The following is a 71,677-nucleotide window of genomic DNA, read 5'->3' as shown; positions in this document are numbered from 1 at the left end:
ATGTGGAACCAGGCCCTTCTTTCTGTTTCCTCAGGAGCGAGGGCAGCTGTTCCTCCGATTGTTCTGTTTACTTAACGGCGACAGAGAGAGTAATGAGACTGGAAACGCTGGAGGGAGCAGGCTCAGACGTGATTAAACGATAGAGCATTTGCTTCCAGAAGCAGCACTTCTCCACACACTGACCGCTGGAAGACGGAGGATGTTTGCCACAGGTGTTGGGCATGAAAAAGCTCTCAACCCGGGCCAGATGGGAAGACAGAGAAAATACAGCTCGTGTTAATCTCTTGTTGTCTTTTTGCCCTTGAGGGCGAGTGTATGTGACAGCCATGTGCGTGTTTGTATGAGGCGTATTGATGCTTTGACCTCTTGACTTGATAAACTCCTCCGTGCTTCATCCTCGCAGACAAACAAAAGCAAAGGAACAACAGGAGCTTTGGTATTCTGCCGGCGCATGTCCCATTGTGCCCCTTGTCACATCGCTGCGGGGGGTATCGGATGCCGAGCAGGGGGCGGCTGGGCGAGCCTCGATGGTTAACATGCAAATGAGAGCTTTAATGGGTCTGAAAAGGTCACTAAGGTCGGGCTCTGTAATAATTCAGTGTCAGATTAAAGCTCCATCACTATGAGTGTGTGGGTGAATGTGGGTGGCTGGTGTTGCAGCTGGACTTTTTCATCTCACTGTTTTGTCAAAAATGAATCAAAGTGTCCAGAAAATCTTGTAAAAGTCTTTTTCTCTTTTTGAGATGAGTATCAGGCCAGTTTGATGGAGCTGATGAATGTTGAGCAGCAGTTGATCTTGTTGATCTACTGCAAAGAAGAAAAGAGAGGAGACTTGGAATGTATGGCCAAGGTACGGCCAATGCCTGATATATTACATTTGTACCCAGTGGACCAATCACAAGGCTTGCAGTCTGCCTTGTATCGAATAGTAGTTACATTTTTGAAGAAGTGCATGTCAGGCTACGTGTGCAGTCTTTTGCCTAGGTACATAGCTATGCTACAGCCTAGATATGACGCAGAAGTACGAATGAGACTTTATCTTTGTTGTGTTGATTTTGGCGCCCCCTGTGGATAAAGTGGTGCATCTTTTCTCTTTGCTGATCTTGGTCATGCATAAGTAATGTGTCTGACAAAATATATCATCCTTTGTCTTTAAACAGACAATCATATCACTCAAATATTTTCTTTGAGAAAAGAAGCTGTTTCTTTAGCATGCAATAAATGGGCTAAGCTGACATTAACCCAGTGGCTGAAGTTATAGACATTTCAAAAGTCAGGCTAGTTTCTGATTGCCTTGTTTGCTTTGGTAGGCTGTTTCGCAAGAAGTTCAAAAGTCCTCATAAAGGTATCAAGAATTTTGTCAGCTACACAGCAAAGTTTGCTGTAGCATCGCTAGCAAAGCCTAGCTTAGCACCAACAAAGCAGCTAGAGGCAGCTCATTTTGGAACCCCTTTGTCTGTCTTTTGGTCACAAAAAAGCTAACATTGTTACCTTAATGGGCAGAGGAGATCAGCCAAACTGAATCTCAAGGTAAAGTTAGCAGAAATTTGCTTCGTAGCCCGAAAGCCTTGCCGAAGAGCAGATAAGATTTAATGTGAAACTGCTTTTTCATTGTTAAACTCATCTTAATCACCAGGACTGTTTTCCTCAGATGGGACAGGGCCTCTGCAGATAATTCAGTGCCTGGTTTAAACTTTTCAAACAGCAGTGAAGGAATCATTTCTCAAAGAAGCTCCTTAAATAAGCTATTGCAGGTTTGCGTCTTAGCCCGCCCTGTGGAGAAGGATGCTTCTTTATCTGGTGTGTATTCTGGTTCTAATCACAGATTTGGAAAGGAGGAGACATCTGAAGATGATTTGGCAAACTGAGGGATAAACCAGAGACTTGGTTTGTCATGTTTTCAGCCTTTCGTGCTGCTGCTCCTGCATTACTTGAATACAGAAGTGCTGAGATTCAGTCAGAATGTGATTTAACTCTGAGTCCTCTCATCTGGTGTTTTCATACCTGTGACTCTCAGGGGTCAGTCCCTGTCTGTTGTATATCATTCCAGTACTGTAAAAGAAACAGGACAGACAGACAGACAGGGAGGTCATAAAAAAGGCTGGAGAGACAGTAGCCAGGGAAAGAGAGAGAATAAAGAGCCAAAGAACAAATGATGATGATGATGGCGAGAGGCTGGCGTGGTGCTGTGGGTGGGCAGGCTGTTTGGGAACTATCAATTTTGTATGATACCTTTTTTTATTTTATTGATATGCACCCCGGGGAGGTAAATGCCATCATGGCCTGCTCTGTAGATGTCTGCTTGCTGGACGATTGATTGGTCTGGCATTTGATCCCCTGGCTCACAGTGAAGGATGGGGTGATGGAGTCATAAGAGCACCCATGGCCACCCCTCCCTTCCCCTCCCTCTGTTCCCCACCCCTGTCTATCCCTCCTATCTCCTCCTCTCTGTTCCTTCCATCATTTATCTCTCCCCTGTTCTGCTATATATCCCTCACTGTCTTGTTTCCCACACAAGTGCCTCTTAAAACCTTGGTGCAGTGTGGCTGTGCGAGGTTTAAAGGTTGTGTTCAAGGGTTCTATTGCGCTAAAAGCCTTATAAATGGCAGACGGCTAAAAACAGCCATCTATTAAGCATCCCATCAGCTGTCCAGGGCGGTGATTCATTCCGGTCTCGTCTGTGGAAAATAAAATGTTCAGTTATTGCAGCCAGCTACTTTAAGAGATAATTCCAGTATTTTTAAACCTAGGTTTTGTATAATTTGGTGTCTGAATGACTAATAGGGATGAAGAGTTTTGGATTTGATCTTGTAGATTGCTTCGTTTGGCATCTGGAAAACTGGCCATAATGACTACAATGCAATCTTCGGGCACAGCAAATTAAGTCCTTTAAAAGTGCTGCTTCTGCCACTAACAGGCTCATCTTGTTTACTATTTCAGACAATATTTGAAGGTAAGTACCCCTTCAAAGAAAGACTATTTTGTTCAGGTAAAGTCCTTTTATGAAACCAGAAATGAAGCCATCAGACACGATTTATATCTTCACTGAATACAGATGTTGCCAGTCTACCTCTGCCTGGAATTGTGTATTGTTATTTGACTTGGTTTAAAGAGATAAAATAAGATAAGATAAGATAAGATACCCTACCAGTCAAACGTTTGGACACACCTTCTCATTCAATATTTGTATTTATTTTAATTATTTTCAACATTGTAGATTAATACTGAAGACATCAAGACTATGAAATAATCTGGTTTTGCCATAATCTGGATTACAACTAAAGTCAAATAGGGCTATCCATTGTGTACTAGCCCTACCTCTGAACAACACAACTGATGGTCTCAAACACATTAAGAAGGCAAGTCATTCTACAAATGAAATCTTGACAAGGCTCATGTTAATTAAAAACCATTCCAGGAGACCACTTCATGAAGCAGACTGAGAGAATACCAAGAGTGTGCAAAGCTGTCATGAAGGAAAAAGGGGGCTACTTTACAGAATCTAAAATATAAAACATATTCTGCTTTGTTTAACACTTTTTTGTTCATTAAATAATTCCATATATGTTCTTTCATAGTGTTGATGTCTTTGGTATTAATCTACAGTGTTTCAAATAATTAAAATAGATACAAACCCTTGAATGAGAAGGTGTTTCCAAACTTTTGACTGGTAGTGTGTTCTTTATTGAAACAACTTTATAAAAAAGCTTGCCTTGATTTTTACTAGGGTTATCATTTATGGATTAATTACAATATGATTATGGTTAGAAATTAGCATGCTACTTCCTTCAAATCATGAGCTCTTTTCTCCCTTTTGGGACACCGTAATAAGGCAGTATTGCTCTTGTTGCATCTGTGATGGAAAGTAACAACACCACTGCACTTCTGAACTGCTACTTTCACTTTAAAAACTGCCAGATGGTTCAGTTTTCAAGTCAAAGTAATCTGCACTTTGTCAAACTGAATTAAAACATCACTTAGGTACTTCTAGTCTGAGCTGCCACCTACAAGCTAAGCATTTAGGAGTGGAAATTCTAACAGGTGGGTGAAACTACATCAAATAAATGAACTAGCCCTTGCAAAATGGGTGGCCAGTCAACATTGTGGAAGACTCTGGTCTAAGGGATGTCCTCAGGTTGGCATGTTTTGAGTCAAATGCCTTGCTGTCATGGGACACAATAGTTTCACACACATAGGACCTGCATGAAACAGAGCAAGCAACCAAACTGGAACTCCTGAAGAGTGCAAATGCTGTCACAGTAACCAGGATCACTGGACGTCAGTGAGTCATTATAATCTACACCTAGTGAACATTGTCTACATTGTTACTTTGGACTTAAAAGCTGTTTTGAAATATATAATACATGCAGTTGAAGTTACAGTTAACTATTGAAATACTGCAATTAACAAAATAAAAAAGTTCAGCGTATGACAGCTCCAGTTCTAACACAATACCGAAACAGAACAACTGCACAGTAATGACAGTGGTAGAGCAAGTATTGTAATTTCCTGCAAGACAAAACTGCTGTTTGTCTTTCAGGCTATACAAACCATCTGTGACTCTGGTGGATAAACTCAAAAACTTTGTGCATCTGTGATACTTTGAAACAAAATCATTTGTTAAAAGTTTCTCAGGATTTCAGAGTTCTGTTGAGTTTAAAGACAAAAGATGGTGGCAAAAACATCCTCCAGCTGCATGGTGGTGAGTCCTTCAGATCTCATCTCCCCTGCAAAAATTAAAATGTTAAATTAATGCAGCCACCAGGCTTAATTTGTTAAGTAATCCAATCAGCACAGAGCTCCTCTTCCTTTATTCCTATTTCATTTGAAGCTATTTAATTAACTGCGGCACACATGTGTAACACTCACTTAATGATGCACAAGACACACAGGCAGTAAAAGAACGAGGAGGACGGACAGACACTGTGAGAATGAATCAGTTACATATTTAATTTTCTGCTTTAATAAGGCGCTTGATGCATATGAAATCTACATCCTCTTAAACGAGTGATGAATGAAAGAGGAGCAGACATTACCACGTGGCTCGTAAGAATAAAAGAGTCCACTGCAAAAGGACAGAGAGAATATGAGAGCAGAATATGAGAGCAGTAATTGGATATGTGTGAATTAATTTGTTGAGAGAACATGCTATGAATCACATCAGGTCATAAAATCCAGATGGAGCAGTGGGGGGATTGGCACAAGGTGGAATAGGCAGATATTTAATAAGTCAGTCTGGGTGCAAAGTGATGCGTTCAGTGGTCTGCACTGCCGCCATGTGGAGCAAAGAGGAGCTGCAGGGATCACATCAACCTCCCATCCTCTTTACATTTTCTCCCTGTTTGTACAAGGATTGATTCACAGACCTTTTAATTACCTGCAGGCTCTTTGTGACCCGGCTCCAGATTAAACATAATCCCTTATGAAACTTTGTAGTTAAAGGTTGTCAATGGTCCAGCTTGAGAGGTTTTGGAACAACTGGAAAAAGGTTCTTCTTTCAGGGGTTTTAAAGTTTATATCTAGTAACCCCAGATTTGTATGTCCTTGTCTTCAGTTTTGACTTTGATTTGTTCCCTTCAGTGCATCCCTTATCCTTTGATTTGATAAATGTGTAGGAAGTCTGGGAACTTTCTGTTGATGTGAGCATCAGAAACTGTCAACATGCACATCCCAGACTCCTGCAGATAAGCTCTGAGCCTCCCTGTGAGGGGAGGAAAGGGAGGATACCTGCATCCGTGAGACAGACACAGCTCACCGATTGTCTGAGAAGCTTTCAAGGCCACAGAGCTAAGAGGCACACAGAGAGGGCATCTGAGGACACCAACATCTGTAATGAACTTCAGGTCAACTAGGGACAACTCATCCACAAACAGGACATGCACACACGTCTCCATGACACGTGAGGGGGACACACAAGCAGAACGGGCGGTGGGTGGGTGCTAACCTATGGTGCTGACACCCAATGCAACACCTACGCCCTCTGCTCTTGCTAAATATCACTCTAACACTTCTTCTCTCTGCAGCTAAACAGGAGGAATCTATTGGAATATCTTAGAAAGTGCAAAACTTTATGGAAAAGTATCGAGGCTTAACCTGACAGAGATAAGCTGAAAAAACGTAAAAGGAAAAAGGCACGGCTTTACCTTTACCAGAAATGTATTGCACAAAAGAGACGCACAGCACCTCTCTGAAGGAATAACTACATTAGTGTCAATCATATAGGCTGACATGCACACATGACATTTTTGACCTGAACTGACCTGACACGTTAAATCTCTCTCTTCTTATTTTCCTTGAGTGTTGAATAAACTCTTAAATAACCACTGATTCAAGCGCCCCTCCCTTGTAACTATACGGGTTGTTTATGACTTATAAACAACTTAAATCATCAAGCCTAGTGCAGCCTTATAAATTATACGTGACAGTAAAGCTGCACAAAGACAGGAGCAGGACCTGATTAGAAGATCTCTGGTTAAAATTACTCTTCAGACCTGGGTGGGTGGCATCCCCCGGTGGCATTCTCCTGACAGTATATATAGCTATAAGTGGTACATGCAGTATCTCACTTTCTCCTCCTGTTTCTCTGTAGGTGCTGACAACTTAATTGATCGCTATCTTTCCAGCAGGCTTCACTGACTCCACAGGTAGTGTCAGTATCAACCGTGCAAGTTTTGCAGAATATTTTCTGTAGAAAAAAATTGTCAGGTATTTTGTTTGTGTTTGTTTTTATTCTATCAGAGGCTGTAGAAAGTTTGGCCACTTTGTTCAGTCTTCAACCACATTATGGAAAACATCGATGCATTTGTGTTTTGCTTGTTTTTACAGTACACAATTTTTTTTATTGCACATTGACTGTATTTTTGACCGTGTCAGTTCTTTGGTTGTCCTCTTATTTTTCTGTTTCTAACAGGGGCGTAACAGTAAAACATGTACGAAATGTTACCTTTTCAAATGTCATTTTCTTTTCAAACTATAACAGTTTTCTTCCAGATGCTTTCATCCTTTTTTCCAAATCTTTTTGTCATTATTTTTCATTACATTTAAACACAATAATCACAGTTTGTGACTGTAATGACAATCTGTGTGGTTTCTAGTTGAACAAGACTTCAGAAGAACATTGGACTTTTCATTAAATCAAAGATTACACATCCACAACATTTTCATTTAGGACCTCCCTTATCTTATTTACAAAAGTAGCTGCATAACAGCAATGAAACACAGATGTTGAATTCTTAAACACAGTTCAAAGCCTTGACTTCTGCAACAACAGCTTTCTGTTTGATGCCCATTTCTTTAAGAGTTCAGAGAAATGAGAAGACGAGATCAATATTTGCTTGCAGCCATGTCAAAATAAAATCATGACAACTGTTTTCTCCTCATAGGGAGGAATTCTGAGAACACTTACAGAGAGTCTCGCCTCTTTGTGTGCTGAACCTGTGAAACTGGACCGCCTCTTTTTAAAGGATATTGATGAAAGTCTGTTTCCTTGTGGGAGCCTCGGTGTGAAAAGAATGCAGAGTGGGAGTGAAGCCTGGAGTTGCTCCTATCACTGCCACCTCCTATAACAGAATTTATGAAGACATTTCTTTGGCTAGTCCACCTAAACGTCAGTATCATAATCCTCAATAATCCCCATCCAGAGGGTGATGGAGGATGGATTTGACAGCTGGAACTGTACCTTTCCCCGTGGAGAGAAGAAGTTTCCACCAGAGACCGGGAACACAAGAGGGTTTCTGTATATTTGCCGGCCATACATCAGTGTGAAGAATGTGGCTGAATCTAAAAGAGGATCCATGCTCATTAATAACGCCTCAATGTGATATTAAATATCAGCAGTGGGAGAGATATGTAATCTCAGTGCCCTTTCTTTAACCTCCTCAGAGGCTTGTTTTATTGTCGTTTGCTTGTGTTCAGAGTTCTCACACTTTGAAACAATCTTATCTTCAGATTAAAAATGATGTTGACGTTTTACAAAATGCACATTTCATATTTAAAGTATAAGTTTTCATACTGTCCAAATAAAAACAAAAATGCATGAGTTGAAAAGAGGTTTGAGAGCAATGTCCAACATCCAAGAAATGTCCAAGATCACACACCAAAAAAATGTCAGCCTTGATACTTACTGTTTCAAAAGCTGCAGCTGGAGTATTTTATGGACCCACATCGTTCCCACTTATCTTTCCTTGACTGGATGAAACAATAAATTGATTTTAAAGTACTTGTTTTAAATCTCTCAGTGGCTTAGAGCCTTCTTATCTTGTTGACATGCTCACTGTGCATGCCAGATACATCCCTTTAATAAGCTATTAAATTCAGCTTATGTTGCGTGCAGTGGATGGTAAAAGACATTTGATAAACAAGTAGAACTTTTTTTTTAGGATAAACACAAGTATTTCTTTTCTGCACACACTATGTTTTTCTAATATCTCTAACACTTTACAACACCTTCATTCCATCTTAATTTTTTTTCTTTTGTATGATTTATTCCAGTCTTTTGTTGTTTGTCCCCAAATTTGAAGCACATTAAGCCTCACCTAATAACTGGTTTTCACATGAATTAGTCTTGAGATGTATGAGATACAGGCCAATAAGGTGCAGAGAGGATAATCTCTGAAACTGTATTATTATTTGTGCTTGAAAAAATGTTGAAATGGACTTTTCTGCAACAGAATGTACTCTTAAAACAGGTACATTACTGCATAAGCATTAAAATCAAGACCACTGGTATCAAGCAAGACTGTTTTTAAAGTATCAAAGCTTAAGAAATATGTTTTCAAGCAGTGGATCAATTTTAAATTCTATACATATCGCGTTAGTGGTAAATAATGACTCACTAATGATCTTGTTACAATGGACATCATGACAAAAAGTGATGTTTTTTTGTTTATGTTGTTGAGCACGTAAAAATGTATGAGAGGCTCCAAAATGACTTTGTGACCCTGCACTGTGTCTTTCTTCCTGGATCATTATTTATGATACACACCCACAAACTGATTCTAAATATCCCATATTTGAATTGCTCTGAGTGTGTTTATCATACTGTGTTCTCATAAAAACCTTCTGAAATGTTATGTTCCAATAACTGTTTTCTTAGATATAAGTGTACATAGTGTATACATCTGTAATATTTTATAATATATTTTATTTTATTTTTTCATTGTATCTTTACCTCTATTAGTATTAGTATTGTTATTGTTATTATTATTATTATTATTATTATTATTATTATTATTATTATTATTATTATTATTATTATATTTTAAACTATTTAAGTACATTGTTGTACTATGTACAATTGGGGGATCCATAAAGTATTTCTAATCTAATCTAATCTAGTGTAAAAACTAAAGCTAAAGCAGGCAAACACGATATTAAGGCTTTTTTGTGTGTATTTCGGGGCATTAAGGAATATGTATTCCCGAATGACTCGAGGTCTACACAAAAAAAGTGTTTTTATATATAAAATAAATTAAGTCTAAATAAAATCCGAATAAACCTTTTTTGGAGTCGGAACCTTTAGCAAGGGAGACTTGTCCTAGTCGGACTCATTTAACGCTGCACAAAACATGGACGCCTGCAGAAACATTGTGGAAAGAGCAGTCATTATTACTCTCTGATTCAGCCACATTGATGCTTATATTTCTGCATGTAAGCCATGAAGACATCGGAGTTTAGGTAAGTCTTAACACTGGCCCTCATTTCAAACTGTATGACGTTATTCCTTACGTTTTGTGTACGTCCTTCTGCAATGCTGATGCACTTCAATGAAAGTTGTTCCTTCCACCTTTTCCTTGTTTTTCCCTTTGCAGGCAGGTGTGAAACCTCCATGTGAAGATGTTTTGTCTGCGTCAGCGGCTTCATCCTGGGGCTCAGATTGTGACTGTTCACCTGCACAGGGTCCACAAACTCGCTTCACTTCAGAATGCTGCAACACTTCCCCCAAAGAAAGTCCAGAGCTTACTGTACCCCTTTAGCAGCCTGGATGCTTACCTGGACAGGTAACTTGTTCTCTTTCTATCTCGTGTTTTCTTTCATTGATTGATTGATTGATTATTGTGAGTTTAATCTGAAAGAAATGTTCAGGTCAGTGGACAGGACACCCTTCCAGCTGTTTCACCCCAGTTTGGAGGACATGGTCAGAGCAGAACAACTGTTTCATTCCTCTCCGTCACATAAGATTGATTACTGCGCCTCTGCAGAAAGGATGGACCATGCACCTGCACTGAAACCGCCAGAGGTGAGAGGTCATTGTGTTTACATGTTGGTCATGTTCAATGCTTTTAATGTTGTGCTTCTAAATCTTTTTATTTATCTTTCTTAATTTATAAGAAGCCACAATTTTCAGTCACCATTCTCAAAAAACTTCAGTTGTAGTTTGCTCTCTCTACCCCGAACTGAATCAAGTGTATAAAAAATGCAGAGCAGTAAAAGGAATTTTTTTAGTGGGCTTCTGAAAAATATTATTTCATGTTTTAAAAAGAAGAAATAAAGTTTATAACAGTAAAAAAAAAAAAGAGAAAAAAAAGTACAGTGTACCTAAATAGATAAGAATATTTCCATTTTTGCATTTAAAAAAAATGAAAAAAAATGAAAAAAGGTATGATATGTTTCCTAAAGTGTGGAGGTTAAATAATGTTTTTTTAGAGTTTCTAATTATTATTAATAATTTAACCATTTTACCAAAATAGTCAGTAACTTTACAAAATATACACATATAATGAATGAAACAAAAGATTATGACAAATTAAAACCTAATGGAGAGAGTTTATCAACACAGTCTCTCAACCACTAAATTAATCAAGTTTATAAAAATGACCAGGATAAAAAGTGTTTTTTTTAGTGGGCTGTTGAAAAACATTATTTATTGTTGTGAAAAGAATAAAATAAGTTTATAAAAGTATCAAAATGTATAAAGACCATTTCCTTTTCTTTTTTGCATAAAAAATGTAAAAATAAGGCCTGAGTTTTTTTACTGTGTGGAGGTTAAATATAGTTTTTTGTGGGGTTTCTGATCATTTTTAATATTTTTTTAACATTTTACTGAAATTGGCAGTAACTTTACAAAATATACACAATAATTGTAATAATTTATTAAATAATAATAAGTAGGACAAATTAGAGGCTAATGGAGAGAGTGTATCAACACAGTCTCTACATCTACTTAAGAGAGGTGAGAGTTACAGCAGAGCACCCGGAAAACAAATTGCACCTGGCTCAATAACCTGAAGTAAACTAACTTTATTATCTCTGCTTATGTAAAATTCATGAGCCCAGTTTTCTCCTGAGCATCTCACTTTGTTCATCCATTAATAAACTCCTCATGACCCTGTCAGATTGGCTGCTGCAGAGCACTGACTCTTATCACAAAGTAGACCTGACTCATTTGGACGCCTTGAATTTGATATTTCCACCTTCTTCGCTTGGAGCTGGCTGTATTTGGACAAGAGTTTCAGCACTGCACTATGTCCTTGTTGATGGATTGCTGTGGTAGGGGCTTGCCGATCAGCTAACCAGGCCCTTAAGCGTGCAAGCTTTATGTCTATCATACTTTAAATAGGACCATAGCATACTCACTGAACACCATGCAGCTTTGAAGAAGACTTTGAGACCATTGAGTCAACATGAAAATGAATGAGGCTTTAAACTATGGAAGGAAATATGTACCAAAAATTCAAATTAAAAGCAAATTTGAAAACGATGTTGCATTCACATAAATGCAAATTAAATTACTTAATTAATTAATTAAATTAAATATTTTTTTCGAATTTTCTTGATAATTTGTTAATTATGATAATTATGATACTAATTTAGCGTGGCATTTTTGAAAAATTAAAAAGCAAATGTAATTTTCTATTTAAAACTTTTTTAATTTAATTGTGGGAAATAATCAGCATTGTTGAAGATTGAAATTAAAATGCAAATAAGATTATTGAATATTGATTTTAGTTATGATTCACATAACCATGCACCCATATTTGGAAAATTAACAAGCATTTCTTTTAATGCAATTTAATTTTCAAATGTACTTTTGCATTTTAACTTTGGTGACTATTTGCTTCCATGTAAAACCAACTAATAAGTGAGCTTTATTTCTCATAGCTTTAAAAACAAGCAAAATCTTGTTGCACATGTAGAAGAATTAAGATCTTGACCACTTTGGTATTGTTTACTTCTAAACCTTGAGGCTCTATCCTCGTCCTATCACTCTAACAGAATTTGTCCAGGTACTGACTTGACCAAACGTATCAAATATAAAGTCCACTTGTAGTGATTTTGTTTTGCTAAGAGAGCCACGGTTTCCAGTCATTCACTTTATATCAAAATGAAGTTAAACTACTGGCCTCCTCTAGTCTGGAACAACAATTTTGGATAAGAATTAGCTCTGTTTGGGATGCTGGTTTCGCTATGCACTAAGTTGTGCTCCCCATGTACAGAGGCCTGGATCTGATTCCAACCTGCAGCCTCTCCCCTCCAGTTTTCTAGTCTATCCACTGTCCTCTCACTCTCTAAATAAAAGAAGGAAAACCCCAAAATGACTGAAAAGAAAGAAAAGCACTGTCTCTGTTTTGGTCAGTGTAGCTCAGAGCTGAAGAGTGGAGCAGTAAAACAGTGGGCACAGGTGTGCACATGAAGGTGTAGCCCCCCCTGGATAAAACACATTGACCCTCAGTCTATGAAAAATGTAGCACCATGTCTCTTTACCCTGCTGCAGCCTCATGCATAATGAAGTGTGGGTTGACACTTGATAATAAATGAGCAGATTTATAAGCGTATAGACAGAAGTGCTCAGCAGAGGGCTGAGAATGGAACATTGTGTAGAGAGGACACTGCGCTCTCTTTGTCATGCTGGGTTAGTTACCACTCTGCCTCTCTGCTCTGTCAGAGGATGATGAATTCTCAGCACGCTGGCAGCGTCAGCCTCCATCCATCTGTCCTCTGTCGGAGAGATGGATGAGTCCGAGCCCTGTCCCGTGGGGCTGAGCGGTCGCTGGGACTGCAGCAACAAAATGTGGGAAACTTGAAAGTAAAAGAGCGGTGTGCAAGTTTAAGAGTTCACCTGATAACACTGAGGAGAAAACACTAATAGAAAATCTCACAGAATGTTTAATAACTTCAGAGAAATATCATTTAAGAGTCAATTTTTATGATCTAGTTCAAATTTTAGTCACTTTTTATTTATTTTATTTTATTTATTTGTTATAAGTATATCATCTTAGTTTCTTTGAATGGTTTAACGTTTTAGTGTTTTATGTCTTATAAATGTATTTTATTTTGGTGAGTCTAATTTCCTGCATTGAGTTTTAACATCTTACCTCCAGTGTTTCCTCATTGAGACATCATGACAGCGTTTCCTCAGTTCGTTCAGCAACTTCTTTTTTATTTTTCATTAATTTATTTGTGTTGTTATTATTATTGGTATTATTGTTGCATATATTGTGTTCTTAAACTTAGGATTGTGGGGTGGGTTTGGAGTCTGGGCTGGGATTAGGAAGGGGGATCTTTTTATTTTTATTTGTCTATATATATATCTCTTTTTTTAAAATATATTCTATTTTAAGGTGTTTTTATGTACAGCACTTTGTGCTACATTGTCATTGTATGAAATGCGCTTCATAAATAAAGTCTGATTGATTGATTGGCTTTTGTTTCTTCTCAGGTGTGTTTCATCGGCAGAAGCAACGTGGGGAAGTCGTCTCTCATCAAATGTCTGTTTGCTCTGACTCCTGAGGTCGAAGTCCGAGTCTCCAAAACTCCAGTGAGTGTACTGAACCTGGTGATGGTGCGATGAGGCCTTGTTAAGCTCAAGAAAAAGAAAATCACAAAAAAAAACACCTAAAACATCAATCTTATTTCTCTAAATGTCATCACCTTTTCTCGCGCCCATGTTCAGAATGAAAGTCTACAACTTGTCTTCTCATTACACATGTGTGTTTTTCTCTACTTGTGTGTTCCCCTCAGGGTCACACGAAGAAGATGAACTTCTTCAAAGTGGGCAAAGCGTTCACCATCGTGGACATGCCGGGCTACGGATACAGAGCCCCCAAAGACTTTGTGGATATGGTGCAGCCGTACCTCTACAGGAGGACAAAGTGAGACATGAGCTGTACTCATCTGTCTGCAGGAAGTCTTAAAGGAATGTGTGTGAATTACAGAACATGTAATCAATGTCAGGGGGGTTAAAATTATTTAAAAACACAGAGATGCAGAATTACATATCAGCTTTTGCAACTAACAACAATCACAGAAAGATATAAACTTCATGTTCATGTCCTGTTTCAATGTTCCAGTCTGGTGAGGACGTTCCTGCTGGTGGATGGAAGTGTTGGACTTCAGAAGGCCGACCTGATCGCCCTGGAGCTGTGTGAGGACACCAGACGTCCTTACGTGGTACGATTCACACACACACAAACACACACACACTCTCCTGTTTTTCATAAAACTAAAAATAATTAGCTTCACTTTCTATCGATTTAAAAACGGCCTGATTTTGACGATTTCCAAAAGCTATATTTCAAAAGTTTTAGAGTCACCTCATGTCTACCCCAAACAGCCTTTTAGTTCTTTTTCATTTTTTTCTTTTCTGACATTTCTGCCTTTTTAAGATGGGAAAGCTGAACTAGAGAGTAGAGAGTTGAGATGACATGCAGCAAAGAGTTGGTGTTGGAAGTTGAACCAGTGACCGCTGCCGTGAGGACTACAGCGTCTGTGAAGCATTATATTTTCTCACCTTTGAGAGCTTCATAAAACAGTTTATTCATGAACAGATAACTGATAAGGAATTAACAATCTGTTCGACGTTTCATGTCAATAAAAGGAAACAAACAAAAACTGGTGACTTGCTGGGATGAGCAGAGTTTTGCAGACAAGTAATCAAGATCTATGACCGCCTGGGTCCTGAGATGAGTCAGCCTTGAGGGCTTCCTGTACTTTCGCATGAGATGATTATGTTCAGTGTCGGCAAAGTACTGAAGTTTAGTTGTTGTAGATACCACTATCAAAAGTAACTGAATTACTGAGTTAGTGCATTTTAAGATTTTAAGGTGAGATTACAATTACTGGCCTTGGCGTTGGACAAAGTTTAGCTTCCTGCACAAAGACTACAACTCATTTCTATATTCTTGTCCTTTACCTCAGGGAGGGAAAAATAACACTGGTGTTTCAAAGACAGAGAGTTCACGCCTGAATGATCATCAGCCGTTGTGCTTATGTACTCATCTCAGAAACAGGAGACTATCGACTGAACGTGACGCTGAGTTTCTTCATTCTGTGTTGTGTTAAGTTTTCTAACTTTAAAGCCATCAGTCCTCTTCACTCTGTCCTCATCGTTCTTCAGACCCTCCTCATTATGTCCACACCAAATTAATACTGAGCGTTCTCACTCAGCTATTTAAAAACTGCTGTCCCCTCTGAAACGCCACCACTGGCACGCTATAATGAAGCACCCCCCACTCTGTACGCTCTCTGCAGTCAATTATTCATGCTCTCAGGTTATTAAACACTTCGGCCATTATTAAAGCTCTGACAGCTCGGCTTTTAACAAAGACGGACTCTCACTGCTCAAAGGCAAAGACGCAGAGAACCAAGAGCTCAGTGCGAGGAGGCGCTGGACGGTTTAGGGACAGAGGCAGACATTTTAAGCTTTGACCAACTGCAAACACTCAGCATACAAGCACCTGGAATACATGTTACAAATATTATAACATCAAAATCACTGGATAATCAAGGTATCCATTATTTTAAAGATCCCATCTCTCATCCAGGTGTGACTTCTGGCTTTCTAGATGAAGTGTTACACTGAGAAAAAGGAAATTAAACAAGAGGGTCCAAACAGAATGCAGTGTGCAGTAACATGTCTCTGAAGGTTCTCAGTCATCCAGGTCATGATAATCCAAAGCTTGATCCGTAAGGCAACTGGACTGGTAGGAGGAGTGTACAGTAACCGTATCTGTCCACTAGATGTCAGTTTAGAATCTGTTGTTTGATTTGGCTCGCCTAACTCGCACTCACTGTGGATTCTGAGAGCGTATGAGCTCCTGATATTTCTGTTTTTATATATATATTCTGAATACGTATGCAGAAGTTGAGCTGTAATGTCTGATTTTGCAGATTGTGGTGACAAAGATCGACAAATGTAAACACGGGACGCTGCTGACGAACTTAATGGATCTTCACGATGTGGTTGAAACTCAGACCACGAGCTGCTTCCCTCAGCCTTTTTTAATCAGGTAAGAGTTTCTCTTTGGCGGTTATGGATGAGAAACAGACTTTTTCACGTCTTTATTTTCTTTATTACAAAAACATAGACAAACATACTCTCCACTCTGTCTTTCAGCTTCCTTTTTTAGTAGAAATCTTATTATTATAAAGCATCTTTTTTTGATTGCAATCAATTTAGGAACCAAATCAGGATTAATTTGTGATAAAAAAACAACTATTTGTATAGAACTTTTAAAAACAAATGTTTATGTTTTTTTTTAAATACATAAATGAATTCATAAAAATAGATAAGTAAATAAAAACATTAAAGGACAATAAAATAAAGAGGTTTTAAGAAGAAGAGGACATCACATTGGAGAAAGTTTAAACTGGAAAAGGATAAATCAAGAACATTGAAATGATAAATAAAAACAAATAATCAAAAAAAATGTAAACCATTAATACGTTGGGTATAAACTAAAAATAATAATAAATAAAAATAAAAAGGATGAGGTCACATAACAAATTCTGTAAAAATGGGTCTTAAGAAGAGATATAAAAGAAGTCACTGATTCTGCGTGCCTTATCTCCTCGGGGAGTGTACAACAATCACTGTTATACATGTAAATGTATTGTGTATTCTTGAGCTCTAATTACATGACTGAATTTGATTTCCTCTTAAAGCAACACAATTTAAAAACACTTGAAATCCATTATTCTTTCCCTCTAACCTGAGGTGAAGCTTCTCTGTCTGTGTCAGTGAATTCAGCACTTCTCTAAAAATCCCCTTCATATGTACAACTGTGCTGCTCACAGAGGAGTTAACACTGCAGGGGACCTTGATTATAGCCCATCACATCTGCAGGAATATTAAAGTTATCAGTGTTAATCAAACATTGTTCCTACAGTTTGCATCAACACCAACATAACTTGTGACATGCAAAACATTTAATGACATTTAAGATAAAAAAAAAAGACATGTTGGGAAGTGACAAAATAAAAGAATGTACACTTCCTGTCAAAGTCTGGTTTAAATGCACATTCAGAAAAGATTACAGTATGTCAGCTACCTCCTTTATAAAACCTTTTTATAAAGTGTTATATATGATAACTCACATGCATACAGTCTGTCAGAGACTAAAGGAGGCATCACAGTGTCTTCTGAATGTGCTTATATTATGCATTATAGACGTTAACTTGTTACAAAGCACTCCCAAAATATACCTATAAATATAAATAAAAATATTATTTTATTCATTCAACAGTAGGAACCAACCAAAGGTGTATCAGGTGTAAACACTAGCTGTAATAACAGATTTATTCCAGCTGTTTTTGATCAAACTTCCCTGAAAAGTTTGCCGTCCAAGCTGTTTTCAAGATTTCACACAATAAAGCTGACTATTTCAAAGTTTGATTCTGAACAGTAGAGTTTACAAAACACTTCTGTTCAAAATATTCTGTTTCTAGTGTTTATGAGCTGCTACTGTGAAATAAAAACTTTAAAAATAGTGCTATGAGTGTCAAATAAGAATATGTAAGGTGGTTTCAAAATGTCAAAGGGCTGTTAATGGTTCCTCCTGTGTTTGAGGGACAGAGCTGCAGTAAGATCAGGAAGAAAATGAAGTTTCTCTTTATTCTCTTACACGTTTTGCAGCTTTGATAGATTCTTTCTACTCTTTCTTTCTCTCTCTGTAACAGCTCCCTCAATTTCTGGGGAATCTACCTCCTGAGATGCTTCATTGCTCACGTAGCAGGAGGCATCAAGTTAACGGACACTTCTCAGAGCTGACCAGCAGCTTGGACTGACTGACTTAGTGTAATCGGGACTCGCTGAACTCCTCACACACTCACTGTGTCGGTAGAGTGTAGGATGCACAGAGGAATCAGTGGAGCGTCGGAATCGGCCATTTGTTTTCATGATCATCATAGAGCAAAGTGTGGAAGGACTTTCTGATGTTCACAATCAGCGCATACTCTGTTTGGTGTTCATGCAGCACACATTCTGCAGAGGCTTTTGTTTTAGAATAAAACTTGAACACATGCTGGGTTGATTTTTGAATGAAAAGTTATACATTAAATCACTCTTCCCAGATTCAAACAAGTATACAACACGGCCGACAGTCGGCAGATACAGAAACATGACTCTTTTTTTAATCTGATGCTTCATAAGGACTATGACGCTAAATCACTCTCTTCAAAGATACAAAACTTAATTCATGAAGGGGACATTTTCCTCACAGAACACAAGAGTTGTTGGACTGCTGCCGTGGTCGCATTGTTTGCTTGTTTGTTTGTTTTAATGTTATTGTTTTGTTTTAAGTGTTGGATCAAAATGAACCAGTGAAAACACTGAAGTCACAAACCAGACAATTAGAAGGAGAATGAGACTGTATGTTTAGATTTATCATATTAGGTTTGTTGTTTGATTTATTTCAGAAAAGAATGTAATTCAAACAAATTAAAGTAGAATACAAAAATATAAGATAATGATTGTGGTTGGGGGCTTATGAGGAAACATCCAACATAATTAGAATAATTAAACAAAACCACCTACAACTAAAGCAAACTCAATATCAGAGTTCAGGTATGAAAGAGCAGAAATTTGGTTAAGGAAAAAATATATTTAGTTATGTCAAGAAAGAAAGGAAAAATGTACAATTTCATATCAATACTGTCCCGGATATGTCTCTGTCAGTAAAGGATGTCTAAGTATTTTTTGTGCACAGTTTGAGTCATGTTTTTACCTGCAAAAACTTTTATATTTACCTTGTTTCACAGGCAAAATATATATAAAAAATGGATTTCTAAAAATTTTTCATAGATTAGAAATTTAAATAGCTTTTTCTGTTTCAGGAGGAAAAGGTCCTTTAAATAATTCCTCAAAGTGTCTCGATACATCTCCTCAAGCTTTCACATATTAGGTTTCTATTTGACATACTGTATTAGACTACTTCAATGACACGTCATGGTTTATCTTATTGACCTTACACCTTTTATTATGTTGTTTCCTCTTACTCACACAACAACAGCTAATTACAATCCAAACCGGATAACAGGAGGCACTTATCAAACTGAAACGCTGTGTATACATTGGATTAGATACGTCATTGAATGCAAGTTACGCAATGACAATAGAGGCATTCTATTCTATTCTATTCTAAAAGGTTACCGGGTTGATTCTGAGTTATCATGTTGCTCTTTATCTGGTGGGAGACCTTGAACATTTATGTTCTACTTACTCTGCACCTTATCTCTGTTTATCATTTGTATTTGGAGGAGCACAATATCAAACCTAGTGAAAGTGAGAATGAGTACTGCTCCAAATTCTGCAAAACTAATCTCATCTGATGATCCGCTTTATACCCGAGAGTGTGCCAGGTCTGAAGATCTGTTTCTGCAGATTTGAGAATAAAACCTTGAGAGACATTTTCTGGATTATGATTTTTATTTCACAGAATGTTCAACCAACTTGTTTTAAAAATGCTTGTGTGGATTTTTTAATCTCATTTTACAGTTACTTCAAATAAAACTGCATTGCTTATTATCAGTCAGTCCATTTTATGAGCACAAATAAATGTGCATCTGATATGCTGTTTTATGCAATAGACAATGTAGGTGTGCCTCTTTTAATGGCATTAAATTAGTGGTTTGGATTTTAAAAGCAACAATCTTCCATGCTATCTACAGTGAGCTATCTCTGTGTCCTGTATCCAGTCACTATAATAAATGCATGGTACATAGTCCAGTTAATTTCCTATATGTTTTGTTTATGTTTGTTTGTTTTTGGGTTAATAGAACATGCAGTCCAGAGTCTGTCTGCAGGAAAACACTGCCACTGATGGAGCCAGCTGACTTACTGTCAGTATACTAAAGACATTAAGACAAGATGATTTAAACATGCGGATCTTTGTGATAGTGCACAAAATCCTTTTGGGGAGTTTGTCCTGCTCAAAACAAAGTATTCTTTTAAATTATTTTCATTCATTGACAAAATGAATTCATGAGAACTTAAGAACTTTAAAATGTATCAGCAGACGGATAAATATTTCAACAGGAAAAAAAACACCTTATAAGTTATTTGCTGACTTATTGCTAATAAGGTGTGTGGAATACTTGATTCTGATCGGTCAAAAACCCACTAGCAAAAGCAACGCTAGGGAAAACTTGATTACATATATCAAATCAATTATGCTAAGGAATCTGACACATTTCATCTTTGCCTGTTGACACTGGCAGAAACGTTGGTGAACATTATTGCAATAACTTGAGTTTTTTTTTTGCTTCATTAGAGTCTTGCTGACCCTGTTGTGATTCTAATTTACATTACTATCACTCACTACATATTATCTCTTCCATATTGTACCCATGGCCGAGAATTATCCTATAAAAGAAATGTCAGATACAGAAGAGATAATGTATAGTAAGTGGTTATGTGAACCCTGTTGGGATTCTATTTTGCATAACCTCCTGCTCACTATGCATTATCCTGCTTATTATACAGCTACCAACTAAATCTATAAACAGGCTGACATTAAGTATTGATCTGATTTTATTGATGTGAAAATTATTTGTGCATACAGCTAAAAAAATAGTCCCTCAGTTTTGATGGTTGTTAGCTCTTCCATGTTATAAGGTGAAACCAACATTTAAGTCTGAACAGTAGCCTGCTTTACGGTTATAAATCACAATAATAGTTTACTTTTTAATTCACGATAAAGTCAAAACATTTTTCCTCCTGTTTGCTTTCTTAACAGATGCAGTGCAACGTTCCTGTTTGCATTTTCTTTTCACTTGTCCTAGGCTTGTGCTGTACTTCTGTTTTCTTCAAGTTGTCTATGCCTGAAGCTCCTTCTGCTCTTTTTTCCCCACTTCCCGCCTTTCTGTCTAAAGTTTTCTGCTCCACGAATGAATTGAGGGTAATGTTAAAAATATGTGTTTATTTTTATTTTTTATTTTTCTATTTTATTCATTATGTTTTATTTTTTTCATTTCTATTTTTTACTGTTGTTTGTTTTTGCCATTGTCTCACTGTCTGAATGTCTATCTCCTTGTAGTATTGTAATATTTGATTTTTGTCCTATTATTGTCACTGTTTTTATTGTCAGAAAATTTTAATAAAACTGTTATACAAAAAAAATTATATATAGTTCAATATTAAAGATATTCCTCATTATTTACCATTTTTTGGCAGCCACTTTAAATATAATATATATAATATATATTCACACCCACTGAACTTTACACAAAATTCAAAATTTTTAAGTCAAAGTAATGACTGCTCATGTTCACACCCTTTACCCTGAACCAATCAAATTGAATGCATGTATAAGTATTTTTATACTGGAAGCTAAACTTTAAATATTAAAAGTAATTCTGCATGTCCTTTTTATCTTGTCTCATCAAAATAGTCCCTTGCTTTTTGATATTGTTTTATAAGCGATGTATTGGTGATGTAATGAAACGTGTTGTAAATGAGCTTTAAATTTATGACAGAAGTGAGTTGATCCCTTGTTTCCATGTTGGTGATACAACACTTCTGCAAAACACGTCGTCTGCAGAGAATAGGAGAGGTAAAAGGTTAAAAATGCACACTAGATCAGCAGACGTGCTCTCGTTAACATTTTATAGAAGTTAGTCAAGGGAGGGTCAAGGTCACTTCTGAAAATCTCACATTGTAATCTCAGTTTTCATCCTCCTGTCTGCCCATTAGTGTGGGTAGGCTTCCCAAAACTTTCCTTTATCTCCATTTCCTGCTCTTACAGCAGAGCACAGTGTGAAGAATGAACATATCAGATCAGATTGTGATCTGTTATCAGATGGGCTAAGATAATGACCGTGACATGACATACCAAGCGTCGGACACTCATTCACACATCAGGAGCGCACAGATACTTAAAATTTACTGCTGGCTGAATCAAGGACGAGTCAGATGGAGAGAAAAAGATAAAGAGTGATAGGATGATAAAAATAAATGATAAGAGTCCGTCTGAAGAGCTACCTGGAGACTTTCACAGCCCCTTCCTCGTATTGCAGGAGAGTTTTACACTGAAAGAAAAATACAGAGGCAGTGATGGGACTGTAAATCAGTGTGGGGAGGTTTTACTACTCAAGCTTATGCATCATTTCAAAATAGACATATTTTAATTTGCACCATGGCTGGAGTAGATTTACTAAACACAAATTGCAAGGACTGTTTTTCTCTGCAATGAGTGAGATATGCATTCTTAGAAAATGTAATCTGATCTTCTGTGATTTGTCTCCAAATGGTTCAAATAGCTTAATTTTTGTAAAGAACAAGGAACATCACTTTTGTTCTGAAGACACAAATAAAGAATTGACTATTATATCTCAAAGTTTAGTTTTAAATATTAGCTCTTGGATATACTTCTGATATCTTTATTCAATATCCTGCCCACAGCATCTTCACAGCAACTCCATGTTCATCACTACTGCCTCAAAATAACAAATCCAGAGTTTCATCAGATTACAAGAGTCTGCCTGTAAACTGTTGGTCTGCGTACACAAATAAGGAATTTGTCTTTATTATGCAATAAATTGGATTCAATTAAGAAGCCTGCAATCAATATGAGACAACTTTATTTAACATTATTTCCCGGCTGTTTTTACTGATCACCTGGAGGTGTTAAATACATGATTCTGATTGGTCAAAACCCCATAACAAGAGTAATTAATGATGCTATAGAGACAACCAGACAACACACGTCATAATTAATTAACCTGAGGAAAGAGTTCTGGCACATTTCATCTCCCTCGGCACTAGAGTAAAAACGTTTGAAGTTAGGGCTTGAAGTTGTTTAGCGTGGAAACACCTTTTTTTTTCTGTTAGCATTTTAAATCAGTAAGCTAAACAACATGGATAATATTTATAATATTGCTTTCTATTTATCAAGGGAACATGGCACTTTTGATTCATGGTAAATAGCTGACCAGTCACCACCAAAAGAAAAAGGAGAAAGAAGAAGAGAGGAGGGACACTGTGCAGAAACTGAACAAGGGATGTTAAAACACAAGGAGCTGAGTGCAAGAGGCATCAGTCGAGTGAAAAAAGCACTATTAATGCAGTTTAATGTGATTTATATCAGGAAAGCACGCTGATGAATGAAAATGTTAAATTTTTATTGAATTTGACCCACAAGTAGGCTGATTATATTCAATATTGTTGCCATGAGAGGGTCAACATCCGTCAAATCGAATGGACTCTTTTTTTAATGGGCATAAATCTACAGTTAAACCAGAGAAGTCATTTCAATATTTAGCATCAATCTGTGTCTATCTTTAGTTGTTAGCAAGATAAGTTGTGAGATAATGGATCGGGAGCAGGTAGTTATGCAAAATAGAAGTCTCACCCTGTCTGAATGATTTTTTGCATAACTACCCGCTCACTATACATTACCTCCGACTCATGATAGTAAAGCAGGCTCATGTTTGGACTTGAACTGTTGCTGGGTTATAAGCAGGATAATGTATAGAGAGCTTATCCACCCTGAAGAGGTTTTATTTCACATTACCACTGCTCACTTTATCCCTTACATACATTACTACACACAAAACACAGTTATAGTTTAAGATTTTTATTATTATAGCTTTCTGGAATTTTTTTCTTTCTTAAGTCGACCTACTTTCTCTCTCTCAGTTTTGATGTCCTCCTTTTAGTTTTCCTGTTATATTATTTCATGTTTCACAACATTGTGGGTTATTACCTTTTGTTTTTATAATATATACAGGTATTGTCTTGTATTACTCGTTGTGACTGTGTAAAGAAATCTGGAACCACTTTTTATTTTTTTAAGTGCTGTACAATTTAAAGGACTTGACCTAAGTTTAGTTTTCACAGGAGTGCATCTATCTTGAAAACTAATTAAATGTAATGAATTTTTTCATGTAGAAACTATGAACTCCACCACTCCCTTTGTTGGGGAATAAAGAAAAAGAAGCAGAGTTTGAAAACATGTAAAGCAGCACAGAGTGTGAATGGACTGTAAAGGCAGTGAGGTTTGTTCTGTGATCCTCCACGTTCTGCACAGTTAAATTAACAACTTGCTGCTGCAGTTTGCATGCTCAGTAGTGAAAGAGTTACAAAAAAAACTTACTCCAACTTTACAGCACACTAAAATATGGATGACTTTCATTAAACTTTATTTATATATTTGACCTTCACTTTGCAGAAGGCTGTTTACACTGATTGTGGGATCTGTAGCCACCTTAAGTCTCAGTTTAACGTGCACATAAAAGAAGGATTTGAGACATTAGAAATGATTCTGTAATGTAAGTGTTATTTTACATACATTATGTGCATACTGTTACCTAATGTGCATGTGCAATTTGCCAGCTCAAATACTTCTTTTAGCAGAAACCGCAATCTTCTCCAGAGCTCGTTTGCAAAGTAGTTTGAATTTTAACATTCTTCAGCTGTAATCGACGGGTTGTCCTTCAACTACACAGTTAAGCATTACTTATTCACAGAGGTAAACTCTTCAGCGGGACCTGAAATAGTAAGAACAACCTTTTTTGTTGCACAGTTTATATGTACTAAAAAAGAGAACTCAAGAAGGATGTTGTTTCATATAAATGCAGAATCAGGTTTGGTTCTATTTTATTGAGTTTGTCTGACTTCCATGCAGTTCTTGTCTTTGGTGAATGTTACCACATAAAAGCGTCCAGTGAGCTGAGTGAGCTGCAGCTGTTAAACATTATGATTTTCCTGAATTAAGACATCGGTTATGTCACTTAAACATTTCTATTGCTCCCACACTTGGCAACGCATGCAGCTTGGTTACGTAATATACCTGTAAAAACATTCACTCCCACTTTTTATGTGTTATAGTTTTACTGCCTTGGAATAGGTAGTGTATAAAGAGGGTATAATTGAGAATTTTTGACTCCTGAATCAAAGAGGCTTTTTACAAAGACAAAAAAATTCTTCCTTATCAAATAAGATGCAGGTAATATGGACTCATGGACTGCAGGCCTCCACAGAGTCTAGTTTTAGTTAAAGCAGCTTTGATGCCATGTGTATGTATTCATACTTCATTATATGTTGCACTTTGGCTTGCTCATTCCAAAACATCAGTTCTGGCCTCATAATTTGTGGGTAAAATTGAGTTATTCATAAAACCTCCTCAACACTAACTCACATATTTCTTTTACAAAATTGAGGAAGATGATTTAAGAGCCCTTTGCTTTGTGTTGGGCTCTTGTGTCACTCTATCCAGATTCTGTTACGCATAGCTGCTTGCTCACTAAACATTGTCCCAATCATTAAACATACAAACAAGCTGACACTAAATATTTATTCAAAGACCGTTTTATTGATCACAAAATATTTTATTCATGCAGCTAAAATAAAAAAGTCACTCAGATTCTAGTTTTATTCATTGCAACAGTGTTCTTATCTGTCTACCTACAGGCCAAATGAATATTAAACAATATTTTCAGAAACTTTAAAGTCTGAACAGTATTTTTTTTATGTCAGCAGTCTTACCTGATGCCAACAACAACAGCAGAACCCGTATAATGTCCTCTTCCTTACTTTCCCTTTGCCATTTTCTTGTCCCTCAACCCTCATTGTGTTGTACGTTGTGTCTGTCTGTCATCAATTTGCTCGACACTCACCCTGCACCACTTTTCTTCCTCTCATGTTCTTTTCCTTGTTGATGACTGCTCACCGTTAACCCCAAATATAAAATGTCATGCTCTCTAAATATATAGAGAGCAATGTTAAAAATATCCCCCATGTCGTTTACCAATGTTATTGGAAACTAACAATTTTGCCACACTGTCAACTGGCAGAGATGAAGTCATAAACTTTATAAACCTGCCAGACTTCTTTCTCTGGATTGATTTGATATGACGTCTGTGATCTGGTTGTACCTGGCACCACTCTTGCCATTCAGAATTAATTCCTGTTATTATGGGTTTTGACCAATCAGAAAGCAGTATTTAACACAGTTAGGTGATTGGTCAAACAAAAGCACAACACAACTTCACCACTATGTGCAGAGGTTTCACTCTCTATTGTCCTCTCTCATTAGTTTAAGTTGTAAAAATGTGGGACAATTAGATGATTTCCAAGGATTTCTAATTTGTAAATGGTGTGTTTATTAAAAGCGAAATGGTCACATGCAAAGATTGTTAAGTCTCATAGGCTATATTCAGTTTAGCTGGATTACTTTGACAGTAAAGTGTGCGGATGTTCTTGTAATGGCCAAGAGAGGGTGATGCTAAAGGTAACAAATGGAAGACTGCTTTTATGTAAGTGGAAGGAAAATGATCCCACATCTGAGGTGGTTGAATTGCCTCAGTAAACAATTTCTTAATAAATTGATGGTCTAGATTACTAATTCAGGTCTTCCTGTTGGCCTAGGTATGCCCTGACCAACTCCGCTGGTCCTTTTGGTGTCTTGAATTTAGGAGTCTATTCAATAAAACCGGCTCCCAACAAGGTTTAGCCACTGAACAGTAAAGCCACTCGCAATACATAATGAATCAGGACAAATATTCAACCATGTTGCGCTGTCTTGCGCTGTTCTTGTTCTTGTATGTACGTCGCTTTGGCTAAAAGCGTCTGCTAAATGACATTGTAGCATTGTCTCCAGTGGGTCTTTACTGTTAGAGAACTAACTAACTAACTAACTATGTCAATAAATGGATAGGTCAAATAAATACATGGTTACAGCCAAATATCTGGATCTTATAGCTGTGAAAGAAGGCGTTTGCAGACCTTAGGGTGACGCCAGTGGCTCATCCACTTTTTAAGTGCCTCTGTTCTTTCATCTCAGACGCTGAACTCTGTATCTCAGTCAGTCAGTCCCTTTTTATATATTTACAACTCTGCCATGCTTGACTCAGGACTGGGAGGGACATTCGATGCATTTGGAATATAGTCCCTCTAATAGTTTCTACTTAACAGAATCCCTCCACTCACATGTTTTTGGGACTTTTACTTTGTATAGGTAACCAGCAAAGTCAACCTTTTGCGTACAGGGTGTACCTGTCTCTGAAGTACAAGCATCTCCCCCTGCTTACTGGCATTCTAGTTTGATGATGCTGCATAGCGTACATGTGCAATAAAGTTTTAAGAGGCCAAAGGACAATAAACGTTGACGCTGTGGTGCAATCACAATTCTCTTTTCAGAATGATTCTCTTTTTATAATGCCTGTTCTTCTGAACACTGACCTCATAAAACAGTTAAGTATTGGTTAATTTTTTATCCTTTTTTTCACCTGATGAATCTCCCACCCAATGCTAGGCATAAAGCTAGAGTGAGCTGAACAGTTCCTCCCAGTGTCACCATCATCCTCTTGGACATCAGAGAGGGAGATACAGAAGCAGTCTTGTGGAAACTAAGAAGTACAAGATCTCTCGGAACTTTGGTGTGGTCTTCTTTCAAATTGGAAGCAACGGATTCTCTGCCTTCTTTCCGTTAAATTCTCCACGATGTCTTGTGACTCTCTTGCAACAATCTGCTCAGGCACAGACTGCCTCATTCCTCCCAGTAACTATAATGAAATTCTGAGCCTGGTGATGAGCGTTGTGCTCACGACGATGCTCTCCATGGTCATGTTCGCCATGGGCTGCACCGTCGACGCCAAAAAGCTGTTGGGCCACATCAGGAGACCCTGGGGGATTGTCATCGGCTTCCTCTGTCAGTTTGGTATCATGCCGTTCACAGCCTTTGCCCTGTCGTTGGCCTTTGGTGTGCTGCCTGTTCAGGCTATTGCCATCATCATTATGGGCTGCTGTCCTGGAGGAACCGGCTCCAACATCATCTGCTACTGGTTGGATGGAGACATGGACCTCAGGTAAGAAGCCTGTCTGGCAGGGTAAACAGACTTATGGTCTCAGTTTACGAGGATGTTTTTCCAGATTGATGTGGGTACTCAGTGGTTCATCATGCCTATAAAGTAGGACAGCATTTCTTTAACTAAAAGCAGAATTAAGTTGACAACCAGACTGTATCTGAGTGTTTTAGAGCCCATACATGTTGTAAGGGTTTTCGTTAAAGTAAAGATCTTCAGTTGAGTATGTCTGCTCAGTCGCTACCATTTCTGGAGTGTGTTAACAGGAAATAGTTTGAGTACCCTGCAGTCAACAATCTTGGTTATAGATCTTAAGCGGCATCAATAACACAGCAGTACGCGAAAGTGGTGTATTATTTAACCTGTCTGCTAGATTAAAATGATTGGATACCCCAAACAGATTGACAAATACAATAGTGAAGAGACTTCACAAACAAGTTCAGATCCAAAGAAAGGAACAAAGTTGACGTTAACGTGGAGACAAACATCCTTTAGGTTGTTATATGGTCCTTTACTAAAGTGATCCCAAAAGAGTAAAAGAGAATGAAACATTTTGGTACCATATTTGGAATTTCTGTTAAATGTGGCACTCAAAACCAAAATATGTGGCCATGTGGATTGAAACAGAGACTATAGTCAAGTACAGGTGAGGACAAAGTGAGGGAAACATTCTCAGAGTGATCATTCGCCTCAGGTTTGTGTCCTCAATGGCTGCATACATCGTACACCATGGAGTAATTAAATACTTTCCCTCCTCAGTATCAGTATGACAGCCTGTTCCTCTATCCTGGCCTTGGGGATGATGCCTCTCTGTCTGCTCATTTACACCTCCATCTGGACCTCCACCAGCACCATCCAGATCCCATACGACAGCATCGGTATGTCAACTAATGGCCAGTCTGTAAAGATAAAGTAGATCAGTGTGGTACTCCTAACATAGCATGTTTAGATATATAGTAACTTCCTCACCTGTTGATTAATCTGTGTCTCCTCAGGTATCACTCTTGTTGCCCTTCTCGTCCCGATTGCTCTGGGGATGTACGTGAAACGCAGGTGGCCCAAAGCGGCTAAAAAGATCCTCAAGGTAAGAACCCTCATCAGTTTATTATGTCTGAGTAAATGTTCCAATTCAAACACTGTGACTTCTACACCATGTAATCTCTATGAGTCTGATGTCTGGTGAAGGGATTTTGCTCTGCGTATCCAAACAGAATGATGTGTTTGCTGTCCACAGATCGGATCCATTGCTGGCTTTCTGCTCATCATCATCATCGCTGTGATTGGAGGGATTCTCTACCAGTCCTCCTGGACCATCGCACCATCCCTGTGGATCATTGGGACTATTTATCCCTTCATTGGGTTTGGTCTGGGGTTCTTCATGGCCCGCTTTGCAGGTCAACCCTGGTTCAGGTACGACCACAGCAACTTACTGTCAAATAAGTCAGCTTGCACAGTGGCTCAACGCTTCAAAATGTAATGCTTTAGATACAATCGCAACTTAATGTCAGGTGTAATACACAAGCTCACTGTGTTATTATGTACATACGAGATCAGGAGATTTGGTAAGAAAGGCTTAAAAGTCAACTTAAGCAACGTTGATCCAAGAGACACGTGTTCAGTCAGTTAAGAGGTTGTTATGTAACATCACTCAGTTTTGTAACACATGTTTGTTAATCAGGTCATAAACATTCAGTTTTTATCTAAATCAAAACCATAAACTTAGAAATCAGCTGTTTTGCATAAACATCAACAAACTCACTCTTTCACAAAATCCGCCTTTAAAAGTTGTATTTGTCATCGCCTGCTTGATGTTTAATTATAAAATTCTTACCGGATTTTCCACAATTATTTTTATTTAGATATTTTTTCTGCCTTTTTTGCCTTTATTAGACAGGACAGCTGAAGAGAGACAGGACACGTGGGGGGTAGATAGTTTGGGAAGACATGCAGCAAATGGTCGTCAGCCAGTGACCGCTGCAATGAAGACTGTAACCTCTGCACATGGGGCGCACGATTAAACCGCTAGACCAACGGTGCCCCAGGATTTTCCACAATTATTACTGCTACTTTAGCGACAGAACTGACGCCAGGAAAACTGAAGCTTGAGTGTTGCCTAGATCGGCACATTTTGAAGCATAGGGTCACTGACCTTGCTGACGTATTTTAAAGGTTTTTCATTCCACAGTCGTGATTGTTAGCATGTTTTTATTTCTTATATAAATCCCACTTCCTTAAAACTTGCTTCCATTATTTGAGACTATTCCTCATGGGGGCATTAATCATTCCCTGTTTCTTCAGATGTCGAACCATTGCACTTGAGACGGGTTTCCAGAACTCTCAGCTGTGTAGCACCATCATCCAGCTATCCTTCAGTGCCTCTGAGTTGGAGGTCATGTTTGCATTCCCCCTCATCTACAGCATCTTCCAGCTTGTGGTGGCTGTCATGTCTGTGGGAGGTGAGAGCAAAAAAAGAGGACAAAATAATGTATCGTGATGCCGCTTCCTTCAATTCTTGCAGCTACTAGTTATCGCAGACAAGACCAAGCCACAGACAAAGAACAAGACAAGCCTGAATGAGAGACAGATAGAAAGTTTACTTTTCCTACTGTTTATTGTCAGGATGACTGATGACTGCATCTCTAAGTCTGTTTTTTATCCTCTACAGGCTACCAGGCATACCTAAAATTTCTTGCTAAACATTCAGGCGACACAGACAGCGAGGCTCCTTCCCTGGAGGCGGGTGGCGATGAACCAGAAAAGAGAAAGGACGGAGCTTTGGACAATCATGCCTTTGAGTTAAATGAGAATACTGGCAGTGAAGAGAAGGGTAAGGGTTTTAAGACCAACAGCAACACCAAGCTGTGAAGTTATAAACCTACAAAGTACAGACTTTGGACTGGCAGGAAGAAGCATCAAGGGCCACAGCACTACTGATTACAACAGCCTCCCTCAGTTGTGAACACACACTGCACTCTGCAGGCCGGAGGTGTGCACTACACGTCCTGTTCTCCACGTGGGAAGAAAATGTTCTATCACAAGGATGCTGCATGTGTGGCATCAACAAAACATTTACATCACAAGAACCACTGTATTGTATTTTGTGATTCTGTTTTAGGGTATGAGCTCTTCCTTTCTCTGTACCACGTTTAACCTGAGTCATATTTTTACTTATGTTGGAAACCTTTAGGCACCTTGGAGTTTGAATTGCTGCTTCCCAGTGGAGCAAATGTGACCAGTCAAAATATGTCCCCTAAAAGTCCTTGTTTTTGTCACTGACAGGCTCAGATTGCTATCATACCACACTCAAACTAGAGTTCATGCCTGTCAGTGGCAAACCATGAACTTTCAGAAGATGTGTGCTGCACTTCCTCTCAGGAACTGTGCAGCAGCCACAGACCATTTTGCAGCCGCTTCAACCTTCCTTCTTTTAGTGCCCATATTTTTAGGGTCTAACAACCTATAAATGATATGGAACTCCAAAAAAATGTGGCTAGGTTTTAAAATATTGGAATTATCCTTTGAACATGACCTGCTTCTCTCTGCATCCTGTTTTGCCTCTTCCTCTCGTTTACTTGCGTTGGATTTTGCTCGTCTTTATACATCAAATTGAACATTTAATGCTGTTTATGTGGATTTACCAACAGATATGTAGCACACTGTAGTTCTCTCTGTTTAGAGTATACATTAGTCATATGCAGGGGCGGTCTGTAATGCGTTATGGATTTATAAAACATATATTTTTTATCTTTAACTTATATTCTGATGTACTAGAGCGACTCTGGCACTCGAGCCCTGATCAAACTCCTGCTGTGTGTGTTCTCTACACGTTCAGCTCTTCTTTACCTCATGTGTGCTTTAGTGGATAGAGTAGGAGTCTTAAAAATGTCAATAAATAAAATAAGTCTTTAAATAAAAAAGCACTAATAGACTTTTTTGGCTCATAAATGCTTACTTTTTAAACATCTGCAGTAAAAAAGAAACGGATATACGGTTATAATCCCAGATTATTTATGATACTTTTTCACACTTTATAACTAATTTATTATTCCTCAGTCTTGTGCAGAACTAAACTCTTTATTAAATTTAGATGACTTAAAGTCTATTGAGAGCTTCTTTCACTATGTTTATTAACTAAATAGGAAAACCCTGTTTTACATGTTGAAATAAAGTAACTTTATCCAAAGCCTTTTACTTTTTTTGCTGTCAGGTGTGTTGATGATTTGTATTTTGATATGAATTTGAGGGTCAGGATTCAGCCCAATAAACATGCATATTTGGAAACAACGCCTCAGTGTTTTATGTGGTCATTTGATGTTTAAGTTAATGTAACCGGCTGATTAGCGCTCATGCCCCACAGCTGGGTGGGAACCAATCACCTGCGGTTACCTGGTTGTTTGCGGGGATAAAATTGAGTGACGGAGCTCCCTTCAGTCTCTGCAGAGCTCCGGGTTGAGAGCAGGTACGAGTCGCGTGTGTTAAGTGTTTTCAATGTTCGTACATGTGAGTAACTTTCACTCTTATTCCAGGACGGTGTTCCTTTCGTGTTGGTGGATCGTTGTGTGCCGCCAGCGCATATAGTACGCGGTACGAGCGCGGGTAGTGACGTGATAGGGTCGCGGACGGCCGAGGTAAACCTCAACTGGGTTTTGTTTATCTTAATGTGCCGTTTTGTTGTATGTAAGTGGTTAACGTTCATGTATTTTGTTGCAGATTGCCACTTTTGCCTTGTCTTTGTGTTGTCTTTTTGTTGTCTTTTTGGTGTCTTTTTGTCTCTTTTTGCCTTTCTATTTAGCTTGTCTTTTGTTCTTTTTGCCTTGAGTTACAGGCTCTGCTCAGTAACAGTGTGAGTTAAAGACTCTGCTCAGTAACAGTGTGATTTAAAGACTCTGCTCAGTAACAGTGTGATTTAAAGACTCTACTCAGTAACAGTGTGATTTAAAGACTCTACTCAGTAACAGTGTTAAAGTGTCCCCGTCCAGGCTGTGTAAGCAGCCGTGGCTGTAGCTACAGTTTATTGTGTCAGGCTTTTTCTTGTTCTTTGCATCGTCTAATTTATCAACTAGATGTGTGTTATTGTAGTGAGTGTGCCGTGTTCATAAGCCCGATACTTATAACCTGGCTGCAGTTAGCGGTGTCCCAACACTGATTTCTAGTATGTGATTCATGTTGAAGTAATGATAATAATTGTGTTTTAAAACTATTTTTCTGCCAGTTAAATAAAGATCGTGTATATATTTTCCTAAACCATGCCTTTGTATTCATTTGTGAACTCACCTGTGTATTGTTAAAGGGGAAACCCTCTGTTAAAGGGGAGGTAACTAAAAAATAAGTATATTGTTAAAACTCTTTGGGTGAAAGTCCCAAGGTGGCGTTGTTGGTATTTTATCTTCTAATCCCAGAAATCCCTTTCCAGCCCTAGCTTGGTTACATTAAGATCAATGTGTGTTTGAATTTATTAGTTTCTCAAAAGAAAAGGACACTGATGGTAAATTATGTTAAATGTACATGGTTTTCTAGTAATATGTAGTAAATTGTTAACAGTAACAGACCACATGGTTCCAATAAAAGGTAAAACCTATTACCTTCACGTCATAAAATATATTTGATTATTACAGTTGTCAAAGTCCAACACGTCAAACATTTTAGTGTGACAATAATCGTGTCCAGCTGTCTGTCGCAACCGGTCGCAACCGGTCGCAACCTATGGTCACAACCCACAACTCAATGCTGATCCAAATACAAACTCCAGTGGGCTCAAGTATCTTCAACCAACACCCTTCCTTCCACACTTTGGCCCCGCCCACTGAGGAGTGCACTTGTGCTGCCTTCACTGACAGTTGAAAATACCGGGAATTATCCTACTGGCACAAGATAAGTACTGCAAAAGCATACAGAGCTCCCAATTTCTGTACAAAATAGAACTAAATAAAGTTTACATTTTATCTGTTTTGTTTTTGGTTTTTAACAATGAACCTTTTTTTGTTTTTTTTATTATTTTATGTGAAAATACACATCTGAGTTCTCCTTTAACAAACTCAACTCAACTCAACTATATATTTATATAGCACCTTTAATACATAAAAACATGCAGCCCAAAGTACTTCACGGAATAACAGAGAGACAGAAAATAACAGCAATGGTGAAAGTATAAAAAGCATGATTATGAATAAAATACTTAAAAATAAAATAAGATCAATACAGTAAAATTTAAAAGGGAAGCATTCGAGGACCTCAGTGATCGGATTGGAACATAAAATTACAAGAGATCAGTGATGCATAGAGGAGCAAGGCTATTAAAAGCTTTAAAAACAAGCAAAACAGCTTTAAAATCAAACAAATCTGTGTAAAAAATTATTTTTGTCAATCAGAAGACACGTGAAAGAAACCCGATTAAATACATCACACAAAAAACAAAACAAAAAGACAAAAAAACTTTGATTAAGAAGATGTTAAATTATGCCCTTATGTAATTACAAGATTTGGTGAAGGCACAATACATGCATTAATATGAATATGAGAATATAAATGGAAGAAAAGTTTTACCAAAATAACAGATTACATACAAATGTGGCTTTTTGAGTCTATTTCACTTCATGGAGGGCTAGTTGAGTTAGCAAACTACAGAAAACACTGTGCCATGGTTAACTGTGCCTTGATGGCAGATATACTGATTAAATTTGAACTCTCTGGCTAAATAAAATAAGATAAGATAATCCTTTATTCGTCCCACAGCAGGGAAATTTAAAGTGTTACAGCAGCAAAGTAGGTATTGCAAAACAGTATAAAGTAAACAAGAGCATACATAGCAATTATCAAAAAGTTACTAGCAATTAAAGTTAAAGAAGTCAAAATAAGCATATCTTACAATGTATATACACAACTAAATAAGCAAATTTACAAATATTTACAAAACCAGTGATGTAGTGAAAAATGTGCACAGACTTGTAGCATAGTATAAACCAATGTACTGAACAGAACTGAGAAGATGGGTAGAAAAAAAACGTACTGCCTATGTAAGAAGAAAGAAAGTAAGAAATACCCTCAGTGGTAGAGTAACAGTGTAATCTTTTGAAAGAGGGAAGAATTTTCACCATCCGGACTTTAATGTAAAGACAAATTCACCACTCATTTCCTTGTTTCATCTCTTTAACTAAACCAAGCATCTCAAGTATGCTAACCTGTGACCCTAACAGGTAACTACTTGAACGTTTCCTACTAAGACACCACAGTTTACGAGGATACCCTGAACGCAGCAGACTCCCGTTTTCACGGAGACAACAATCACACGAAGAAGAGCGGGGGGACTCTCGTAAGTAACAAATCATTCTTTATAACGATATGTTTGCCTTTTTATGAACTTTACAGCATCTTTGTGACTTTAAAGATTACTGCAAAACAAAATGGTTTCTACTTGATGAAGTTATTGTCGGAAGAAGCTCAGGAGAAGTTCATCTCCGCCTTTTTCCTCCTCTTCTGAGCCCTAACTTTACCGTTATCATAGGGTCGGATGACTTTCGCCTAAATCTGTCTGAAACATGTGTAAGAGACTCTCTAAAGTGGGAAACGTTCTTATTTAGTGCTTTTTATAGTAATAGATTCATCTTTTGCTGAGTGAAGTCGTCGCTGTTCCCCTGGAAACTGAACTGTATACTCTCGAGACACATTTTTACAGAAGTGGCTGTGACATCATCAAACAGCCGTTGACGTTGATAAAGGCTAGCTAAAGCACGTGCTGTCATCCGTTGACTGACGTTAAGTTTACGCTGCGAGATTCCTGATTCAAGCTTAATGCAGGAAATAAGGGGGAAAATGTTGAACTAAACGTAAGCTTGAGGAAAAAAATCATATTAACGATGAACCTGTCTTGTTAAATAATAATGTTAAACTTAAAAGTTAGTGAGTTTGATTAAGAAAATGTGTCTATCAGCAAGAATGGTGGCAAGAGAGCGTCTAAAGCACTTTTTACACTACTCGCCACATTCACCCAGTCATACCCATTCACTCACTGATGATAGATCTAATCTCATTCGTTGACATTCACACATCTCTGAACAACAGAGGAAGCAATTTGGGGTTCAGTGTCTTGCTCAAGGACACTTAGGCGTTGGGATCGAACCACCGATTGATAGACAACCGACTTTACCCACTGAGCCACAGCCGCCCCGGAGCCGGAGTGATTTCATCTAGAATCTGACTGCATGATATCCCTATATAATCCCATTTCTACACACCTTTAACTTCAACCAAGAATATCAGCTGTGACAGGACATCACCTGTTTGCTGGAGGTCACCTCAAAACCGGAGTAACAGCCAAATTCCACCACATCTGTGTGTGATCCCTCACTGGATCTGATAGGTTTCTATTTTAGTCAATGTGTTAACTTCCACTGGATCCACTCCGTTGTGTTCCAGCTGCGTCTCTGATCTGGCAGGTCGGACCCCTCCGGATCAGATACGCAAGGACTTCTATTGTTGCCGTATGCCGGAGCGCGACGCATCAATCTCAACAGAGCAGATGGAGCGGGACAGGAAGTCAGTCACCAAACAAAATGAAAACATCTGGTTAATTTTCAGAATAAAACAATCTGTGTTATCACCAGATCGTTTTTAACTTAACTACAACAACAAACCGTTATGATGGGCGTAGCCAGGCCTGGAGTCAGGTCAGAGGTTTTCAGAGGACTAGAAAGACAACATGGATGCATTTAACGCCTTATGGACATGTTTTTTCTTTTCAGCAAATGTAGCTCTGCATTGTTTCAACAGAGCTTGTGCAATGACAGTATTAAAACTCCTGCATGTTGCGCTCTGATGGAATTAGACTTGCAACCATCTCTAATGTTTCATAACATCAGTGGAAGAAACCCAGTTTGATAAGATTACACTAAAAACTCAAAGGTATGTTAACTTGTTAGTGATTGTCAGAGTCAAATATATACATACTCGAGTCCAGGACTTGGTCTCAAGCCTCACCCATAGCCTGCTCGCATACTTCATCAAGTGCCGTCTTGTTCAGCTACAGTTCCTACATGCCACACATCATGAGTTTTTCTTCAAGGATTTTGCAAGAAACTCCATCACTTGGTCCATGATTATTGAAAAAAACCTGAAGACTTTGTTGCAGGTATTTTTGATCCCACAAGAGCAAAACAACCTCCACATCTCAAGAGGCGTGATGCGTATTCAAACACCACACTCAGTAACTTCATTGACAATATAAATCTGGAATTGTCCACATTGTTAATGACAAACAGCACGAGATTGCTTGACATAACTCACCCTCAGGTGTTTGAACAAGGTGTGTAGCTACAATGCTGTGACCTCAGAGCTGTTTGCTCATGTGACAGGCTGATAAGAAGTTTTAGAGAGGCCAATTCGGTCAGAAGAAAGAGAGAACTTACGAGCAGCTTGTGGAAAGCGTGTCACTGTGGAAAAGCTCAGTGCACTTCCTCCTGCAGCGATACAGCAGCGTGGAAAAGTACCTTCAAGATAACAAAACACCAGGAGGAAGAGCGATGAAGCTCACCTGACACTGGATCCTCATGAATATCGTAAAGGTGGTTTCAGCGAGTCATCAGCTGGCTTAATGTATTTTTCCATTTCATTCCCTACAGCTGAGTCAATCCTCATAAACCCTGCGCTTGTTTCATAAGGTCAAAGACACAATATAGAAAAACCAGCTGGACTCTGCTTCATCACTGTGTTCCATTTGGAGGGACTGAAAAAATTACAGCTTTATTATTATTATTATTATTATTATTATTAATAATAAAAAAGGATCCATTGTTTCTAGAAGTCTCTGTTTTATGGACTCTAAACGTTCAAAGAAAAGGGGTTTCAGTATTTTTCTTCCAGATTAAAATACTGGAATGTGGATTTGCTGATCTGGATACCTCAGTGTGATACAAATGTGATAGTCCAGGGATAAGAATACAGCTGTGTACTCACCCTGAATTGATGTAATTACTAGTGTTGTAATCAGTCTAAGGTGAAGCCTAACACTGGGCTTCCACCAGATCTGTGGCCAGTCTGTCCCTGATCCACTGCTCCGTGCTCTCTCGTCCGTCAACACCGACCGGTTAAGTTTTCAGAGCGCAGCACAGAGCAGGACCACCGGACAGCTGGAATCATGTGACCAAGGTTTTACCGCGGTAATCACTGAATCAAGGATTCTCCTCCTCCTCTCCTCATCCATGTTGTCTTTCTGGTCCTCTGAAAACCTCTGACCTGTTGACTCCTAGCCTGCATCCGCTCATCATGACGGTTTGTTGTTGTAGTTCAATGAAATACGATCTGGTGACAACACAGAGTGTTTTATTCTGAAAATGAACCGGATGTTTTCATTTTGTTTTGGTGCCTGACTTCCTGTCCCGCTCCATCTGCTCTGTTGAGATTGATGCGTCGTGCTCCTGCATACGGCAAAGATAGAAGTCTTGTGTATCTGATCCGGAGGGGTCCGACCTGCCAGATCAGAGACGCAGCCAGTACGCAATGGAGTGGATCCAGTGGAAGTTAACACATTGACTAGAATAGAAACCTATCAGATCCAGTGCTGTGACGGATTCGGAGACGGATCTCTTGGAATTAGGCCGTTAACACAGAGAAAGAATACCGTAGATAGATTTATTTTGTGAACAAGTGAAGAGGTCAGCCATAACTGAAAAACAAACATGTACAGACTCTGTGATCGTGTGTTTAGCCATGTTTACAGTAACAGGGAGAAGGTTCTCACCTGAACAAGAGAACCAGGGTTTGTCCCTGGAGAGAGCAGACTTCACAGTGTGTTTCCCTACAGACACCAGGGCCTATTTGAACAGCCCTGTGCTCTGTGAGTCAGAGTCCCAGCGTGGCACCCTAAGGAGCCAAGCTCTACACAACCATAACAACATTTATAACACACAATAGCTCGTCAGGCCATGTGTCATTACTGAAGGCCACTGCAGTAATATCAGGTGTCATCAGAGGCCTTCTGTTCTGTGATTGGAGATCATGAAGTACTGAAGGCAGTTTAGTGTTTTTCCCCTGGAGGTTGATTGGTGGTCTTGTTATGTTTTGGATGAGGCAGCAGGGAGAAAGAGCCAACATAACAGATACACTGATTTAGGTAGATCGGTTGGACAACATTCAACTCTACATTTCAGGACTGACTTTCTTTTGAGGACGACTTGACCTCTTTTTTTTCTTCAAATTGAAAATATTACAGAATTGTCTCACCTACATTTTTGCTTGGGTCATCTGGTTTCTCCTCTGGTTCCTAAATAAATATGTGTGTCCTTAAAGTAGCTCAGAAAGTAAGCCTTTCCCAGTGCTATATAAGACCTCAATGAGGATTTCAAGTCATCTTCAAAACAACATGTTGTTAACCTCGTAAATTAAGCAGGCGTTGCTACCTGTGATTGTGAAATCGCAACAGTAGTCCAGCCTTTAATCAATCAATCAGACTTTATTTATAAAGCCCTTTTCATACAATGACATTAGAACACAAAGTGCTGTACATAAAAACAACCGAAGCTGCTGTTGGTAGGAATGGTGTAAAAAACGTTGCTTTTTTTTTTTGCTGGGTTGGAGAAAAGGTCATAATTCCCATCGGTACTCATCGGTAAGTGAAGTCATTTGAGATTATGGCGAAATCTCTGTGTTTTCCAATGTCTTTGTATCAAGCAATGTTATTATTCCCCTCGTTCCCGTTATGAGGGACCAATCAGAGCTACTCCCCGACCCTTTGTCCTGATTGGCTGGGAAGCCACTTCTTCCCCAAAAGAACAATCTTTTGTGGGCGGGGTTATGGGAGCAGAGAGGGGAGGGGGAGGTGAGTGAGAGGAAATCTGGTGGGAAGGGGTAGTGTTGACATTCAAAATATCTCTCCGAACTCATGTTTATATCACAACTACCAACAGCAGCTTTAAAATAGAATACATTTTATATAAATAAAAAATAATACTCCAAATCCACCCCACAGTCCTAAGGTTAAGAACACAATATATGCAACAATAATAATAATAACAATATAAATAAAATAAACGAAAAATAAAAAAGAAGTTGCTGAAAGAACTGAGGAAACACTCTCATGATATCTTAATGAGGAAACACTGGAGGTAAAATAAGATGTTAAAACTCAACACAGGAAATTAAACTCACCAAAATAAAATACATTTCTAAGATAATAAAACACTAAAATATTAAACCATTCAAAGAAAATACGATGCTATACTTAAAACATATAAATATATAGTGACTCAAATTTGAACTAGATAATAGATAAAGTAAGGTGAAATAAAACTGTTATAAGAATAAAACTCAGTTAAAAGCGAGACAACTACGGCCACTGTAGCTCAAGAAACACCCGCCACATCCATCTGTTGGCTGTTAAAGCCTGTGTGTCAACAGCACTGTGGGTCATGAGGAGACACTCGAACATGGTTGTATTGCAGATAAAGCTTGAACTTGAAGTCTTTTTGGTTCTATTGGTTCTCCTGTTTGTGATTATCTGATCATCACGGCTTCCTCTGTAGTGTTTTCCTTCAATTCATATGATGGTGTACTGATAGGTCTGTACGGCATGTAGGACTAAACAGTGGCCTCTTCTGAACCACTATGAAAACTTATTCAAATGCTCTGTGGAGCTTAGAGTCTGAAAAAGGTGTGTTCAAACAGCTCATGGCCAAAACGGGCTTTATTGTTTACTTTTCTTCTTACTTGTCTTCATGTTTCTTCTTCTAGAAAATGGTCGAGTGAGAGCAGACGATGCCAGTTATGAGTCAAAGCAGTCCCTGTCTGTGGACTCAGCTCCCCCAGAGCAGACCGAGCCCGTGTGACCGCTACAAGCACGCCTGCTGCAGCTACGACGGACATGTCTACATCCTGGGAGGAAGAGAGAACAGCTGTCTGAGGGACTTCTGGAGGTACAGCGTGGGTAAGGACACGATAAGTTCACTTTGTAATGTGTTTGCTGTTTATGATTTTGGTTGAATGCACACAGACACAAACCTCTCTGTATGAGCATCCTCAGATATTGTCGGCTGTGTTGAATGAAGCAGCATCATATTTAATGTTGTAGTGTGTAATGAGTGGACTGAGCTGAGCTGCACCGGTGAGGCTGCCCCAGAAGAACTGGAGGAACATACAATGGTGGCTCATGAGGTAAAAAATCATACTGCTTTGTTTGTTTTTTACTTTAAACAGCTTTAAAAACTATTAATCTGTATTCAGAGCAAAAATAAAGGAAGTTACATCTTTGAATGTTCCTCTCAGGGCTTCCTGTATGTGTTTGGAGGCATGCTGGATTCTGCATACACCAAGTGGAGATGTTCCCTCTGGGTGTTCGACATCGGTGAGTTTCACAACAGCTCTGCACGATGGTACAACTATTATTAAGGCCAGCCACTGCAGTGACGGCTCAGACTCAATGAAGAGATCTTGTTGTGACATGTCCGTTTGAGTCTCAGGCTGCGAGCTGCTGCTTTGAGAAGTATTCAGTCCCCTAGTTCAGTGTGAGACCTGCTTTCATAGACTTAAAAGTGTTTCTCAGCTTTTCCCCATATTTTATGAAAATGTTTTAAACATTAACAAAAAACAGGAATGTCCCAACTGTTCTAAATGTTTAATGAAGACAATAACAACCTAAAAATAACTCTAAAAAGCTTTGTTGAGGAAGAAATCCAACCCCTTATTAGTTCAATGTGTGGGCTCTGTTACGGTCTAACAGGACCTGCTTCCTGCTCTATAAATACCCCGGCTCGTTTGTTCCTGTTTCACCCTCTGAGAACGTAGCTTCAAGACTCTCTTAATCTGCTGCTTCTTAAAGTTTCTTTTAATGTGCATTTATAACAAAGAATCATCCATCCTGCTCACCTCCATTTATCCACATATAAATCCACCCTGGTAAGTATTGATGTAAAGATGATTTAATTGATTTAAATTGTGCAATTATACAGCTAAAGACATGTTTCTATTGCACCAGAGTTCTTATCAGCTCACTTACAGGTCCAATGAAGTTTAAACTCAGCACATTAATTCATGGTAAAAGTGTAAACATTATCACTCTAACAGATTCAGCAAATATGCATCTTCTTCTCCCTCAGTCAGTCCTTTCACTCTGCCAAAGCTCACAGCATGTTGTGGTTTGTGGCTGCTTCGTATCTGTTTCCATCAATTTGATCGGTGTCTCTTTCACTCAGCTCCTTGTGTGTTTAAACATCCCTCGCTGTTTCCTACTGTCTGTCTTTCTTCTTCTCTCTCTGAATTAAGAGTAGTATTAAAAACATCCTCCAGGTTGTTTACTGAGGATGTAAGAAAGTGAGGTTTGTGTTAGATTGTCAACAGGAAGAGGTGAAAACACAACAGTCTACAGGATGTGTCAGGAGTTTGTCTCTAACGTCTCCTTTCCTAGACCGAATTAACAACCATTGTTAAGGAGTCTTTGACCAACCAGATTTAAGTATTTAACACACCCACTGATCAGTAAGCAAGCCATGTATATTGTATAGTATTGGGGTTTACTTTAGCAGAATAGAACCTTGACAGGGTGAGTGGAACAGAGAGGTCTTAACCCCCTGTCCAGGTCTGTTCTTTATAACGATGGACAACAAGAGTTAAATATCAGACCTCAAAATGCCTTGATTGACCAATAAGAACAAAATAGCTAACACAGCCATGCAATATAATTAAGTAGTGCATCTTTTTTGCACTGTGGTGTATAAAGATAAATGTTATATCAAACTACATGTGCTCCAGTACTGCGGTACAGATATGTTAACAGACTGATATTAGGCTCTATATCTCTCCTTTAAAGATATAGAGAGATTTGGGTGGTCGTGAGATGTCTTCCAGAATTTTTATTTTTTATTTTTTTAAGTTATCTAAGATTAGTACATTTTAGCCATTATAGTAAAAAATATCCACAAAAATAGTAGCTAAACTTGAAATAAAACCTTGAAAATAGAAAATGTAATGAGTTTTCTGTCTTTCTTTTTACCAGATGACTCCTAAGTTTAGGGTTAGTGAACAGTTAATCATCAAAAGCATCAGTAGCAGCAGGTTAATTCAAAACGGCACAGGAAACACAGCCACATGCTCAAGGAGGCAGGCTGATTATCTGCAGACCAGCTAAATGAAACCACACTAAATCACTTTGAGGGACAGTGGGGGTCACGAGTCTTTGGCATCTAAATTTTGGGGGTCGCGGGCTGAAAAGTTTGGGAACCCCTGCCTTAAAGTACATTTAAAAGCACATTGGTTTTTATTTAAGCTTATAAAAGTTAATCTAACTGAATTTCTCTTCCCATGAATCACAGTTAACTTCCCACTCATGACTCAAACTAAACAAGAACATCTTTTCATTAACGCTTACTCAACAACATTTTCACTCACGCTCTTCGTCATCCTCATTTTCTTTTGTTTTGTGTTTCAGCAAAGCAGAAGTGGGTGCACTCTCAGGGAAAGAAGAGCTCCCCTCAGGTACAGAGGTCCTTTCATATGAAAACTATTTGAAGGAACAGAAAGAAAGGAGACTACTCCTCTCTCCTCTTGCTCTTGACATGCTCCTTTGTTCGTATTCTTGGAAACAAATGTTGGAAAGAATCAGATCTTGCCATCAATTCATAACACACAGCTTTTTTTCTTCAGATTCACGTGTTGCACTGTGTTAAGACTTAACAACACAGAAGCTGTTTCCTGGAAGTAAATCTGTTTCATGTGATAACTACAGATATTATTTAAACTTCCTCCTTGTAAGCGTCAGTAGTGATGCTTGCCAAAGTTTATAATCTGACATCCTGAAGAAAAATGTCTCTGAACTGAAAGAAAACATCTGCAAACATCTATTTAATTGATCAATGCTTCAAAGTTTATTACAAATAACACAAAGACTTACAGAGACATAATTATCTCAAGGCAGTGCAACAGAATAAATATGATGTTCACAGCTGTATGTGAGGGGGCATGATGCATTTCTATGCAGGAATACATGTGATTGAAAGAGATCATACATGAGAGCATGGAGAGTGTCGAGTCTCTGATAAGAATTTACGAGATCAGAGGAAATTCAAGAGGATCAGAAACTTCCCTGGTCTCATCTATCTTCAAACATCGGGACCTGTACAGGGTCAGGACCAATGTGACAAGTGTGAATTGTCCCCTGACGGCCCACATCAAGACTGACACTTGATCCGGGGTTCTGCAGCCTCAGAGGAAACCTAAAGAAGACAAATATTTTAAAAAATACAGTTAAAAAGAAGTTAAACACATGTTAGAGTAGTTTAAAGTCAGTGATAATGTAGTCATGTGATTTTTTAGTTAGTAGTCTGTAAATAAAATGTTTGTGTGCACGTTTCTGTCTCTCTGTGTGTTCAGACCCAGATGCCTTCCAACAGAAAAGGACACAGCGCCGTGGTGCTGGGCTCTGACATGCTGCTGTACGGAGGTTTTGTCGACATGAAAGGATCCTCGCAGGAGTTTTGGAGATTAGATTTTGGTGAGTTTAAAATGTTTGGTTTTGCTTCACATGGAAACACACAGCATAAAGTTTGTATTTGCATGTACTTTATGATTCATGTTTCACTATGTTGTAATCTCGGTGAGATGTTGCATCAGAGTTCAGCATGTTGAAACAAAACATCAGTAAAAACGTTCCAATAGAGGCAGCTTTAAACAAAATCATCTGCATTCTTCGTGGTAGTGTTTCTGTTCATCCTGGTGGATTTGATGAAAGGAACAGATCTGGTAAACAGACATCAGAAACAAATAACTGAATGTGTCAGTAGTAAAAACCGTTTCTCTCTGTGGAAATACTTTGATTTGGCGCTTTCGTCACACATGATTGTGATGCAAATATTGCAACTTGTTTGGCTGTTGCAAGCTGCAGCAGTTTACTGGCACAGTGTCAGAACTTTTATTGGACCTCTGACAAAGTTGAGTTTGCAGAAACAACCAACCAATCACATTCACCGCCTCTATTTCTTAAAGCTAGGGTTGGCAGTCTCGGAAAACCAGCATGAATTTGAATGTAGCTTTTCCTCATGACTCCGTCTAACCCCTCCCCTCCTCCCTCGGAGCTCCTCTAAAACGACGCCCCCCCGCTCACATGCACGAGCGCCGCTGATTCTCGACCATATGATCGTGACTGATTCAAAACTGGTCCTCACCAAAACATTATCATAGTGAAAGTTAAAAACACAAACAAACATGGCTGCTGTTAGTACTCACAACTGTCATGCTAGCATTATCCAGTTGTACTGGTGACATGGTATCAGGAGAAAAGTTATAACACATATAATACTGTAACAGCTCTACTGTTTGTTAAACGTGTTCAGTGTAGATGTTCTTAATTCCTACAGTGTTGACAGTCAGTGAAGGCATCAGGAGAGGTGTAGAGTGTGGAGTGGGAGAGAGGAGAGACAAGAGGAGAAGTTTTTCATTCATTCAAACATTGATTGTTGCTTTGTTGGTTGGCGTGATCACTGCTGACAGTGACCGGTTATTAAAGATCAACGTGTTCACGAATCGGCTCGTCATCACTACAGCGTCCGGACGGACGCTACAATAAATATATATTTTCTGTAGGACTTACTGAACGTCATTAATTATTCTGCTTGTTGGTGAGAGCTTTTTAGACTCTGATCCGGACTACAGTCCTGAGCAAAGCACCTCATCAGCTCAGAGGGGACAGGCCCGAGGACGAGCGAGAGGGGCAGTAAATAGAGTCAGGGGAAGTAGAGGCAGGAGACGGGGACTCGGAGGAGTGCACGCCGTGGAAATGCACGCGCAGGAGGAGGGCAGAACGGCTGGACAGGATTTGATTGGTTTAAAATTTGGGGAGCCAAAAAACGGTGATTGGTTAGTGTTTTCCCAGGTTTACTCCGGCTGTAGATAGCAGTTTTTTTTCACTCTTTTTTAGGAACACATCATGTAATGATTGCCATCAGGACAAAAAGATCATTTTAACCAGTATGACAAAAAGTGTATCTAAATCTGATTACCAACCCCAGCTTTAAGCTGTTGATTTCTCTCATAAATACATCTTATTTTGTATTATACTGAAATATCTCTTCTTGTTCATTTGCATTATAGACACCATGAAGTGGTCCATGCTCAGCAGCTCTCAGCAGGCCTCATCGGGACCAGGACCCAGACACAGTCACTCTGCCATGGCCTACCAGAGCTGCATGTACCTGTTTGGAGGCCTGAAAGGTTTGCATGAGCAGAGAGACCTCTGGAGGTGGAACTCCACCAACTGTACATGGAGTTCACTCAAAAATAAGTGAGTCGTGATTTCATCAGAGTGCCTGTGGGTGTTGCCATGGCTCCATAGCTGTTTGAAGTATTAATGTAAGACAACCTGTGGAAATGTGCTTCAGTAGTGAGGTGGTGGTTCCCTTAACCTCTGAACTGTAAATCCAATGTGAGATTATTTTAATATCATGTTTTTGATTTTTTTTTTTTGTTTGTTTATTGGATTTTTTACATTTACAAAAAAAACTAACATTTTGTGTACAAATGCACAAATTGAGACATAACACTGGACAGTCATCTTCCCCCATTAACAAAACAAAAGCAAACACAAACAGAGAGAAAGTTAAAAGAATAAAAAATACATAAAATGTATATAAGTAAAATAAAGCAATTAAACAACAATAATAATAATCATATAATAATACATATACATACATATATTCACATTTATACTTGTTTGGTTGTTATTATGTCCAGGTCCCTCCCCTATACTGTCAAAACTGGATCATGAGACAAGTGGGAGTTTGAAGGGAGACATTAACAAAAACAAAGCAATATAAGAAGTGTGAGTAAATAAAAAATACAAAAGTTGTGTGTAACTAATAGTAACATTTTATGGCAGAATTTAAGAAGTGAGCTAAAATCTCACAGCTGCTCAAGCAGATATATAATGAAAGGTTGCTATATCTGCTTAAAGTTACCCTTAGATCCCCGGAGAGAAAGTCTGATCTTTTCCAGCTTCAGAAATTGTAAAGTCTCTATTTCAATCTCATGTTTTTAATAGTAATTGAGAGTTTGTCATGTCCTGGAATCCTCCAAAAATCTTGATTACTCTTCTAATGAAACTCTTTAAAGTCTTTTTAAAGCCAGAACTTCTTCCATTAAATGTCCAGCCCCTCTCCTCCCTGAGTCCTGGTTTTAAACTCTCAGGCCAGCTGACACTACCTCAGTGAAATCCAACTTTAGACTTACTTCACCTTAATGTAGAACGTAGAGAAAAAACACTGCTGCTTTAAACAAAAACTTGAGTCTGCTGTTTTACCGGACCTATTTATCCTGTTTGAGGTGTTCATGTGGATCTTTTTAAATACAGTCTAAACTTATAATATCATTAGGTTTCATGTAAACAAAGCCACTGTAACCTGAACCTAATCAGATCCTGCTGTGACTCATCGTGTGGTCTAAAGTTCCACGCTTCCACATGAATGAAGTTTTAAACTGTAGTGAAGTGAAATCTGCCGTCAGCCGTGTGATACTTCTTTAAATTGTCTTGTCATCGATAAATCGAAATAGCGTACATTTTGTTAGAAGAATAATGCCGGTCAAAATAAAAAAATATATACTTGTGTCATAAATAATATGATGCATCTCTAAGGTAAGTGGGATTTGTACTCAGATGAGAATCAGCAGCTCAACTACACTACAAAGTGAACGCTCCATCAGACCAAGCCCACGTCTGTTAGGGGTCTGAGGAACTTGATACCTGGATGTGTCATCACCTGCTGAACTCAGGATCAGTTTTCAGTGGCTTTGCTGACTAACAGGGTGACATGAGGAGACTGTGTCGGCCTGCACAGTGGAGGGTATGCTTGTAGAGGTGTGTGTAGAGAGTTAAACAAAAACACATACTTAGGAAGTCTTTTAGCTATAGTATACTTTATAAATGCTAGGGATTGGAATTTACCGTAATCCTTGTAATCGATTACTCAAATTTCCTAATGAACGATTACTCGAGTACTCACAATTATTTATTTATTTTAACCATAAACCAAAATAGATAAATAAAAGTCCGTCGGACACGGACCTACCAGACCAGAGTTATAGTAAGTTCTTCTGCCTTTTCTTCATACATCTCTTCCACTCTCGTAGTTGTTGTTCTCCGTGATGGTAGCTTGTACTCCGGCTGGACTAACGCGATCAGCTCTTTGAAGCCTTCTCCTTACACAAAACTTAATGGGAGCATATCTCCAGTTACCATTTTGGTTATTATCAGGCTAATCTTCTCCACTCTGATTTCATCACAACGACGTGTGCTAACAGGGCGAGCAAAAGACGTGATGGAGACTGCCTGTTATCCGTCTCTGCTGTTTTCTCCTTGTGCTTTAAAGGTGACATATCATGCAAAATCGACTTTTTAATGGTTCTCTACCTGAAATATGTGTCCCTGGCATGTCTACAAACCCCCCGAGAATGAAAAAAATCCATTCTGCCCCTGTTCTGATTTCTCCACCTTTCTGTAAATGTGTGTGAAACGAGCCGTTTCAGACTTCCGTGTTTTTGTTACGTCACAACAATATCCGGTCTGTCATGGAGTCAGAGCTCGGAGCTTTTTCAGCCCATAGACTGTATAAAATACAACTCAATCCCTCCTCCGTTTTTCATTACCTGCACACGTGTGGTAACAAGAAGCTCAGGAGGGAGGTATGCTAGTTGTAGGCTGTCTTAATAAACACAAAGGTCGGTTTTACTCCCCACGTCTGCAGATTTGAAGATCTAGTGGATGATTTTTATTTATCATGGAAAAGTGCTAGCGCTAGTTAGCATAGCCACATAGCTACATGTTCGTAGCTGTAGCTGTGTACCAAGACACACGTCGACATACTGACAAATAAAACAACAAGAAACACAATAAATCTGTGACCAATCCTTCAGAAAGGTCCTGCTGCAGGCGCCTCTCCGTCAGGATCAGATTCTGGATCAAATTCAGAGGGTTGAAGTAACGCGATCTGTTAGCAGCCGTGTATATTCAGCCAACATGTAAACATTAGATCAACGTGCTGGAGAGCCGAGGCCACATCCACTTCCTGAAGGGGCGTGGTCAGAGGGAAAACAGACTGTTCTGAGGAGGGCTGAAGAAGAGGGTTTTTCAGGCATGCCAAAATCTGATTTCAAAGTGTTTTTTTGAGCATAAACTATAAAGACATGTTTTGGGGACCTCTTAGACCAATATATATTGATGAAAAAAGCGTGATATGTCACCTTTAAGCGTATGTGGTTAAGCATCAAACTAGTATTTCTATGGTATGTAAGTTTAACGCCACATATCTTGCACTGCACATTAACTTCATCGTTTTTTCAAAGTACTTCCAGACATTAATTTTTATAACTGACATGCCGCAGGTGTGGCAGACAGTTCTGTGTTTGTTGTGCTTTCCCTTTCGGTTGAATAACGTGTCCCTAGAGAGTTGCCGTAGCTGCCGTAAAACAATTGTTTTTGCTGAAATCTCGCTTGGTGTGTTCTAAAGCTGAAGCCGTGGCCGGAGAAGTTATACGTTTATATCCCGCTATTTATTTTCCTACCTAGTATATTCATTTAGGTGAAAACAAAAAGCACATGGTCACACATGTAATGCTGTATGATTATCTTGCCAGGTGCGCGAATAACAAAATGCTATTCAAATAATGGGGTCAACGGTGAGTACTGTAGTAATCGTACCCATCCCTAATAAATGGTAAAGGATTTGTTTTTTACAGCACTTTCTCTCGTCCTCTGACCACTGAAAGCTCGTTTACGATACATGTCACATTCACCCATTCACACACTGAAGGCAAAGGCTGCTGTGGAAAGTGCTTATCAGTATTAATTAGGGATGCAAACAATTAAAAAATGTTTTCAAGTAAGTTCTTAACAATCAATTAATCGACTATCGATTCATTGATGGTTAAGAACTTACTTGAACACATTTTTTTGTTTCGATTTTATATCACGTTGAACAAACATCATGTGGTCTTATATTTAATTCAGCCATCAGGGAGGTGTTTTAAGCTTAAAGCATGTTTCTATGTGAAACAGCTGACTAAAGGTGTTGCTCACAGTGGAGACGCTCAGCTGGGTGCTATGGCTGAATGTCAGGTCTCCACGTGAGCTTTTTTCTCAGCCGGCAGACTGATTATGACCCGGTTGCACTCCCAGCTTTCGGGTTTTTTTTATGATTAATCAATAATTCATCGTTAACATTTCCACAGATCGATCACCGAAAATACTTGGAATTTACATCCCTAGTATAAACTAATCCCATTCACAAGGACAATTCAGCATGTGGACAGAGGGACCTGGGATCAAACCCCCAACCTTCCAGCTCTGCTCTGAGTGACAGCTGCTCCTTATACAGAGCCAGTAAGCATAAACTTCAAACTGAAGTTGCACAAATAAAATAAAACAATTGAAAAAACAGTCTCACATTAAGCAAAACAAGAAGGATTGTAGGAATTGATGAACCGAGTCTAATGCAGAGTCACCGGAGAAGAAATGAAGTCTTCAGATTATCTTAACAACCTCCATCACATGAAAGTACGCAGACTTACTCCACCTCTTCCAGCTCTCTCTGTTCGACTGTAGTTCTTGTTTGTATTCATAATTATTTAAGAAGTTCAGTCACAGTCACAGCAGGACTCTGGTTACAGCCACAAAGACAGAAGGCCAGTGTTTACAGTCCACATTGTTCTATGTGTTCCTTCCTGACACCCCCTCTGGGTTCTCTCCTCAGGTCGGGTCCCTCCAGACTGATGGGACACTCAGCTGTGGTCTACAAAGACAGTATGCTGCTCTTTGGAGGAGGGAGGAGCCAGAACTCTCCAAAGAACTCCCTGTACAGGTACAACTTCACCTCTCAGACATGGACGCAGGTTCCCATACTCCTGGGCTCCACCCCTCCAGATAAGATTCACCACTGCTGCGTCGGGCTCGGTCCAAGCTACATGTCCAGCACCAGCAGTTCGAGCTCAGAAGTCATACCCAGACTGCTGGATGACAAAACAAGACCCTTTAAGAACAAGTGTTTTCCTGCTCCGCTCACTTTCCTGGGCTCAGACGGAGCGATAGAGATGGAGACGTTCAGCCTCCTGGACAGATGCTACACGAGACTCACACCAGCGTCAGAGCTGGACAACAGAACTGAGAGTTTGCTGGGGAAAGAAGCCCAGAGGACCGGAAACTGTCTGAGTTTTGAAAACAAGGCTTTCAAGAAACAGTGGAGCTGCACGGAGGAGGAGCTGCTTCAGGAGGAAGAGGAGGACGGAGATATAGCTCAGCATCTGCCGGATCTGCTGCTGGTGCTGGGGGGAAGACCCTGCGCCACACACAGCCCCATCTCCATCTGGCAAATGACTCTGAGTGAATCCTAACAGCCTGAGAACTAACTCCACTAACAGCTTATATTTTTGTATGAATAATAAACATCAGTATTATATTGTCACACACCTTTGTTTAACACCTTTAAAGTGTTAACATGAAACACAATGACATATTATTTTATTTGTGGTGACTTTTATGTTTTTAAGTGTCTTTATTTTGCCTCATCGCAGTGAGCAAAAGAAACGTCTAGAAATTGTCAAGAAACTTAAAATCCATAACACAATAATAATTATTACATTACCTCTGCTTTAACGATGTTTGACTGTCATCTAAATAGTGTCATAGTGACTAACAGGAGGGACATTATTGAAACACTGCCATGACAACATGCCTGTCAGATGAAACACGTGAAGATGACATGCCTAATGTTCACTGCTCACCACAGTTCAACATGTGGCAGGATGCACCTTCACATTAGTTACATCTAAACAGACACATGTATTCATGTATATGGAAGCAAATAGGTTAAAATTAAAAAGAAAATTTGAAAATTGAATTGAATTAACAGAAAAGCTTTTTAATTTTCCAAAACATGTGCACATTATTTGACTCATAAATTAAATTAATATTCAATAATCCTATTTGCATTTTAGTTTTCATCTTCAACAATTCAAATTGTTTTTCACAATTAAAATGAAAAAGAAAATGACATTTGCTTTTTAATTTTCAATAAATGCCCCTCTAAATTATTATCATACTTCAAATGAAAAAGACAATTCGAAAAATAAAATGCATTCACAGAAATGCTTTTCATTTTCAGAATGGATGCACATTTTTTTACTCAAAAATAAAATGAAAAGGCAATCATACCTTTGTCATTTTAACTTTCATGTTAAAGCTTGCACATTCTGTAACACAATTACAATTAAAACGAAAAGGACATTGCTTTTTCGTTTTCTAATGTGCCCTGCCAAATCTGTCAAAATATTCACACCAACACGAGAATGAAATTGCAATGTGCACGGCGCAGAAAAGTGACGTCAGACTTCACCTCGCAGTCTGACTGCTTTTTGGTGGTGGTTTCTTTAACGCTGGTGCGATCTGTTAGCCAATGAGGTCCACAGATTAAGAGAATGATGCGCAGAGAATGATTTGTCTTGTTTGCTTCCTTTGAAATGTTGTTTTTTATGTCTACATGAAGAGTATACATGATATGTCAGAAGACTTGAGTCCAAGAGCTTCAGTGGTGACATTTTGTATCCCTAAAAAGATTTACAGAACACATACGCAAAGAGAGGAGAAGCCTCTGTAAAGTTTGAATTACTTCCACACATCACCAAATCTGGTAGAGTCAAATTTACCAAGATGGAGAACATATGATTACCTTTAATAAAACCTAATGGATGATTTGGTACCAGCTTAAGAATTAGGCATCAGGTCGGTCATTGACCTTATGGATTTCACACATGGAAGGTCAACATCAATGGCTGTGGTCCAGTTTGAGTATCTTATTTCATATGTTCCACAGACGTGTGTGAGATTAAGTCACGCTGTCACTTGTTCATGAAATGTTACAAATAAATATGCTTATAAAATCATTCTAACTTACACCCCACATTAAAATAATAATGAAAATACACATGTTTTTATTTTCTTGATACAAACCAGAACTGTCCTCTCTGCTGCCTTGGTTCCTTCAGTGTGGGCAAAGCAGCAGCGACTTAAACCTGCAGCGACTTAAACCTGCAATCTCTCTCACAGACAGCAGAGGGTGACACTGCTCCAAAAAGAAGTCTGGTTGTACATTTGTAGAGAGAGTTCTCAAGGTGTGCTTTAGGCTGGGGCTACCTGAAGTTGAGGAAGCACTGCCAAGGTGACCAGAAGAGAAGTGCAGCAAAAGGTCCTCCACCCTTGAATCCAAATAAGGTGACTTCTGAAATAAACAAAACATCATTCTAACAGCCAAAATGCAAGTTTGCAGCTTCAAAAAAAACAACAACAAGTGATGATAAACAACAGTTTATCCACCTGCCTTAATGCATTACTTCTTTCTGTGTGTCTGCCTCTTTGAAATCAGGACAGAGAACCTTTAACGAAGGACACAGTGTACCTGTGACCTGTTCTCATGTTTTACCTTCTTCAGTGGAAATCAATACACATGGTTTGTGAGTACCAGACTTAATTATACAAAGCTTTTCAATAGTTGACTGTAAGAAAAAAATAAAATAACTATTTTCTATTGTCTCATATGGAAATATCAAAATCCAACATCTCTCTAAAGGCTGCAACTTTTTACAACATATCTGAAGATCAGTCAGACATTCAGACATTAATGTAAGCTAATGTAAAGTTAAGGACAAAAACACAAGTGAGGAAGGATGAAGTTTTAAATATCTGAGTCATTCTGATTTAAACTCTTGGGCCTCCTGTTTGAACTTTGCACATTTGACATTTTTATATTTCTACCTGATAACAAGATGTAATTTAAACCGGTCCAGCAGTTTGTTTACCATGTGACTCTGATGGAAAGTAAACTAATCAGCTCTTTGGCAGCAGGCCCAGCTGCCAGGCTCAGTTTGACCTGTTGACCTACATTATAGCTCCTTCACCGACACAGACCTGCTCCTGAAAATACTACAAGAACACAATGATCAAGAAATGTATGTATGACTTCACCGTACTCTAACTCCTCAACTTTCTGCTATCTGAAATGTTTATGTTCTATTTATAAAACAAGACACTCAGTAGTGACGTTCCCAAAGTTCCCATTAAAACCAACAAATATTTGTATCTAATAGAAGAAATTTAATCAATATTGGACTCTTACTGTTACTCTATTCATCTGATATACGCCTGCTTCCTCTTAAAGTGTCCAAAAGAAAAGACAGGTGTTTCAAGTTAAATGAACAAATCTATCTTCAACACAACACTCTGACTCATAGATAGTGGAAAACTGATGTTTCTGGCCAAGATTTTCAAATATTGCAACATCTGAGGACACGAGGGAGGCAGACGGAAGTTAAATAGTTCTTCACTCTTTTAGTTTTTACCCTGTGAATCATGAATACAGCAGCCTTTCAGCCCCGAAAATAGACCCTCTAAAAGGGTTTTTTTTAAGGTTAAAGAAGTTCCAGACGGCCATGATGATTGGGAGGCAGACCTCACTGAGAGGACAGACAGAAGCTCCCTGAGCAGCTGATAGAACATGGAAAGGTGGCATCATCTGAACATTTTCCCCCAAGGATTAAAGATTATCCATTAAAATGTTTAAAAAAAGTCACATCTTTATTTCCAAGAATAAATAAGACTGAGTGATAATCAGTAACCAATATCTGATGTTTGTCCATTTATTTCAGAATCCCCTGATGTCCTTGGAAGATTTGTGTTGTTTTTTAATCTTCTATCATTTCATTTTTAATAGCCTATAATCTGTATAAATGATGTTGTCAACAGTGTGATTTTTCAGTGTTTTCTATTCAAAGTTCTCTGTACTGTATAAAACAATGTCAACAGTATAAAGTCACAAAAATCTGAAGAGCGCTGCACAGCACATAGAGAAAAAGGACGTGCCAAAGCACATGCAATTTGTATTTAGCATTTCAGATGTTGTCTTCTGTGATGCAGATAAATTATTTATGTATACTTAAAATAATTAAATGAATTATGGGTCTCATAAAGGTGGAAGAAATAAAAGTAAAACTGTCTATCACAAACAAAAAAAGCAACTTTATGTTGGGTTGAAATTTTGACACTATCAGAGAGGAATAAGAGGTTTTTAGTTTTAGTGAAGTAATTATCTGTTATTCATCTATTATGATCTGTTAATGCTGAATGGTAACATATTTTAAAACTATTATATGTAGTTAACTTTAACATGCAAGGACTGCACCTTCCGTTCAACAAACTGTTATATCAATTAGATACGCACAACATTTATTTAAATCTTTAATAATGCATGTCTCTGAATGAATCCAGGTGGTTTTATTTCTATCCATCCATACATCCAGTTCTGTGTTTGAAATGACAGGATTGGATCAGTAGATGGCGCTATTTATCCATACAGCAATATTACAGCAGGCCACAGCGTCGCTTCACTTTACATTCAAAGTTGTATTCATTCTTTCAACCTCATTTTTGAATCCTCTTTTAAAAAATGTGATTTCTGTAAATATTTTTTTAATTCACTTAATTTTGTTTTCTTCAATTTTTTATTTTTTTTTACTCGAAGGCCAGACCTATTTAAAGAGACTAATAGTCCTGTGAGGGTTTTGATATTAGTAACATTTCATAAAACTTTGATTTGAGTCATCAGTCTTTCATCACTCACTCTAAATCTGCCTGCAGTCCACAGTCTGCACAGTTTCCACCCTAAACCTGTGCGTCTGAGACTGCGGATCTCTTAAGTGGGATGATCAAACTATGTTTCACTCTTTGAGTCAAATAACACGCCTTTGGGTAGAATTATGCAACCTCCCCGAGGCCGGTATGTTACCGTAATAAAACCTTGTTTCATCCGTGTAGTCGTGGCTCTGAGACGTAGTAGTCTTAATAATCCCCCGCGTCCAGTTGGTGGAAATCCCCACGTGGTTTCGACTCCTGTATAAAAACTTTGGGTGTGCGGAGCCCCTGTTGTCGTGATTGCAAAAGGCAGAAAGGGTCTCAGTGAGAGGCAGCATCTTGCAGGACGCACGGAGCTGTTTCATTTACTACAGCCGCGCGCACCGGACACGGTACCCAGCAGCGGGCGCAAACACAAAAGACGCGGGACTCACTGAGACTCACGGTGTTTTTCTCTTCTGGGACTGCAGTTGTAAAAGTTTCTGCATGCTTATTTGAATGGGAAAGAGCGAACTGGACGCATTTGGACGCCGGAGGGGGGTTTGATTTAGAGTCCTCGTTTGTTTTGGTAGATTACACGTCTGACCTGAACGTGCAGTGACAGACGCGCGTCAACAATACATGCTCCTGTGTGCGCATCGCAATCACAGAGATGACCTTTTATTTTGGGCTTAGAAAAGAAGCATTGTTGGATAACAAGCTGAATGCATAATGACTGGAGTTAATTAGCCTCGTATGTTTGGGAATACAAAGATCTCATTGGCTTCTCTGGATATCTTCAGGCGTCTCATTTTTTGGAGCACAAGTGGAATTAAACGTAGCTTTTACCTCAGAGTGTATTGAACTGTTTCTCCCTACTCTTCCCTGGGATTTAGCCTGTAACATAACTGCAGAAAAATGAGCTTTTACAGTTTGGCTTTGTCCTGTTTGGTCGCGTGCGTCCTCTCCGCGCGCTGCAGCTCGGTGACCGGGACAGACACTCAGAGCTCGCCCCAGGAGTCGTGTGCGTCCTGCGGTCTGAGGACGCCGGACCAGTCAGAGCGGGTGAACATAGACTTCCTAGAGGCGGTGAAAAGGCACATACTGAACCGGCTGCAGATGAGGGACAGACCCAACATCACCCACCCCATCCCCAAAGCCGCGATGGTGACGGCGCTGAGGAGGCTGCACGCCGGGAAAGTGCGCGAGGACGGCAGGGTGGAGATCCCCAGCTTTGACGGACAGGCTGCGTACAACAACGAGGTTCAAGCGGAGACCTCGGAGATTATCAGCTTCGCCGAGTCAGGTAATAATCAATAATGCATTGCATACATTCAAATCGACCCCTTCATGAACCTCTCCACCTTTTGACTTCGTGTTATAGACAGCTCAAGGATACAGGTGAGTTAATAACCTAAAATCATGGATGAAATTTCATTCTGTAAAGCCTACCATACTGATCTGACTAAGCATCACTTTAGAAGTTAAAATAACACAGTAAAGTAATTGGACCTGGTGCAATCATCATTTCCATCATCATATTACTTCACAGTGCTGCCCTGCTTGATTTCCAGTAGCTGGTTTCAAATCCTCCTGTTTAAGTCTGTGGAAATGAAAAAGAAACTAAACTCAGAGTCCTTAAATTACCCCTATGTGTGTTGTCTATGGGATAAAAGGAACCTCTGAATCCAATTTCATCACTAAAGCCGTGCTCACACTCAATACTCCAATGTATAAAGCCCTCTTTTAAATACACACAAAAGTCCCTCAATTGGCCATTTATCCCTTCCTCTAAGAATGTGTATCTAACTAATTCTCACAAGTCCAAAGAGAACACCCTTTCCTCTCTCTCTCTCTCTCTCTCTCTCTCTCTCTCTCTCTCTCTCTCTCTCCCTGCCACTCACACACACACACTCACTCTCACACACACACACACACACACACACACACACACACACACACACACACCCATGTTCACACCTAAAATCATCCAGGCTTGACAGAATCCAATAATTGTCAGTTAGCACTGTGAGAACGACGTCTTTGACACAAACTGTTAGTTTAACAAAAAGAAAACATATCATTAAAGACACCAAAATAGGACGACTAAAACACACACATACCATCCTGTATTTTCCCATTGGCCCTGCCGCTACAATTAGCCTGAATGGGGTCCCACCTTCCAATGGGAATGATCTGAGCACCCTCATGACAAGGGAACAAAAGCCAGGCAATTATTATAAGAGCTCTATGTGTTCCTGCTGAACGCAATATGTCAACGTTACGCAGGAGAAAACTCAAAGAAAACAAAAGAAATCAGAATAATGCATGAGACATTTGAGTTTGTGCGGGGGAGTTAGTGTTGGAGGGAGTGTGGAGGGGCATGGGGGGGTGATATTGTGTGAGTGTGTGTGTGTGTGTGTGTGTGTTTGTGTGTGTGAGTGTGTGTGAGTGTTTGCCCATATTGCAGTGTTGTAAAGAATGTTTTTGTCGATCCAAAGGTTCGCTGGGCTCTTTTTTTTGCTTCTTCTTCTTCTTCTACTTCTGTTTTTTCCCCCTAGTTCTATTCTTCCTCGCACCTTTGAGCCTTTGTGTGGCATTGTACCATGGAGCTGGCTCGGGTCCCTGCTCCCTAGACCCCGTCTGCCTCCTGGCCAGCTGGCTCACGCCCCCCTCTAGATCGGATGCTGCCAGCCAGGGGGCATGGCTCGGAGGCAAGGTCTCCAGAAAGCTCTGAAGCCAGGGGAGCTTGTCCCCCAAGCATGAGGGAGCCTGAATTGTTGTTGTCACAGTTTAGGGGAAGGCGGGTTTTGGGGCAAGGCTGGCATATGTTTAGCCAACAGCGAGCCAGTAAATGGATGTGGAAAGGTGTTGATGTGCCTTGAAACAGTGAGGTCACCTCACATCCCCTCAGCTCAGGGTTAACTACGTGCTTGACAGCCAGGGAGCCGGCTTCTTATCTCTGGTTGCCGTAGTGCAGAAGGTAGAGGTCTGCCAAGCGGCCCCCGGCAGGTGAGGAGGACGATGCCAATCTCCCTTCTCCCCTGACATGGTCCCATGGGTCCCCACTGAGGGATTCAGTGTCCCGTATCCACGGGAGCGGATCGAGGAACATAAGCAAGGGAAAGAAGGGAGGGTGAAAGAGAGAGGCGTACATGTAGAAGTTTAGATCGGCGTTTCTTGATTGCTCACTATAGCCGTTCGGACCCAGTGAACTCATGGCGAGTGGTCCAAGAATTAAGACTTCATTATGGGAGGTCATTAACTCCAGTCCGGTTCCTCCAGAGGATCGGGTTGGCAGGTTTACTTCAGGACGCAAGTCTTTCATGAGGAGCTGTCAGTCATGGCCATCCTGGACACGCTCCAGACATTTTCCACATTCACTCACAAGTGTGTGTTTCAGCACTCAATGGCTTCTGGCTGCCTCTCTTTGGCTTGTGATCTTATAAATGATTTATGCAACTTTATTAAAAATGGCCTTGTTGTAAAGCTTAAACAACAACAGAGTCTGTGCCACAGCCGCTTTATCCTCCGGCCAAAAGTCCAGCAACCTGCCTCTCCATCCTCTTGCTCCCTCCCCTCCTTGCTCTTTGTGGAATTCCTGGAGTGCTGAGACTCTCGGGCCTCAGGGATGGCTGCTGCGATAGGCACACACGCCTCTCTCTGTTCATGTCAGAACCACAAACGCTCTGTGCCGCACCCCTTGTCCTTCCACGGCGTGTGGTCTTGTCGACAGCAGATTTGAGTAATGAGTTCTGGAGCTGCCTGCTTCCATCGCTTCTCCCCCGACTTGGTGGCGCAGGTGGGGACACGCTGAAGCTGCTCTTTATCCGCAGCGGCCCACCCAGGTGTCCTGGCTGCCGATACTCTCTGACAACTTTTCCACTATGGGGTCAGGCGAGGCGTGTTGGGGCCAGCGTCAGATTGTTTGGAACATAAAGTGGATGAAGATGAAAAATGTGTTCCTTAGAAAGACCTCAGTACAAATACTTGATTTGGTGTGTTTCTTTGGGCTCCCAATGCTAAAGACGCTGTATGTTCAGTTTCATAGGTTGAAAATTGTAAACCGTAGAAGAGACGAGGGTGAGGGAAACTTATCATCATTAATCTTGCTCACTGAGTGATTCACACACCTCATTTGCTGCTCACCCCGAGCGGCAGCTGGGTACAGTGTCCTACGTTTATTGAGCCTTTCAGAATTTACTTTACAACAAAAGAACTGTCCAGTACACTCACTCATACACATTATATCTGGAGTCATGGTTATTGGGAACCTTCTGAAGGGAATCCTCTGCAACACCTGGAAAGAGGTGTCACCCAAATAATCCCTCAGAGAGGAGGAGGACAGGTAGAAAGAAAAAGAGGTGTGAAAGAGGATGAGAAGGTTAGACGTGTATTTGTTGGAATGCTAGAAGAGGCCCGCTTAAGGTTTCGAGAGATTTAACCAGAAGCTGCTCTGGAGTTTTTCACATATCGTACAATATCAGTCTGCACATGAACGACAGCTGTTCTCTGAGTTTTGTAAAAGTTAAACACAAACCACTGACTCTCTGTAGAGGATGCGCTTGATGTTGCTGTATTGGACTTTCTATCCTCAATCTCATGCATGCACTCATGTTTTTCCTTCCATCTATTCTCTTTTGCTTATCTGAGGTTGGTTTGCATTGGCAGAATCCTGAGTACAGTATTCATGACGTCCTTCTTCCAAGTAACTTTTCCCAGCTCCTCCTGAGGGACCCCGAGGCCTTCCGAGGCCAGATGAGATATACGATCCCTCCAGCCAGTTCTTGATCTGACCACGGCTCCTCTCCAGAGTTGTGTGCGTCTAGTAAACCTCCCAGCAGGCATCCTAACCACATGCCCACAAAACTTCCATTTTTAGTGCCAAAAGTGTTGGCATTAACAAAAGTATTGGGACCGCATGTTTTCATAAAATGCATTTACTTGTACCAGCCTCTCAGCTGCAAGGAGTGTAGCCTTTCTTCTCTTCTATTACAAACCAGAATGCTAACCTCTGCAAGATTGGATCTTATCTCAGTGACCCTCTCTGCAGCGTTTTCAGACAATTTGGGTAAAAGTCTGTGCCTGTCAGTGGCAAATCAAATCAGGTGCTTTTGCCTTGAAAGAAATAGTAGCAGCCATTTTTGCCCGACTTAATTGAAGCGATCCATTTTTTAACAAAACAGCTGAGTTCTTTACTCATCACCTGTTTCATTCCTTGACTTTTTATGGTCACTGTGTATGTTTGTGTGAGATCCCCTCTACTCTGAGTTTGGAGCTGTTGAGGCAAGTAAAAAAGTGTGCTGAAAGAGGTGAGAGTGTTCAGCTGATTCCTTTATGTAATTCCCTTTAGATGGATTTCAATATGTACTCACTGTGCACTTGATACTTTACCCACAGGCTTTGGTATTGAGAAGGATCCTACTTGATGTATTGGGTACTGTGGGGTAGAGTATACGTGTGTGTGCGTGTGCGTGCATGCGTGCATGCGTGCGTGTTTGTGCGTGTGTGTGTGTGTGAAGTGCTTGAGCTCCCAGCTGACATGTTTGAGTGGAGAGCTGGTCTGAACAGGTTTCTGTGTGAATGTAAAGCCGTGCTTTACAGGAGGAAGAGGCGTGAGGCGCCTTAAAGAGGGGGGCCCGTCTTTGGTGGCCACCTGTTGACACTGACACACACTAATCAGTCGGCAAACAAAGTAATTTAGCCGCTTTCAAAGGCACTGCTCTGCTTGGGCACATTGTACCAAATCTCCTGAAATAGAAACCTTTCAAGTTACCTCAGGGTAATTTGGAAGACATCATTAGGCTTAGAAAAAATACTGCCAGGGAGAGCCCATCGCTACCCTAAGACTCCCGGGATCTCTTCATTGTGCTGCTGCAGAAAGTGGCCAGTGTCATGTAAATGGCTTTTATTTTTGCCTCATCATGCTTTTTGCTGGAAAGCCACGCGTTTCAATGGCGGGCTGCGGCACGGCTGTCTCCCACTGCCTCACAGGGGGCTTTGTGCTGTCACTCTCAGGGTGCTCACACTTGGAAGGAGGGGGGAAAGGGGTGGGGTAAGGTGGGGGTGGGGTTCTGGGGGGGCACTAATAGTGAACTCAATGAACCCCCCGGGAGTCTTGGCCATGTCCACCAACCCTCCCACCTTTCCCACTTGCATCCTTCCTCCATTCCTTAGTCTTCCTCTTCGCTGTTCTCCTCCCTATCCCTCCCTCCATTCTCTACCCACCTCTCTCTCTTTTCTGGCCCCTGTCACTTACAAAGCTGGACCTGAGGCCAACTGGGCCTGATCCCAGAACTGGCCTGTCACAGCTGGCCTATCAGGAGCTGCCACAGAGGTCACCTGACACAGTGATTGAGGGTGAACAGAGAAAACGCCGGGGAAAACAGCCCTTTAAAGAGCGAGCTGTGCCCTTTGTTGGGAGCCTTTCTGCTTTTTATGGGAGTACATGCTGTGTTTGTGTGTGATGAAGGGAGACAATCTGAAGTCTTTTTGTGGATTTTACAACAAAAAAGTTGTAGAACATGGTCTTCTTGGTGGCAATGTTTCATTTTGCTTTCATTCCCTTCAATGTAGTCTGAAAGCCATGAAGCAAGCTCTTTTACAAAGAATGTTCACTTGTTCAATGACATCTGTGAAGTACTTTGGTCATATGCTCTCGGGGGTATGTTATTGTGATACCAAAACTCCATACTTTCATTGTCAACTGATCAAACTTCATGTGTTGGAGAGGATGAGGCAGAAGTGGAGCCTGAATGTATCCACTCTGGGCTGTGTGCTTTGTTTCATAAACAAACAAGAGTCTTAGCAATCATGAGTTAAGATCCTCTGTTATGCTGATTACACTGTAATCTTCTGCAGGATTAAGAGCATTACAGCCCAGTCCTTGAAGAACTTGTCAATATAATCAAGTTAATATTGATTTTTGGTGTGGGCCTCTGATTCAATTTTGGAGCAAATGCATATGCTACTTGTAAAAAGCAGAAGGCAAATCGACAGTTGAAGTTTCAGTGTTTGTGGGCATGTTGGTGAAAGGATAATGTGTCTATTTTAGTCTCAAAAATCAGAACAAACAGGGATAACTATCACTCTTTGATCCTTCTTCATTAGAAATAATAACTCTAACACATCTGTTTTCTTTTTCTTTTACACAACTCATGGTGCTAGTGTAGGAGAAATGGATTTTGTTCTGTGTTGATGCCTGTTTCATTTTATATATTTGTCTTGGACTTCTGTCAGTAGAACAAACTGCCCCAGAGGGACATTACGTTTTACTATAAAGAACTCTAACATTTCCAAAGTCAATAAATCCTGCTCACCAAAAACATCCACTGTTATGTTATTGAGAGTAAAACCCTCCCTGTTTTTCTGTCTCCAACAGATGAGCAGACATCCTCCAAGTCTGGCCTCTTTTTCCTCATCTCCAACGAGGGAAACCAGAACCTGTATGTGTCCCAGGCCAACCTGTGGCTCTACTTCCGTGTTCTGCCAGCTGGTCCTGAGAAGGGCATCCGGAGGAAGGTGACAGTAAAGCTCCACTACCAGGAGGCCGGCGCTGCCAGCGGTGCAGAGGGAGGCCCGGGAGGTGGTGGCGGTGGAGGAGGGACAGGTCGTTGGGCACTGGTGGAGAAGCGGGTGGATCTGAAACGCAGTGGTTGGCATACTTTCCCTCTCTCTGAGGCGGTGCGAGCTGTGTTCGGGAAGGGCAGCCGGCGCCAGGATCTGGAGGTTCACTGTGATGGCTGTGAAACAGCGGGTGTTGCTCCTGTGCTGGTGGACCCCAGTGACCAGTCCCACCGGCCGTTTCTGGTGGTCCGTGCTCGGCAGGTGGACGGGAAACACCGCATTCGCAAGCGGGGGCTGGAGTGTGATGGCACCAGCGGGGGCCTTTGCTGCCGGCAGCAGTTTTACATTGACTTCCGCCTCATAGGCTGGAACGACTGGATCATTGCACCAGCCGGTTATTATGGCAACTACTGCGAGGGCAGCTGCCCGGCCTACATGGCAGGTGTACCGGGCTCAGCGTCATCCTTCCACACGGCAGTAGTTAACCAGTATCGCATCAGAGGGATGAGCCCCGGGTCAGTCAACTCCTGCTGCATCCCAACCAAGCTCAGTACTATGTCCATGCTCTACTTTGACGATGAGTACAACATCGTAAAGAGGGACGTGCCCAACATGATCGTGGAGGAGTGTGGCTGTGCCTGAGTCTGCACTGACCCCTCATGAACTTGGAACAATCAGAAAGGCCTTTTGTACAAACAGGACGTTATTGTACGGTACACATATACAATATATCTATACCTACTGTAAGTGCAAGCAACATGCACACTGGTACAATCAAGCAAGTATCAGTATTGGGTCCATGTGTGCATGGGTGTGTTTGCAAGTGTGCGTGCGAGTGTGTGTATTTATCAGAGTGACATGCTTGCTGTCCGAGTCTGCGGTCAGTAACAAGATGAGAAGGGAATGATAATCACCAAATGATACTTTGCTCTAGTTTGCCATTTCTAGTCAAAAACAATGGCTCATCATCTCCTCTTGTATGAAGATAACAAGCGCTTAAGGAAAGTGACAGGATCAGCCAATGGCATTATTGGCTTCACCCCACGCTCCAAACACTGCTCCCCCAAACCCTCTTAAGTACTTTAAGCACATGACAGACTTTTTTTATATAAAGCACTGACAATTCATCAGCTTATACAATTCAGAACACCAGCACTTCCCTATATTATGCCGACAGACGCAGTCTGACTGTCTTCTCTGATGGAATTAGACCGGCAGCGCTTAATGCCTTGCAGGATTACACCATCTGAAGAAAGGCAAAAGAAAGTCCTCCACAGAGCTGCTGCTGCTGCTGTCTTTCTTGCTGTTGACTACGGGCCTCAACCTCCACTTCCTGCCTAAGAGTGCTGCAGGCCCTGCTACCATGACAACCAGGTGAAGATAGATCTCATAAGTGCACTTCACTTGTGCACTGGGAGCAACAGAGAGAGAGAACTCTTTCCTCCTGTCCCCTTTCAGCCCAGCAGAAGTGGGCCCGTGGACGCTGAGACTCTAGTTTGGGCCCACCGAGTCGACCACAGTGCAGTGCAGCACTTGCAGAAACTGAAATGCACACCCTGAATAGCACTTGTATAAATAAATGCCTTCCGAGGGGTACTGAGTGTCCTGTCCTATCACTAAATAAGTGCCACATGAGCTATGCAATGTATAGTAACCTATACCATACTCAACATGCTCTCTTAGACTGAATCGTCTTTCCATCTTTCTCTCTGTCTCCTTCTTTCTCTCTTAAGTCCTTGACTCTTTATCAATACTTGAAATGTAATCTTTCGCCTCCTTTCCAAAGCGAATGATTGTTGTGACGTTTGCACTGAAAAGTTGCGGGATTAGTGAAACAAAAACTGCCATTGAAAAGTTATTTTTATAGAAGAAAATTGAATTTTGTTTCAAATGTATTTTACCTAATTAATGGAACCAAAGAGGCCAAGATTTTAGCTATTGTACTAAGATGGCAAGGCCATTGAGTTACTGTGTACAATACTGTTTTGATCATTTGCAATAGGCCTACCACTGTATCAGGGTACGATATATGATTTCATTTCTTTGCTCTATTTTCATTCTCTGTTTTGTACAATAAGCATCACTTCATTTTCATCTTTAATTCTATTTTTGTTTCGGTTTTCTATTTAATAAGAAAGTTATTTTTAGTTCCTGTCTAAGAATCATTTAGTCAAATAAATGTCATCTGTACAGTTTATGTAAAATAAAATGTTTTCTTAATTATTTTGTAACTTTAAATTCTTTCCTGCGTCTTGTGTTTGAGACTGTGTGTGTTTTCCTCTTAAAAACAAACGGGTTGGGCGTCATATTTGAATCTGTAGGGGTTGTTTTATGATAGAGGCTGCTTTGAGCTCATTAAAAACAAAAAGGTGGGGCTGAAATAGCTGCTTACTACATGCACACCCTGGATTTCATCAAACATCTCCCTCTCGCTGTCTGTCAGGACTGAATGTCTCTCATATGCTGGATCTATAAAACAGTAATTACAACCATGATTAACAGCTTCAGTGGAATCTGCAGTGGCTGCCAGCGTGCAGACCTTCACATACCTGCATGATCTTTTTTGGCTGCAGCTCCTGTTAATGTCTGTGTTTATGTTCATGCAGATAATTGTTTATTACTGTCAGAAATTCTGCATCTGGTAGATTTTCTGAAGCTCTACAGTGAGCAGGTTAACATTTAATCATGGGATGGGATGTCGACTAAAGTATCAAAACTTACATTATGCATAACGCACTTCAGATAGGTGGACATGTCCATCATAGTCATCTGTAGCCTAGTCAATTTTCAACATTGACTATTATCGAAACATTATTACAGACATCTATGATTGAGTTCTGACGTGTTATAAACACAAATTCACAGATCTACGATGTTGGTTCGACTAACTGAGATTCTAGCTTCATGATCTATATGACTCAGTGATCAGTGCAGATTAATATACCTGTTTTTACATTATACTTCGAAATAAACATGAGTACTCTAAAAAAAAATATGAAGCCTGATTAGTTTCATTCAATTTGTTGATGTTGATACACCAGATATCTGCAACACAGTTGTATCTAATAATTACACAATCATTCAACTTAATGTCAGATAGCTACAGTTTCTGTTGAAGTCAGAGTTCAGTTTAAAGCTTAAAAGAATGAACATCTTCCAGGCAGTCGTAAATATCTTCAATAACACCTACATACACCACCAGTCAAAAGTTTGGACACACCTTCTCATTCAATGTTTTTTTATTTATTTTCGACATTTTAGATTAATACTGAAGACATCAAAACTAGGAAATAATCTGGTTTTACCATAATATGGATTACAACAGTAGTCAAATAGGGCTATGCGTTGTGTACTAACCCTACCTCTGAACAACACAACTGATGGTCTCAAACACATTAAGAAGGCAAGTCATTCTACAAATGAACTATTGACGAGGCTCATGTTAATTAGAAACCATTCCAGGAGACCACTTCATGAAGCAGACTGAGAGAATACCAATAGTACTAAAAGCTGTCATGAAGGAAAAAGGGGGCTACTTTGCAGAATCTAAAATATAAAACATATTCTGCTTTGTTTAACACTTTTTTGTTCATTAAATAATTCCAAATATGTTCTTTCATAGTTTTGATGTCTTTGGTATTAATCTACATTGTTTCAAATAATTAAAATACATACAAACCCTTGAATGAGAAGGTGTTTCCAAACTTTTGACTGGTAGTGTATCTGTGCTAGATTCAATAAGGACAGTCAAATTATATTTTGAAAACATGATAAATCACATAATTTCAACAGTTCAACAATTGTTTGCATCTCATTGAATGTTTAAGTTCCATAATTTTGCATTTCAAAACAGTTTTAAAGTCTATATTAACGATATGTTTATTTGTATCACTGCCGCAGCAGGAATCAGAACGATGCTGGGGCGTGTTGACTCCAGTGCGCCAACAAATAAAAGCTGCACACATTTAAAAACAAACAAAAAACATTAATTTTAGAGCTTTATTTCATGGCGATTAACGCGTTCATGTATACTGCAGCAGGTTGAATTTAAGGCATAGCCATATAAGTATATTAAAATAGCACATTTCAGCAACAAGGGGACAACACAGCTTCATAACAAGACATCATAAGCATTGTGGTAAGTGGAAATAGAAAACTATTCTGAGAGGGTGTAAAAGTTATTAAAGAGTTAAGAGAAGATGCAATATGATAAGCAGAAATGAAAGCTGAAATATAGCATGATGATTATAAAATATAAGAGCAAAATAATTCAAGTTACGGTGCAAAATATACCTTTTTGAGATTAGGTTCATAGCAGAACTTCAATCACTGATATCTGATATATGGGATAAAACTTACACCAGTCACAACCCCTTTTCAGCATCTCAGATGACTCTTAAATTACTACATTTTGTAAATCAGACTGGTTAAAAAGTTGTTTCTACAAATCAAAGTATTATTGTTACATGTCAAAATAGTCTTCTACATATCTTAAACTAAAATTTGAATTAATTCTCTTGCAAGAAATAATATCCCTTCTCCCCAGTCTCACTTATCAGACAGGAAAACGTCTGGGTCATATGTGGAGCCATGCAGTCTGTTACATCAATTTCCCTCTGCAACATTCTGTTTCTCAAGGTAGGTCTACTGTTACTATAAAGTCAGTGTGTCAACACTTTGTGCAACAGCAACAGGCTTGCCCGGCTGAATGTCTGCCTGTGCCAACACCTACCAACAGAGAGGTTTCATGTAATGTTTCTGCAAGGCTCCATCAAAACACATCACATGTCCTCGTAAAATATCAGCCGGATAATTGCTCTAAATGTATCTATTAGGATCTGCCAAGGAGTGCAATGAGATTTGTTTGCCTGTGGGGTGAATAGCATGTCAGGGAGGGATCAGTGAATAACTCTTTACCTGTAGCTGGATGGTTGAGTCAGCAGTAGGAGTAGCAGGACATGTCTCTCTAAGGAAAAAAAAACAGAAAACAAATCACTGTAACGGTACATTTGAGTGACAGCTAGGCAGACAAGACGAGAAATGATCTGTCAGGAATGATCTGAAGCCACTCAGGTTGTTTTTAATCTCCTTGGTGGAGCCTCTGCCTCTCTAGAAAAATGACAGAGTGTGTTGAGAGCAGGGGGAGAGATGTGTAGTTGTCTCGTCATGCTTCCCAATGCATGCCAAAATCTCAACAGCTGGAATGTTAATGACGCTGAGCAAGAGCTGTAGGCCATCGGCTCGCTGCTGTTCACCGAAGGCCACATCTCGCATCAGTACTCTGTCTATCAATAATCAGTGGAGCGAAGGTGCAGATCTATGGCTCGGCTTGCTTCTCTGCAGACTTGTAAACATGATCTCTCACATGTGCTCCATCCCAAAGTCACTCATATGCACCATAAACAAAACACAAATATGTACGCTCACACACTCAACCTCTACAACCCCTCGTTATCAGCTTAAACAAATATTGTCCCTCTGCCCTCCCTCATCCAATACAACCCGGGGTTGAGGTCATGACAGCTGTCAAGTTGACGGGGTCAACTGGTTTATCAATGCAGCAGTGTTCATTCCTCCAAATCGTCCCACTCCACATTCACTAATGAATTTATGACTGCTCATCACCTGAGGCCAGGCATTCCTCTGCTTCACCTCACTTGTATTTTTGGAGCTGTTGCTTGCGGGTATGCAGCGCACAAGCTGGCAATGAGTTTCCTGACTGCAGATGGATTCTGCAAAAGATTTGTCTTGTGTTTTTTTAAGCCACTAGAAACCAAAATCACATATACGTAGATAGTTGTCAAGATAGACAGATAGACAGATAGATGGACAGATAGACAGAGCTCAGTTATCACAGCAGTGCACAGGTACAACATAACTGGATGGCTGTCATTAAAGTGCATGGATCACAGATTATTAAAACACATTATTGCACAATTTCACATTCCTGAATATTGCACATATCATGAGTTGCACATTTGCTGGTGGACAACAATATAAATTACGGTGTAAACATATTGCATAGGTTTCATGTTCAGGTGTTCCAGTGCTCATGCTGCAGCTCTGGCTCTGGAATAAAATCTGTTGTTCAGCCTGTTTGGTCGAGCTTTGATTGAAACCACTTCCAGAGGACAGGATGAGCAGGTTTACTACAAGTACTAGAAGATAGTTTAAATCAAAATTCCAAGTATTACAATTTCTACGTTTCTGAAAGTTTCTTATATTTGATTTGAGATTATCTGAATAACGGAATCAATTTCGCAAACCAATGGTAGGAATAGTCATGCAGCAGCTATGTCCCTTGTAATGCTCAGTGGTAGCAAAGTCCACGGAGGATTACAAAGTGCTGCAGCATCCTGTTGGCACCTGTGGGTCAAGTGGGCCCAGTTGTTGCTTTGCACTGACAGGGGGATTTAGTTCTGTTATAATACAGCACTAGTTAACACTACAGAGCTGACATTTAGCATTTAGGATTTGAGGACAATCGTAGACTAAGCTACTCTTGTATGTGTACACTACAAAAACGTCTTATTGTTAGTTAGATATCTCATTGATATTTTGTATATTGAAGCCGAAAATAAGGATACCTTTCTTGGATTAAGCACGTCATGTTTTTAGAAACGTATCGAATGCAGCTAAACCCTTATTTCTGGCTTGTAACATCTTGGAATCAGATTTACATCTGGACCTCTCAGGTCAATGTGGCTTCTGTTGAGAATATCGAGATATTTTGAAGAGAATTTAGACGAATACGATCAGTGAGATTTAAGTTTTTGTGATGTACACTTACATAACTATGAAGCTAACTCATCATTTACTGACTTATCCAAATAAAAAAGTATAAGATGGAAGAGCTTCTAAATCCACCCTGAGCAGAAACAGACAGATATGAATAAAAATATGATCTGTCTCACCTTCCTCAACCTGTCATGTTTTCCTAAGAGTTATGAAAATGTATTTCACTCATATTTTATTTTAAGCTATATGCAACTCTCAGCGTTTCTATCATATATACATTTAAATGTATACCAAGCCTTGTTTGAGAGCCCGTCAAAGAATCTTGTCACCCTCCCCTGAACTCACAGCTAACACAACAGGATTTCTATTACCGACGATTAGAGCCTGACCCGTTGTTTCAGCGAGTCCAAGAAGAGGCAGTCTTATTCTAAGGGTTTATGGTGTGGGCCTCCTAAGACAGAAGGCTTATTCCAGCCTTGTTTACGTCTCCCTACAACCAAAAGTGACATTTTGACCTCTGGAGCAACGTGGACTGCGGTCTCTGCGAGCTCTCTCTCACGGGCAGATTACTGGAGGAGTAAAAAGGCTTTTCAACTTGAAAGCATATTTGTGAGCACTAATGAGCAGAAAACTTCATTAATCCCATCATTCATACGGGCTACATTCTGTATCGCCGCATTTTTTTCTCTTTTCTTGCTTTTTATTTAACTTGACTTCGATTGAAACGACAGAAATCTGAACGATTTAGATTTAACCTGCAGAACTTTAGTAATCAGTTTACCAAGATAATGATGTAACAGTGGCTTTATTATTGACTTCTCAGCATAGGAATAATCTACTTCAGCGAGTGAAAGTCCCTTTATAAGACAGAGAACTCATGAGCTCATGAATGCTTTACACTTTGTTACTTAAGGCTGAAGGACACATTCAAACTGCAAAACGCTCCTTTTAAATGTTGTTGAGATAACTTTTTCTTCTCTCCTGACTGTTACAGCCAAGGAGACGATGAGGTTAAATGCCACGGTGCAGAGCGTGTGTGTATCTTTGTGAGTCCACATAATATCATGTCATAATGTCAGGGTTGTTCCTTCCCATTTTAGCAAAACAACTGAAGCCTTGTCACCAAACTCGGCCGCCCTTCTCTCAATGTCTCCTCGTCAGCCTCCAAACGCTCTCACCTCCTCACCCCACCTTCCACCATCCTGACCTCCTGACTCCCAGAGTACTGAGAGCACACTCAGGGGCCACAAAGCCCCCATTTGTGTTGTGTTCGGTGGAGAGTGCTGGCCAAAGAATGGTCTCTGCTCACCTCTTGTCAGTCAGTGCTGCATTCATGGGGATGTGAGGAAGCAGAGAAGAAGGTGGCATGGTTTGAGAGAAAAGAGAATTTGATTTTCTCTTCTCCAAACCAGAATCTTAAGATTTGGTACCAGATATGCCCATTAGCACTAAGAGTATTTCAACTTTGGTTAATTAAACAAGGTCTGAATATCCAATACTGATTTTCATCTGCATGGCTAGAATGCTGATACATCCTGAATGTGTCATAAAACACGACTTCCCCTGATAACTTTGATCATCTAATCATTTCAGCAGTGAAAGAGAAATGAAAATGATGATTTTGGTGGCATTTATCCGACATTATTTTGCAGTGACAGCCAAGACGTAACTTCAACTGATTTAATTTAATATACGAATCATAAATACAGCACTTTATGGACTGTGTGGTGTTAGCAG

At 39.7% G+C, this 71,677-nt stretch overlaps 4 protein-coding genes across 5 annotated transcripts; all 4 read left to right on the top strand.

Annotated features, from left to right (window-relative positions):
* Window positions 1-9,533: 9,533 nt before the first annotated feature.
* gtpbp8 (GTP binding protein 8 (putative)) lies at window positions 9,534-19,623 on the top strand. Of its 2 annotated transcripts, XM_034694467.1 has the most exons (8): window positions 9,534-9,675; window positions 9,810-9,998; window positions 10,084-10,237; window positions 13,658-13,756; window positions 13,960-14,090; window positions 14,289-14,388; window positions 16,108-16,226; window positions 17,896-19,623. In XM_034694467.1, the coding sequence occupies exons 2-8, from the start codon at window positions 9,835-9,837 to the stop codon at window positions 17,984-17,986; spliced, it is 858 nt and encodes a 285-aa protein (XP_034550358.1). In that variant the 5' UTR covers window positions 9,534-9,675; window positions 9,810-9,834; the 3' UTR covers window positions 17,987-19,623. The 2 variants fall into 2 exon arrangements, with proteins under 2 accessions (XP_034550358.1, XP_034550359.1); XM_034694468.1 differs by lacking the exon at window positions 9,534-9,675 and having other exon boundaries at window positions 9,816-9,998; window positions 10,074-10,237.
* Window positions 19,624-27,459: 7,836 nt separating this feature from the next.
* On the top strand, window positions 27,460-32,295 carry slc10a2 (solute carrier family 10 member 2). The gene is made up of 6 exons (XM_034693286.1): window positions 27,460-28,020; window positions 28,777-28,895; window positions 29,013-29,101; window positions 29,252-29,427; window positions 30,316-30,473; window positions 30,683-32,295. Exons 1-6 carry the CDS (start codon window positions 27,656-27,658, stop codon window positions 30,880-30,882), a joined length of 1,107 nt encoding a protein of 368 aa, XP_034549177.1. The 5' UTR covers window positions 27,460-27,655; the 3' UTR covers window positions 30,883-32,295.
* Window positions 32,296-35,199: 2,904 nt separating this feature from the next.
* On the top strand, window positions 35,200-52,917 carry si:dkey-3d4.3 (ras guanine nucleotide exchange factor F). Its single transcript, XM_034693708.1, has 8 exons — window positions 35,200-35,326; window positions 40,738-40,930; window positions 41,075-41,157; window positions 41,269-41,347; window positions 43,427-43,473; window positions 44,368-44,488; window positions 46,084-46,273; window positions 50,733-52,917. Exons 2-8 carry the CDS (start codon window positions 40,762-40,764, stop codon window positions 51,367-51,369), a joined length of 1,326 nt encoding a protein of 441 aa, XP_034549599.1. The 5' UTR covers window positions 35,200-35,326; window positions 40,738-40,761; the 3' UTR covers window positions 51,370-52,917.
* A 2,732-nt stretch (window positions 52,918-55,649) lies between these two features.
* Window positions 55,650-65,423, top strand: inhbb (inhibin subunit beta B). Its single transcript, XM_034693709.1, has 2 exons — window positions 55,650-56,942; window positions 63,018-65,423. Exons 1-2 carry the CDS (start codon window positions 56,555-56,557, stop codon window positions 63,842-63,844), a joined length of 1,215 nt encoding a protein of 404 aa, XP_034549600.1. The 5' UTR covers window positions 55,650-56,554; the 3' UTR covers window positions 63,845-65,423.
* The last annotated feature ends 6,254 nt before the right edge of the window (window positions 65,424-71,677 follow it).

Source organism: Notolabrus celidotus, chromosome 10 (assembly GCF_009762535.1).
Source record: "Notolabrus celidotus isolate fNotCel1 chromosome 10, fNotCel1.pri, whole genome shotgun sequence".
NCBI lineage: Eukaryota > Metazoa > Chordata > Actinopteri > Labriformes > Labridae > Notolabrus > Notolabrus celidotus.
The sequence above is the reverse complement of the archived record's forward strand: the minus strand, read 5'-3'. Positions and strand labels throughout refer to the sequence as shown.

Excerpts from the sequence above, each read along its gene's own strand:
- inhbb (XM_034693709.1), top strand. The coding sequence starts at position 56,555 with ATGAGCTTTTACAGTTTGGCTTTGTCCTGTTTGGTCGCGTGCGTCCTC. Across the intron at positions 56,943-63,017 it reads TATCAGCTTCGCCGAGTCAG|ATGAGCAGACATCCTCCAAG; the intron begins GTAATAATCAAT and ends TGTCTCCAACAG.
- si:dkey-3d4.3 (XM_034693708.1), top strand. The coding sequence starts at position 40,762 with ATGCCAGTTATGAGTCAAAGCAGTCCCTGTCTGTGGACTCAGCTCCCC. Across the intron at positions 41,158-41,268 it reads ATACAATGGTGGCTCATGAG|GGCTTCCTGTATGTGTTTGG; the intron begins GTAAAAAATCAT and ends TGTTCCTCTCAG. Across the intron at positions 43,474-44,367 it reads GAAAGAAGAGCTCCCCTCAG|ACCCAGATGCCTTCCAACAG; the intron begins GTACAGAGGTCC and ends CTGTGTGTTCAG.
- slc10a2 (XM_034693286.1), top strand. The coding sequence starts at position 27,656 with ATGTCTTGTGACTCTCTTGCAACAATCTGCTCAGGCACAGACTGCCTC. Across the intron at positions 29,102-29,251 it reads CGGCTAAAAAGATCCTCAAG|ATCGGATCCATTGCTGGCTT; the intron begins GTAAGAACCCTC and ends TGCTGTCCACAG. Across the intron at positions 30,474-30,682 it reads GGCTGTCATGTCTGTGGGAG|GCTACCAGGCATACCTAAAA; the intron begins GTGAGAGCAAAA and ends TATCCTCTACAG.
- gtpbp8 (XM_034694467.1), top strand. The coding sequence starts at position 9,835 with ATGTTTTGTCTGCGTCAGCGGCTTCATCCTGGGGCTCAGATTGTGACT. Across the intron at positions 10,238-13,657 it reads CTGCACTGAAACCGCCAGAG|GTGTGTTTCATCGGCAGAAG; the intron begins GTGAGAGGTCAT and ends GTTTCTTCTCAG. Across the intron at positions 14,389-16,107 it reads ACACCAGACGTCCTTACGTG|ATTGTGGTGACAAAGATCGA; the intron begins GTACGATTCACA and ends CTGATTTTGCAG.